General features: G+C 64.3%; 6 protein-coding genes across 8 annotated transcripts in view; 4 read left to right on the plus strand and 2 right to left on the minus strand.

The window, feature by feature from the left end:
- LRP1 (LDL receptor related protein 1) overlaps nt 1-14,960 on the plus strand; it is a 101,363-nt gene extending 86,403 nt beyond the window's left edge. For 2 of the 3 annotated variants that reach the window (XM_063425105.1, XM_063425106.1), the window contains exons 66-89: nt 348-470; nt 1,187-1,312; nt 2,493-2,609; nt 4,197-4,303; nt 4,466-4,598; nt 5,497-5,616; nt 6,048-6,170; nt 6,418-6,561; nt 6,639-6,773; nt 6,957-7,076; nt 7,401-7,672; nt 7,764-7,942; nt 8,159-8,265; nt 8,463-8,579; nt 8,662-8,838; nt 9,223-9,363; nt 9,457-9,630; nt 9,712-9,873; nt 11,436-11,610; nt 11,991-12,095; nt 12,286-12,350; nt 12,528-12,615; nt 12,730-12,874; nt 13,801-14,960. In XM_063425105.1, the coding sequence (XP_063281175.1) occupies nt 348-470; nt 1,187-1,312; nt 2,493-2,609; nt 4,197-4,303; nt 4,466-4,598; nt 5,497-5,616; nt 6,048-6,170; nt 6,418-6,561; nt 6,639-6,773; nt 6,957-7,076; nt 7,401-7,672; nt 7,764-7,942; nt 8,159-8,265; nt 8,463-8,579; nt 8,662-8,838; nt 9,223-9,363; nt 9,457-9,630; nt 9,712-9,873; nt 11,436-11,610; nt 11,991-12,095; nt 12,286-12,350; nt 12,528-12,615; nt 12,730-12,874; nt 13,801-13,938 (3,293 nt within the window). In that variant the 3' untranslated portion in view covers nt 13,939-14,960. Of the gene's footprint in view, nt 1-347; nt 471-1,186; nt 1,313-2,492; nt 2,610-4,196; nt 4,304-4,465; nt 4,599-5,496; nt 5,617-6,047; nt 6,171-6,417; nt 6,562-6,638; nt 6,774-6,956; nt 7,077-7,400; nt 7,673-7,763; nt 7,943-8,158; nt 8,266-8,462; nt 8,580-8,661; nt 8,839-9,222; nt 9,364-9,456; nt 9,631-9,711; nt 9,874-11,435; nt 11,611-11,990; nt 12,096-12,285; nt 12,351-12,527; nt 12,616-12,729; nt 12,875-13,800 lie in introns of those variants that run through there. The other variant, XR_010083935.1, reaches the window with a different exon arrangement.
- Nucleotides 14,961-18,487: 3,527 nt separating this feature from the next.
- Nucleotides 18,488-32,624, plus strand: NXPH4 (neurexophilin 4). The gene is made up of 2 exons (XM_063425141.1): nt 18,488-18,882; nt 31,210-32,624. Exons 1-2 carry the CDS (start codon nt 18,829-18,831, stop codon nt 31,981-31,983), a joined length of 828 nt encoding a protein of 275 aa, XP_063281211.1. The 5' UTR covers nt 18,488-18,828; the 3' UTR covers nt 31,984-32,624.
- Nucleotides 23,031-26,748, plus strand: LOC134565528 (uncharacterized). Its single transcript, XM_063425138.1, has 2 exons — nt 23,031-25,836; nt 25,899-26,748. Exons 1-2 carry the CDS (start codon nt 25,467-25,469, stop codon nt 26,480-26,482), a joined length of 954 nt encoding a protein of 317 aa, XP_063281208.1. The 5' UTR covers nt 23,031-25,466; the 3' UTR covers nt 26,483-26,748.
- Nucleotides 32,625-34,975: 2,351 nt separating the features above from the next.
- On the plus strand, nt 34,976-42,967 carry SHMT2 (serine hydroxymethyltransferase 2). The gene is made up of 12 exons (XM_063425119.1): nt 34,976-35,127; nt 36,629-36,826; nt 36,915-36,994; nt 37,794-37,994; nt 38,084-38,165; nt 39,417-39,539; nt 39,649-39,788; nt 39,876-40,041; nt 40,125-40,224; nt 41,073-41,228; nt 41,805-41,912; nt 42,562-42,967. Exons 1-12 carry the CDS (start codon nt 35,104-35,106, stop codon nt 42,687-42,689), a joined length of 1,506 nt encoding a protein of 501 aa, XP_063281189.1. The 5' UTR covers nt 34,976-35,103; the 3' UTR covers nt 42,690-42,967.
- A 148-nt stretch (nt 42,968-43,115) lies between these two features.
- Nucleotides 43,116-49,445, minus strand: NDUFA4L2 (NDUFA4 mitochondrial complex associated like 2). Its single transcript, XM_063425143.1, has 4 exons — nt 49,116-49,445; nt 45,947-46,035; nt 43,981-44,041; nt 43,116-43,745 (listed from the first exon to the last, which is right to left on the minus strand). Exons 1-4 carry the CDS (start codon nt 49,170-49,172, stop codon nt 43,689-43,691), a joined length of 264 nt encoding a protein of 87 aa, XP_063281213.1. The 5' UTR covers nt 49,173-49,445; the 3' UTR covers nt 43,116-43,688.
- Nucleotides 49,446-66,745: 17,300 nt separating this feature from the next.
- The window catches only part of STAC3 (SH3 and cysteine rich domain 3), a 4,742-nt gene continuing 4,665 nt past the window's right edge, over nt 66,746-66,822 (minus strand). Inside the window, 1 exon segment of the mRNA XM_063425118.1 lies at nt 66,746-66,822. This exon segment is cut by the window's right edge and continues 196 nt beyond it. The gene's annotated coding sequence lies outside the window, so the exon portion shown is untranslated.

Below are 66,822 nucleotides of genomic sequence, written 5' to 3' on the forward strand. Positions count from 1 at the left end.
CAGGGCTTTCTCCAGATGGTCTCCGCTGACCCTCTGCCCCCACCACCCCTACAGACGCTGCTGTCTCCTAGTGGAAATGAAATCCTTAAATCCCTTGAAGGATTTGGGCTGAGCCTGTTGCCCAGCTGAGGGATCTGGTGGCCCCTGTGGTGTCCCCCCATAGCTTGGAGTCTTCTGGGGCCATTTTATAGCTCTGCTCCATCTCCTCCACCAGGAGCCCCTTGTGATCCGTGGAGCATCCGCACACCTCTCAACCCCACAGCTGTTTTTTGGGGATAGGGATGGCTGTTTTTTGGCTGGCCCCTGTGCCCTGCTGCCCTTGCTGACACCCCTTCTCCCTCCTGCAGCCGAGGTGACCTGTGCCCCCAACCAGTTCCAGTGTGCCATCACCAAGCGCTGCATCCCCCGGGTCTGGGTGTGTGACCGTGACAACGACTGCGTGGACGGCTCTGATGAACCTGCCAACTGCAGTAAGGGACCCGCGTGGGGTGGGGGTTCTGGCCACGTGTAAAATGCCCACACCGGGCACCTCTGTGTGCTGGCAGGGGTGGCAGGTCCCTGCTCAGTCCCTTTTTGGTCCCTGCTCTGTCCCTGCTCAGTCCTTGCCTGGTTCTACTTCGGTTCCTCCTCAGTCCCTCCTTGGTCCCTCCTTGGTCTCTGCTCAGTTCTTGCTCAGTTCCTGCTCAGTTCTACCTTGGTCCCTCCTCAGTCCCTGCTCAGTCCTTGCTCAGTCCTTGCTCAGTCCCTGCTCAGTCCCTCCTTGGTCCCTCCTTAGTCCCTGCTCAGTCCTTGCTCAGTCCCTGCTCAGTTTTTGCTCAGTCCTTGCTCAGTTCCTGCTCAGTCCCTGCTCAGTCCTTGCTCAGTCCCTGCTCAGTCTCTCCTTGGTCCCTGCTCAGTCCTTGCTCAGTCCCTGCTCAGTCCCTCCTCAGTCCCTGCTCAGTCCCTGCTCAGTCCTTGCTCAGTCCCTGCTCAGTCCTTGCTCAGTCCCTGCTCAGTTTTTGCTCAGTCCCTGCTCAGTCCTTGCGGGCAGTGGGTGATGGTGTTGCTGGCTCTGCCTGGATCTGTCCTGCTGGCATCCTCCTCTCCCTGGAGAGCTGCTTGGAAGGGAGGAGGATCTGCAGAGAGCACCTCACGCCTGACCAGTGCTGACCCCTGCCCTGTCCCTGTGTCCCTTTGTCCCCTGCAGCCCAGATGACCTGTGGTGTGGATGAGTTTCGGTGCAAGGACTCGGGCCGGTGCATCCCGGCGCGCTGGAAATGCGACGGGGAGGACGACTGTGGGGATGGATCCGATGAGCCCAAGGAGGAATGCGGTGAGCAGGGGCTGTGGGGACAAGCCAGTGTCATGCTGTGTCCCCTTTCCCCAAGGGACAGGCTGGCCTGGCATTGTCTGTGTCCTCTGGGGTGCCCCAGGGGTTCCAGCTGCTCCTTTTCTGAGTGGTGTGGGCAGGGCTGGGTCAGAGGGAGGTGCTGGGCAGTGCTGACCCCTGTCCTGATCCCTTCCTTTGTGTGGAGCTGTGCTGACTGCTGTCCCTGTCCCTGTCCTGTCCCTCCTCATGTCCAGGGCAGTGCTGGCACCTGTCCCTGTCTCATCCTCCCGTCATGCAGGGCAGTGCTGACCTCTGTCCTTGTCCCATTCCTCCCCTCATTTGGAGCAGTGCTGATCCCATCCCTGTCCCTGTGCTGTCCTTCCCCTCGTGCAGCAGAGCGCTCACACCTGTCCCTGTCCCATATTTCACCTCGTTCAGGGCAGTGCTGTCCCCGTCCCTGTCCTGTCCCCTTGTGTGGGGTGGTGCTGACCCCTGTCCCTTCCTTTCCCATCTTGCAGGGCAGTGCTGTCCCCTGTCCCTGTCCCCATCCTGTCCCCTTGTTCAGGGCATTGCTGACCCCTGTCCCTTCCCTTCCCATCTTGCAGGGCAGTGCTGGCACCTGTCCCTGTCCTGTCCCTCCCGATTTGGGGCAGTGCTCACCCCTGTCCCTGTCCCATCCATGCCCTCCTTTGGGACACTGCTGACCCCTGTCCCTGTCCCTGTCCCATCCACGCCCTCCTTTGTGGCACTGCTGACCCTGTCCCTGTCCCTGCTGTCCCTCCCCTCCTTTGGGACAGTGCTGACCCCTGTCCCTGCTGTCCCTCCCCTCCTTTGGGGCAGTGCTGACCCTGTCCCTGTCCCTGTCCCTGTCCCTGTCCCTGTCCCTGTCCCATCCATGCCCTCCTCTGGGGCAGTGCTGACCCTGTCCCTGTCCTGTCTCTCCTCTCCTGTGGGACACTGCTGACCCTGTCCCTGGTGTCCCTCACCTCCTCTGGGGAACTGCTGGCCCTGTCCCTGTCCCATCCCTCCCCTCCTTTGGGACACTGCTGACCCTGTCCCTGTCCCATCCACGTCCTCCTTTGGGACACTGCTGACCCTGACCCTGTCCCTGTCCCTGTCCCTGTCCCTGTCCCTGTCCCTGTCCCTGTCCCTGACCCTGTCCCTGTCCCTGCTGTCCCCCCAGACGAGCGCACGTGTGAGCCGTACCAGTTCCGCTGCAAGAACAACCGCTGCGTGCCGGGCCGCTGGCAGTGTGACTACGACAACGACTGCGGGGACAACTCGGACGAGGAGAGCTGCAGTACGTGCCACCCCCCAGCCTCTGCTGTCCCCGGGGTGGAGCAGTGCACAGGGGAGAGGTTTGGCCCCCCCAGCCCCTCTTCAGCCACCAGGGGTGTCAGGCTGGTGGCTGGGAGTGCCACCGTGTCCCCCAGCCAGGACATCCCCGACTCCAGGGGTCTGGAGAGCCTCACCCTGCAGAGGGGAGGCTGTGCCAAGGAGAAACCCAAGGGTGATGGGTGACAGGGATGGGGTGACCCCAACACGCTCCCTGGAGTCACCCCAGGGCACCTCATCCTGCTTTGCCACCAAGCGTCACCTCCTGCCTGGCAGTGGCACCTGGGATGGCAGTGGGGACACACAGAGCTGTCAGGGAGGGGTCACAACCTCAGGCCTGGGCCAGTGCGTGGGGAGGTGGCTGATGCCCAGAGCTGGGGCAGAGAATTCAGTGAGAATTCAGAGAATTCAGCCCTTCATGAGCTCCTGCTTGTGTGCCAGCCCCTGAGCAGCCAAGGAGCACGAGTGTCCTCATGGACAAGACCATTCCCAGGGCTCCACTGAACCCCTCTGTCCCTCCAGAGGGGTTCAGGCTGCCTGTGGGACGGCACCAGGGTCTGCTGCCAGACCCTCTCCCACCCCACAGCACCCAGAGGGTCCCAGGCTGCCCATGGGATGGCACCAGGGTCTGCTGCCAGACCCTCTCCTACCCTGCAGTGCCCACTGGGTCCCTCTGTCTTCCTGAAGCTCTTCAGGGTGCAGCTTCTGTTTTCTTTTCTGTTGATTTCCCGTCGTGTTTTTGAGTTTGTGCCATTTCACTTCATCTTATGTTTTTCTCCATTTTCACACTGTCGTTATGGGGCGCTCAGAGGTAGGTTCCTGCCAAAATCTTTTAATTCCACGTACAGTCTCTCTAAAATCAATGAAGGCAATAATTTCTAGGTGAGGGCAGAGGGGTCGGGACTGGACAATCCAGGTGGATTTACTGAGCATCAGCACCAGCATCTCCCTCCACGGAGCCACAGCCGGGGAGGGCCCGTGCATGGCTTGGACTTGGCTCCAAACCCCATCCCCACCGTGACTCTCCCTGCTCCACCTGGACACCCCCTGTTCCCCTGTTCCTCTGTGCCATGACCAGAGGGTCCCTGTGCCCCCATACCCCGGGGTCGTGGGGAGGGGCAGGGTCCCAAGAGCCATCCCAGGGTGGTGGCTGTGCCATGTGCCATCCTCCTGGACTTGGCACTGGCTGTGCCACTGAGCTGTGAGCTCTGTCCCCATGCCCTGTGAGGGGGGACAGGGGTGAGGCTCTGCCAGGGCACCGCTGCAGTGGGGGGCAGCCAGGGTGGGCAGCAGTGCCCTGTAGAGAGTGAGTGACCTGGGGGACAGCCAGGCTGTGTGGCCCCCCAAAACCCCCACAGGGAGCTGGGGTGGGAAGGGGCTGGGAGGTGGTACCAGCTGTGCCCCCCTGGCAGCTCCCGCAGCTCTGCCTGTCCCCCCTGTCCCCAGTGCCACCGGCCACGTGCCCGTGTCAGCCTGTGCCCCCCCAGGGACACCCCCTGCCCTCACAGGCTGTCCCCACGCTCAGGGCACGCCCTGTGTTCTGTGTCCCCAGCGCCCCGGCCCTGCTCCGAGAGTGAATTCTCGTGTGCCAACGGCCGCTGCATCGCGGGCAGGTGGAAATGCGACGGCGACCACGACTGCGCCGACGGCTCCGATGAGGTACGGCACCGGCACCGGCACCGGCACCGGGACACGGCACCGGCACACGGCCCCTCCTCTGCCCCTGCCGGTGCCCCTGGCGCTCAGAGCCTGGGGGTGGCAACAGGACAGGGTCCTGCCGTGGCCACCCCGTCCCTGCTGAGCGTGTCCCTCGCCCTGCAGAAAGACTGCACGCCCCGGTGTGAGTTCGACCAGTTCAAGTGCAAGAACGGGCACTGCATCCCCATGCGCTGGCGCTGCGACGCCGACGCCGACTGCATGGACGGCTCCGACGAGGAGAACTGTGGCACTGGGGGTAATGGCAGAGCTGCGTGTCCCCAGGGGCTGGTTGTGTCCCCTGGGGCTGCTTGTGTCCCCCAGGGCTGGTTGTGTCCCCCAGGGCTGGTTGTGTCCCCCGGGGCTGCTTATGTCCCCCGGGGCTGTTTGTGTCCCCCGGGGCTGCTTGTGTCCCCCGGGGCTGTTTGTGTCCCCCGGGGCTGCTTGTGTCCCCCAGGGCTGCTTGTGTCCCCAGGGGCTGGTTGTGTCCCCCGGGGCTGGTTGTGTCCCCTGCAGCTGCTTGTGTCCCCCGGGGCTGGTTGTGTCCCCCGGGGCTGGTTGTGACCCCTGCAGCTGCTTGTGTCCCCCGGGGCTGGTTGTGTCCCCCGGGGCTGGTTGTGTCCCCTGCAGCTGATTGTGTCCCCTGGGGCTGCTTGTGTCTCCCGGGGCTGCTTGAGTCCCCCGGGGCTGGTTGTGTCCCCCGGGGCTGTTTGTGTCCCCCCGGGGCTGCTTGAGTCCCCCGGGGCTGCTTGAGTCCCCCGGGGCTGGTTGTGTCCCCCGGGGCTGGTTGTGTCCCCCAGGGCTGGTTGTGTCCCTCGGGGCTGGTTGTGTCCCCCGGGGCTGTTTGTGTCCCCCGGGGCTGGTTGTGTCCCCTGAGGCTGGTTGTGTCCCCCGGGGCTGCTTGTGTCCCCCGGGGCTGCTTGTGTCCCCCCTCTCTGCCCTCATGTCACCTGTGTCCCCGCTGTGGGTGGGAGCGCTCCCCTGTGTGTGTGTCCACCCCTCTCTGCCCCGCCCTGGAGCATGCACGGACATGTATCCGAGCCCTGGAAACCCTGGAGACCCCCTGTCCGTGCTGGAAATTGGAATTGCAGCCCCAGGCTGGGGTTTTGGCAGCAGGGCAGCACGAGCTGAACGTGTCCCCTCTTGCCCTGACACAGTTCGCACGTGTCCCCTGGACGAGTTCCAGTGCAACAACACCCTGTGCAAGCCCCTGGCCTGGAAGTGCGACGGGGAGGACGATTGTGGGGACAACTCGGATGAAAATCCCGAGGAGTGCTGTGAGTGACACCACGGTGCCCCTGCCCCGAGCCCTCCCACACCCCAGGATGGGGCGGCAGTCCCGGAGCTCGGGCACCACTGCTGGGACTGGAGGGGCTGGGGGTGGAGCAGCTCCTCTTGGGGGTGGTCGGTGGGGCTGAGGGGATGGAGGTGGCTCTGATTGAGGGAAAGGAGTTTCAGGGGGGGCGAGGGGCTGGCAGTGGGGAGGGGGCTGGCGGGGGCCGGGGCTGGGCGAGGAGAGGGCTCACAGCAGCCGGGCGATTGTCTTTGCTTCAGTCTCTTTGCTTCAGCCTCCGGAGCCCGCTGGCCCGCGTGGGACAGCCCTCCCCGGAGAGCGGGCGGAGGCCGAGCAGCAGCTCGTGACATGTGTGACAGCCTGGCTACGGCGTCTCCTTTCACCGTCACCGTTTGTTTCTGTTTGCTGGTGCAGTGAAATTCCAGTGTCCCCCCAACAGACCGTTCCGCTGCAAGAACGACCGGGTATGTCTGTGGATCGGTCGACAGTGCGACGGCATTGACAACTGTGGAGATAACACGGATGAGAAGGACTGCGGTGAGTGGGGCTGCCCGTGGGCACAGCCCTGAGCCCGCCTGGCCAAGCCCTGCGTGGTCACTGTGGCCCTGGGGATTGTCATCTCAGAGCCCAGGGTTCAGCCCAAGTGTTGGGGTTGGCTTTGCCCGGTGTTTCCTCCCAAAATCGGGGTGTGGATGCGGGGTCCCAGGTCTCTGCCTGCTCCCCCTCCCGTGGGGATGGGGTGCCCGGGACATGGGGGGTCACAGCCGCTGCCCCTCACCCGCAGAGTCACCCACGGCCAAGCCCAAGAGCTGCAGCCAGGACAAGAACGAGTTCCTGTGTGGGAACAAGAAGTGCATCAGCGCCAACCTCCGCTGCAACTTCTTCGATGACTGCGGAGACGGCTCCGACGAGGAATCCTGCTCCCACGGTGGGTGGGGAGCCAGGGGCTGGAGGGGGGCTGGGGAACATGCCCTGACACGCGTGTGACGGCGTGTCCCACCGCAGAGCACAAGTCATACGACTGCATGACCAACACCACCATGTGTGGGGACGAGGCCCAGTGCGTCCAGTCCCAGTCCACCTCGTACTGCACCTGCCGCAGAGGCTTCCAGAAAGTGCCAGACAAGAATTTCTGCCAAGGTACTTCCTGCTGCTGCTGGAGAGGGCTGGGGATCGGGCTGTGGGGTTTGGCATTGGTTTTTTGCTGGTGAGATGTGATTTCACAGCCGGGGTGGGGCTGGGGCGGCAGGAATGGTGTCCTTGGGGTGGAGTTGGGGTCTGTAGGGGCACCCTCAGGGTCTGATCCCATCTCCTGCTGCCCAGACATCAACGAGTGCCTGCGCTTCGGGACCTGCTCCCAGCTCTGCAACAACACCAAGGGCTCCCACGTGTGCAGCTGCTCCAAGAACTTCATGAAGACAGACAACATGTGCAAGGCAGAAGGTCAGGAGGGAACAGGGACCCACATGGGTTCTATTTGTGTGCCCAGGACGCCCCATGTGCCCCGGAGCTCCTGTGGGAGTCCTTTGCTCTTCCCTCCAACCCCCTGCAGCTCTGCCCACCTTTCTGGTACCACTGGTGCCGTCAGTCTGTCCATCCCCAGCACAGTGAGCCCCAAGGTGGTGACGAGCTCCCAGTGACCCTGTCCCTGTCCCACCACGGAGCTGGGATGAGCCCCCATTCCTGGCTGAATCCCCACTCCTGGATGAGCCCCTGTTCCAAGTACAGCCCAGTCCAACCTCTCCTCCTCCTCCTCCTCCTGTGCAGGCTCCGAGCACCAGATCCTCTACATCGCTGACGACAACAAGATCAGGAGCATGTACCCCTTCAACCCCAACTCCGCCTACGAGCCGGCCTTCCAGGGCGACGAGAACGTGCGCATCGACGCCATGGACATCTACGTCAAGGGCAACAAGATCTACTGGACCAACTGGCACACGGGCCGCATCTCGTACCGGGAGCTGCCCGCCTCCTCCTCCGCCTCCACCGCCTCCAACCGCAACCGGCGCCAGATCGACGGCGGCGTCACCCACCTGAACGTGAGCGAGCTCTGCCAGGGCGTGGTGGCAGCGACGGGGACAGGTTGGTGGCATCCTCCTGCTTCACCTGTGCCCGCTCTGCCCCGCACAGATCTCAGGGCTGAAGATGCCGCGGGGAATCGCCATCGATTGGGTGGCCGGGAACATCTACTGGACGGACTCGGGGCGGGACGTCATCGAGGTGGCGCAGATGAAGGGAGAGAACCGCAAGACGCTGATCTCGGGGATGATCGACGAGCCCCACGCCATCGTGGTTGATCCACTGCGAGGGTGAGGGGCTTGAGCCTTCATCCCATCCTTCTGCCCAGCCCTCAGCACAGTCCCCTCACCACAAGCCCACCCGTGTGTCCCAGTGTCACTCTTTGTGTCTTCTGGAGTCACCCCAGAGTCACCTGGTGACTCCATGGGGACAGTATGGGAGGTTTCTCCTCCCTGGTCGTCGGGCTGTCCTGTTCCCCTGGGAATGATCTGCCTGTGTCCTTACAGAACGATGTACTGGTCAGACTGGGGCAACCACCCCAAGATCGAGACGGCTGCCATGGATGGGACACTGCGGGAGACGCTGGTGCAGGACAACATCCAGTGGCCAACAGGTGAGAGAGGTGACAGGAGGGGGACAAAAGCCACGATGGGGACATGTTCAACCATTCATGTTGGGGAGGGTTGTTCTGGGGGCTCGGAGCCCTGTGGCAGAAGGGTGTAGGGGCAATGGGGGGGCTGCTCTGTGGGTCAGTTGGTCAGGAGGGGCTTGGGGTGGACTGGGGGCTCACCAGTGGCTGTGTCCCCTCAGGCCTGGCCGTGGATTACCACAACGAGAGGCTCTACTGGGCCGACGCCAAACTCTCCGTCATCGGCAGCATCCGGCTCAACGGCACCGACCCCGTCGTGGCCATCGACAACAAGAAGGGTAAGGAGTGTCCCTTGGGGGTCCCTGGCCCTGGACCCACCCCAAATTCCTGCCTCCACATGTCCCCTCCTGGCTTCCCCAGGGCTGAGCCACCCGTTCAGCATCGACATCTTCGAGGACTACATCTACGGCGTCACCTACATCAACAACCGCATCTTCAAGATTCACAAGTTCGGGCACAAACCCGTCACCAACCTGACGTCCGGCCTCAACCACGCCACCGACGTCGTGCTCTACCACCAGTACAAGCAGCCAGAGGGTGCGTGTGGGCCTGGGACCCCCACCCTGGGACCCCCACCCTGGGACCCCCACCCTGCTCCTGGGGTGACAGGGAGGTGCCAGGGACTGATACCCCATGTGAGGTGCCAGAGGGTGAGGGGGGCACTGGCAGAGCTTGGGAAGAGGGGACTGAGACCCCCCCAGCTCCCCGAAGTGGGGGTGTCTGGGTGGGCAGAGCAGGAGCTTGGTGAGGTGGGTTGGGGGAGTCCGGCTGCAGTGGTCAGTGGTGACCTCAGGGTGTGGGAGGGACAGCACAGGGCTGTGAAGGGGAACGTCCTGGAGGTGCTGTGGAGCAAGAAGAGCTGTGGCTCACCATGCTGTCACCACCCCGCTGTCCCCTCCCCGCTGTCCTCCCCTCCCGCAGTGACCAACCCTTGTGACCGCAAGAAGTGCGAGTGGCTCTGCCTGCTCAGCCCCAGCGGCCCCGTGTGCACCTGCCCCAACGGCAAACGCCTGGACAACGGCACCTGCGTGGTCGTCCCCTCGCCCACCGTCTCACCTGTCGGTAGGTGGTGCCACAGGAGAGGATGAGGATGAGGAGGAAGGTTCTGCCAGCCCAGTCTTGCTCACTCCCATCCCCTCCGTGCCTCCCTGGCAGTGCCCACCACCGACACGTGTGACCTGGTGTGCCTGAACGGCGGCAGCTGCTTCCTCAACGCCCGCAAGCAGGCCAAGTGCCGCTGCCAACCGCGCTACACCGGCGACAAGTGCCAGGTGGACCAGTGCTGGGACCACTGCCAGAACGGGGGCACCTGCGCCGCCTCCCCCTCAGGTGAGCCACGGGCGGGGGGTCAGTGATGGACGGACGGACAGACGGACGGGTGGGCGCGGAGCTGACGGGTTTTACCCCCAGGAATGCCGACCTGCCGCTGCCCCACCGGCTTCACCGGGCCCCGGTGCAACCAGCAGGTGTGCACGGACTACTGCCAGCACAACGGCAGCTGCACGGTGAACCAGGGCAACCAGCCCACCTGCCGCTGCCTGCCCACCTTCATCGGGGACCGCTGCCAGTACCGTGAGTGCCACGGGGTGGGGACAGCGGTGGGGGTGGCGGGAGGATGGGTATCCCTCACCTGGGGATTTCTGGGGACAGCAGTGGGGGTGTCAGGAGGGTGGGTGTCCCCCACCTGGGGATGTCTGGGTGACACAGTCATGGGGACAGCAGTGAGGGTGTCAGGAGGATGGGTGTCCCCTGCCTGTGGATGTCTGGGGACAGCAGTGGAGGTGTCAGGAGGGTGGGTATCCCTCACCTGGGGATTTCTGGGGACAGCAGTGGGGACATCACGAGGATGGGTGTCCCTCACCTGAGGATGTCTGGGTGACACAGTCATGGGGACAGCAGTGGGGGCAGGGGGAGGGTGGGTGTCCCTCACCTGGGGATGTCTGGGGACAGCAGTGAGGGGTCAGAAGGGTGGGTGTCCCTCACCTGGGGACAGCAGTGGGGGTGTCAGGAGGGTGGGTGTCCCTCATCTGAGGATGTCTGGGTGATACGGTCATGGGGACAGCAATGGGGCTGTCAGGAGGGTGGGTGTCCCTCACCTGGGGACAGCAATGGGGGTGTCAGGAGGATGGGTGTCCCTCACCTGGGGATATCTGGGTGACAACATCATGGGGACAGCAGCGGGGGTGTCAGGAGGATGGGTGTCCCTCACCTGGGGATGTCTGGGGACACCAATGGGGGTGTCAGGAGGGTGGGTGTCCCTCATCTGAGGATGTCTGGGTGACAACATCATGGGGACAGCAGCGGGGGTGTCAGGAGGATGGGTGTCCCCTGCCTGTGGATGTCTGGGGACAGCAGTGAAGGTGTCAGGAGGGTGGGTATCCCTCACCTGGGGATTTCTGGGGACAGCAGTGGGGACATCACGAGGATGGGTGTCCCTCACCTGAGGATGTCTGGGTGACACAGTCATGGGGACAGCAGTGGGGGCAGCGGGAGGGTGGGTGTCCCTCACCTGGGGATGTCTGGGGACAGCAGTGGAGGTGTCAGGAGGGTGGGTGTCCCTCACCTGGGGACAGCAGTGGGGGTGTCAGGAGGGTGGGTGTCCCTCACCTGGGGACAGCAATGGGGGTGTCAGGAGGATGGGTGTCCTCCACCTGGGGACAGCAGTGAGGGGTCAGAAGGGTGGGTGTCCCTCACCTGGGGAAAGCAATGGGGGTGTCAGGAGGATGGGTGTCCCTCACCTGGGGATGTCTGGGTGACAACATCATGGGGACAGCAGCGGGGGTGTCAGGAGGATGGGTGTCCCCTGCCTGGGGATGTCTGGGGACAGCAGTGGGGGTGTCAGGAGGATGGGTGTCCCCCACCTGGGGATGCCTATGGGGAGACCTCTGGGGACAGTGCCTGAGGGTTGGGCTCCCATCCCTCTTTTGGGGGTTGCTGTGTGTGAATACCCTGGGGACAGCACCAGGGCTTGAGCTGCCATGTCCCCCTCTTTTGGGTGAACAGCACCCATGGGATCAGATTTCCAGGTCCCCCTCTTTGGTGGGAAGCTGTGTGGGGCAGGGTGATGCTCCATGGGGGCTGGGGCCACCAGCTGCCCCCTGGGCTGCCCACCCTGACCCTCGTGTCCCCCACAGGACAGTGCTTCGACTACTGTGAGAACGACGGCGTGTGCCAGATGACAGCCAGCGGTGCCAAGCAGTGCCGCTGCCCCCCTCAATTCGAGGGCGCCCAGTGCCAGGAGAACAAGTGCTCCCGGTGCCAGGAGGGCAAGTGCAGCATCAACAAGCAGAGCGGGGAGGTCTCCTGCATGTAGGTGCTGGGAATGTCGAGCTGGAGGGAGGAAAAGGGGTGGTGGGCACGGGGACCTGAGAGAAAACCTCTCCCCCTGTGGCAGGATCAGCCTCAGCTGGGTGGGGAATTCAGGGCAGATAAATCTGATGGTTGTGAGAGGAGGAGGTGGAGGTGTCTCAGTGCCTCCCCAAAGCCCATCCTGGTGTCCCAGGCATGAGCTGTGAGGGTGGGATGAGCCAACAGCCGAGCCCTGAGGGGCTGAGGGGGGCACAGAACACCCAGGGGGGGCACAGGACACCCAGGGGGGGCACAGGACACCCAGGGGGGGCACAGAACAGCCGGGGGGGGGCACAGGACAGCCGGGGGTCCCCACGGCGCTGATCCTCTGTGTCCCTCAGCTGTCCTGACGGGAAGATAGCACCGAGCTGCCTGACGTGTGACAATTACTGCCTGCACGGCGGGACCTGCTCCATCAGCGACAAGACCCAGCTGCCCGAGTGCCTGTAAGAGAGGAGGGGGCTGAGGGGCGTGGGAGGGAGGGGAGGGGGAATTGGGGCTGTTTGCCCTCGGAGACTTCACTGACACGCCCCGCTCTGTGTGCCCCCACCCCACCCTGACCCCAGGTGTGTGCCCACCTGTCCGTCCCTCCCTCCCTGCATGGCCCTGCCCCGCTAACCCCGGTGCTCTCCCCAGGTGTCCCGCGGGGGTGACGGGCGCGCGTTGTGAGGATTTCGTCGTGGGCGAGCAGCAGAGCAGCCGTAAGTGGGGGGCAGTGGGGGACCCCCACCCACCTTCCACACCCCGGGGGGGGTTGTTGGTGATCCAAGGATGCCCTGTGCGACTCCTGAACCCCGTTCTGTGGTGGAAGGGGGACAGGGACAGCCTGGGCTGCCCCGTATGAGCACTGGGCTCTGACTGGTGCCTTCCTCCCGCAGGAACAGCCTCCATCGTCATCCCCATCCTGCTGCTCCTCATCCTCCTCACCGTGGTGGCTTTTGTCTGGTACAAGTGGAGAATTAAAGGGTGAGTCCGGTGGGCTGGAGAGGCGGGAGCTGCCCCTGCTGGCTGTGAAAGCCTCGAGGGTGGGGGGCACCCAGGGGTGCCACTGGCGCTGACCCTCTGCCTCCTCCTCCTCAGTGCCAAGGGCTTCCAGCACCAGCGGATGACAAACGGGGCCATGAATGTGGAAATCGGGAATCCCACCTACAAAATGTACGAGGGGGAGCCCGATGATGACGTGGGGGAGCTGCTGGACGCCGACTTCGCCCTGGACCCTGACAAGGTGAGGGGCTGTCGGCTCTGCGGGGTCCTGCCCAAAGTGGGGGGTGCAGGGGGGACACGTGCTGGGGTGGGGGGCGCATTGCTGTGGCTGTCAGGGCTCTCTGTGCAGCAGTCCTGGGGGGGCTCTGAGGGGCTGAACAGGCTTTGGGGGTGACGGGGCTCTGGGGGTCTTGAAGGCTTCAGGAGTGGGAGCTCTGAGAGGTTCCAAAAGGTTTTGAGGGATCACAAAGACTTTGGGGCTGGGGGGCTCTGAGGGGGTCTCAAAGCTCAAAGGCTTTGGGGCTGGAGGACTCTGAGGAGTGACAAAGGCTTTAGGGCTGGGGGCTCTGAGGGGTCTCAAAGGCTTTGGGGCTGGGGGGCTCTGAGGGGTCTCAAAGGCTTTAGGGCTGGGGGGCTCTGAGGGGTCTCAAAGGCTTTGGGGCTGGGGGGCTCTGAGAGGTCTCAAAGGCTTTAGGGCTGGGGGGCTCTGAGGGGTGACAAAGGCTTTGGGGCTGGGGGGCTCTGAGGGGTCTCAAAGACTTTGGGGTTGGGGGGCTCTGAGGGGTCTCAAAGACTTTGGGATTGGGGGGCTCTGAGGAGTGACAAAGGCTTTAGGGCTGGGGGGCTCTGAGGGGTGACAAAGCTCAAAGGCTTTAGGGCTGGGGGGCTCTGAGGGGTCTCAAAGCTCAGAGGCTTTGGGATTGGGGGGCTCTGAGGGGTGACAAAGGCTTTAGGGTTGGGGGGCTCTGAGGGGTCTCAAAGCTCAAAGGCTTTAGGGCTGGGGGCTGCAGGCAGGGCCAGCAGGGCTGTCCCACATCCCGGGAGGAGGTCACGGCAGGTGGGGGCTCTCACGGAGTCCCCCCAGGGCCGGGGAACACCCCTGGGGACGGCAGCTCTGGGCAGGGGGTCTGTCCTTGCCCCCTCTCACCCTCTCCCCCTCCCCTGCAGCCCACCAACTTCACCAACCCGGTTTATGCCACGCTGTACATGGGCGCCCACAACAGCCGCAACTCCCTGGCCAGCACGGACGAGAAACGGGAGCTGCTGGCACGGGGGGACGACGACCTGGCAGACCCCCTGGCATAGGGGGCACGGCGGGCGAGGGGCTGCGGGGCCGCGGTGCCCGCGCCTGGCACAGCCCCCGCCGCAGGGGCGGGCGGGGGGCCGGGGAGGGGGGGCCACGAGCCGCTGTATAAATGTACAAATGAAGGATTATTACTTTTCTATGTGAGCAGTATTATTACCTGTATATTCCCCGGTCCCAGGCCTCGGTGTCTTCATTGCCAGACCCGGCTTTGGTTTATTTTAAATCTCTTTACATTGGGCCCTCCCCCCCTCCCAACTCCATCCTTTCCCTTCCCTGCCCCTCCCTCCCATTCCCAGCCCCTCCCGCCCCCCAGGGCAGGCCGGTGTGGTGGTCCCGGGGGCGAACACATCGGGCTGGGGCTGACAGGAGACGTGGGGTCACTGCTCCGGGGGGGCACAGGCTGGGGGGAGGCAGAGCGGGGTCCCACATCCTCCTAAACCCCCCCACCTGCAGCAGCTCCCCCTCCCCAGGGACCCCATTTCCTTCCCCCTCCTAAATCTGCTGCTCCCTGCCTTCCCCCTTCTCCTGCTTGGCCTCTGCAATCCCCCCATTCCCCTCCCTCCCGTTTTCCCCCTCATTCTCCCCCTCCCTCCCTGCCGTCCCCTCTCCAATTTTCCCCTCCCTCCCCAAATTTCCCCTCCCTCTCTTTGCCTCCCTTTCCCCCCTTCTCTGCCCGACTGTTACAGGGGCCAGGATGAAGCCCCCAGCCCCGCTGAGGTGCAGGGTGGGGGTCCCCAGCCCCTCAGCCCCCCCCAATCCAGCCTCTCACCTGCCCCTCACCCGCTCTCCAACATGCACATTTTTTAACAGGAAAAAGAAAAGGAAAAAAGAAAAAAAAACCCACAAAAAAACCCCTGGAAATGACCTAGCTTTTATAGTAGAAATAAATAAACGCATGTGGGGGGGGCGGGGGGGGACCCCATCCTTTTATTGGGGGGAAATGTTTTAATAATTTTTGCTGGATTACTTTACAACTAAACAAAACAGATATTGTTATAAATAAAATTTTTAAAAACTGAAGCACAGGCTGCTGGTTGGGGACGGGGTGGGAGTGTTGGGGGGCAGCTTTGGGGGGTCACTGGCACCCAGAGGTGCCAGTCCTGGCCCCGGGGAGTGAGAAGGGGGGGTCGGGGGATTACGGGGTGTGGAGAGGAGGGGGCTCGGGGGTCTCACGGGTAGGGGAGAGGTCACAGGTGGCTGCTGTAAGGCGGGAGAATCCCACCAGGGCCGCGTTCCACCGGTGGGGTGAGGGGAGTACAGGGAATTCCGATCACGGGCACCGAGTACCGGCACCGGCATCCACGGCCGGGAACCGGGAACGGGGAACGGGCAACGGGGAACCGGGAACGGGGAACCGGGAACCGGGAACGGGGAACCGGGAACGGGGAACCGGGAACCGGGAATGGGGAACCGGGAACGGGGAACCGGGAACCGGGAATGGGGAACCGGGAATGGGGAACCGGGAATGGGGAACCGGGAACGGGGAACCGGGAACCGGGAATGGGGAACCGGGAATGGGGAACCGGGAATGGGGAACCGGGAACGGGGAACAGGAACCGGGAACCGGGAATGGGGAACCGGGAACCAGGAACCGGGAATGGGGAACCGGGAACGGGGAACAGGAACCGGGAACCGGCACCGGCACCGTCACCGGCGGCGCGCGCGGTCCCGGGAGCCGCCACCAGGTGGCGACACCGCCATCGAGAACGGAGCGGGGGGGGCAGCGCGAGCATCTCCGTGTCCCCCCGTGTGACCCCTCCTTGTGTCCCCCCCTAGTGTGATCCCCCCCCTGTGTGACCCCCTCGTGTGACCCCTCCTTGTGTCCCCCCCCGTGTGATCCCCCCCGTGTGACCCCTCCGTGTGTCCCCCCAGTGTGGCCCCCCGTGTCCCCCCGGTGTAACCCCCCGTGTCCCGTCCCGTGCCCCCCCAATCCTCCCGTGTATCCCCCCGAACCCTCCCGTGTGTCTCCCCCAAGCCTCCTGTGTATCCCTTCTGTCCTTCCTCCATTGTCCCCCCATGTGTCCCCCGTGTGTCCCAACCGTACGCCCCCATGTCCCCCCCCCGTAAGCCCACCCTGAGTATCCCTCATGTCCCCACATTGTGTCCCTCGTGTCCCCCCATTGTGTCCCCCGTGTCCCCTGAGCATCCCCGATGTCCCCTGAGTATCTCTCATGTCCACCCATGGTGCCCCCAGTGTCCCTTGAGTATCCCCCATGTCCCCCCCATGTCCCCCCATCTTTCCCTTTTCCCCCTCCCGTGTGTCCCTCTCACACACCCCTCGTGTCCCTCCCCTGAACCCCCCGTGTGCCCCCCAGTCCGTGTCCCCCCTTGTCCCTCCCCTGTGCCCCCCATGTGTCCCCCACTCCGTGTCCCCCCGTGTCTGATTGTCCTTGTCACCCTCCTGCCCTGCCACAGCCACAGCAGTGACCAGGACAGCACTGGGTGCTGCGGGTGGGGGGCTCACTTGGGACCCCCCTTACACCCGGGGGGGGTGGGCAGGACCCCGACAGGGGCTCGTGGCCGCCCGGGGTGGGGGTCGTGCTGCGGGGATGGGGGGCTCAGACCCGCCTCACTCGTGGCATCGAACCCTCAGGGCGTCGAGCCTTGGTGGCATCGGCCGCAGCCTCGCCACGTGCCCGGTGGCTCTGAGGGACCCCCAGGGCCATGGCAGGGCCCGGTGGCCCCCGGCCCGTGGCTCAGCAGAGCAGGTCGCCCCTCGCCTCCCCCCTCTCCCCCCATCACAGCCCCCGGCCCCCCGCAGCCGCTGCCTTTGAGCCCCCCCGAACCCCGCGCCGGGTGCCGGCGGCCTCAGATCTATTTCAATACCGGCTCTTTGTTCACTTATCGGTCCTTAAATCTCCTCCCGAGGTTTTTTCCTCCCTTTCCCCTCTCCCCTTCCCACCCCCCCCCCTCACCAAACCCTTTTTATCTTTTTCCTTCAATATTTTCTATTTTTCGCCCTCTTCCCCATTCATCTCCACCCTCCCCCCGGCTGCTTCTGCTCCTCCCATCTCAGCCCCGTGGGTTGTTACGGTGGGAGTGTAGGGGGGTCTTCCAGAGCCCCCCAACCCCTCTCAGACCCCGACGTGCGTTTTCTCCCCGGTGAGACCATCAGGGACACCGGGACCCACTCGGGGAATTTTCTTGGCGATGTGCGGGGACATCCCGAGGGGTCTGGGTGCCTCCACAGCCCCTCCAGGCTTCAGCCACCCCAACCCTCTGCAGGGTGGCACCGGAGGGGGCAGCACCGGGGGACCCTGGCGGGAGAGGAGAGGGGTTCGGGGGCTCCTGCGGTGCGAGAATTGGGGGGCCAGGGGGGCTCTGGGGTTAGCTGTGGGTCTCACACCCGCCGGCAGCGCTGGCACCGGGGCAGCAGCAAGGGCAGGGGGGGTTGGAGGGATTCCCCCTGAAGTACAGACCCCGGGCAGAAGGGGCCGTGTGCCCACATGCCCAAGACCCCCATGGGGCTGGCCTGGGGCTGGTTGGGACCCCCCTGGCACCAGCACCTCTGGACGCCCCGCTCCTCGTGCCTCTGCTCCCTCTTCTCTCCTCCTTGGCTCCGTCTTCCTCCTTCCTCGCCCTCTCCCTTCCCTTTTCCCATTTCTCCCTTTATCATTCCGTCTCCGCATGTCCGCGCGGTTCTGCAGTGCCCTCCCCCCGTGCCCCCACCACCCCCGCGTGTCCCCAAGCCCCCCGAGTGTCCCCAGACCCCCTCCCCGAACGTCCCCAGCCCCGCCGATTCCGAGTCCCCTCCGGCAGCTTCCCGGGATAACCACAGTAATAACAGCAATAATAGGAATAATGATAAATTGATGGGCTGTGGAGGGGGGGGGGGGGGTGGGCGGTGAAAACCCCTCGGGGGGGTTGAGAACCCCTGGGAGAGGAGCCCCGCACGGCGCCGGGGGATGAGCACACGCGTGTCCATGTGCACACACATGTGTCCGTGCAGGTGACGCAGGTGGCGTGTCCAGCCCCGCGCGGGTGGGGGTGCAGGACAAGAGGACCCCCTTGGGCGTGGCAGGGTGTGGGGGGACCCCCAGGGACCCTCCGGAGGGTGTCCCTCATCCCTTCCTGCTGAAGTTTCGGGGGGCCAAGCGGGGGGGACCCTCTGCCCTCCCCAGGAAGGGCAGCGCTGTCGCTGTCCCCTCGCTGTCCCCTCGGTGCCTCCACCGGGGGTCTCCGGGAGATGGGACGGGGGGGTGCAGGACCGGGAGCATCCCGGGGGGCGGGAGGAGAGGGGGACAAGACCGGGAGCATCTGGGGGAGCAGGGAGATGGAGCAGGAGTGAGGGGCACCCCGGGGTGCTGAAGGATCGAGGGCCAGGACCGGCTCAGGGGAGTGCTCCGGGAGAGAGGGGCAGGAGCGGGATATCCCGGGGTGCGGGGGTCTCCGGGAAAGGGGGGGCCCTCGCTGCTGGGGAAGAGGTGGGGAGGGTCCAGGGGCACCCCGAGGTGATGGAGAAGAGGGAGGGGCACAGCTGGGGACACCCCGGGGGTGCGAAGGATGCGGGGGGGTAGGACCAGGGACACTTGGGGTTGATGGAGAAGGCGGGGGGCAGGATCGGGGACACTCCGGGATGCTGAAGGAGGCGGGGGGGTAGAACCAGGGGCACCCCGAGACTCGGGGAAAGAGGGGGAGCAGACTCGGGGGCACCCCGAGGTGCGGAGCTCTCCCCTCGTCCCTCACCCCGGTCTGTGGCGGAGCCTCCGGTGCGCACGGGGCCGGTGCGGGGTCCTGGCGCCCCCGGAGCCGCCCCCCCGGTGCCCCCCCGCCGGCCGGGATTGGCGGGGCCGCCGAGGCGCCGCCCGGCCCCGCAAGTCTCCAACTTTCTTCCCGCCGCCCCTCACCGCCGCCGCCGCCGCCGCTGCCGCCGCTCCCGGAGCCCCGCGATGCTCCGCCGCCGCCGCCTGCCCCTGCTCGGGCCCGGGCTGCTGCTGCTGCAGGTACGGGGCATCCGGGACCCCCGGCCCGGAGAGCCGCCGCCGCCGCGGGGCGTGCGGGGGTGCGCGGGTACCGGGCAGGGGGGCGATTACCGGGGCGGGGGGCGCAGTTCCAGAAGGGGGGAGCCCTGAATTGGGGGCGCAGCACAAATCCGGGGGAGGGGGCGCTGGGTCCAGACGGGGGTCGTGCAGTGAGGGGGGGGGGATCGGTCCGGGGGGGGGGGTCGTGCAGTGAGGGGGGTGCGGTCCGGGGGGGTTCGTGCATTGGGGGGGCTGGGGGGTGTCAAGCGCGACCCTGGGAGGGGTCGAGCAGACGCGGAGAGGGGGGGTCGTAGGGGATGAAGGGGAGAGTTGTATGGGGGGGGCGGCTGACAGGGGTTGCATATGGGGGGGTCCTGTCCCCCCCCCAAGTTGGAGGGACACGGGGCTGTCCCAGAGCTCGGGCGGAGTTGTGGTGCCGGGGGGAACCTCGGGGGGTCCCGTCGCCGCTGAAGCCCCTCCAGCATCCCCCCCCCCGCGGTTGCAGAGCGCGGGAGGCGCCGTCTGGCAGGTGCGGGGGGGGCAGCGAGACGGAGCCGAGCGTGAGCGTGGGGGCGGCCACGCGTGGGTGGGTCGGACCCTCTGCCTGAGGGCTCCGCGGGGGGGTCGGGGGAGCCCTCGTCCCGCACCCCGTAGCTGCAGCACACCTGGGGAGGGGGGAGCAGCGCGACTTCCCCGCGGTGGCAGTGTTGGGGAGCGAGGGGGGGTCCCCACGCAGGACTGGGGGGTCCCAGCTGTTCCCTGGTTCTGCCAAGGGCGTGAACCCCAAAACCACCTGCAGAGGCAACGCCTCATTCCTGTCCCGACTCCGTTCGGCCTCAGCCCCTGCACGGGGGGCTCAGCCCTGCCGGGGGGCTTCTCCCACCCACCCCATTCCCTCACCGTGTGCCCCCCAGCCACGGGGAGGACACACGGGGGTCTCGACCCCCAGGATAGGCCTGGGGGGCAGAGGGGGCTTTGCCTGTTCCCCCCGTTCGCCTGTCTGGGGGAGCTGAGGAGCGGCGGCAGCCGCAGAGACCCCCCCGCCTGCAGAGTCCCCCCCAAAATGTCCCCCAGTCCCAGATACTTGAAGCTTCCCAAGGCCACTCACCCCCGCGTGTCCCCCCTCTGCCACCTCCCCTTGGAGCCCCTCGGGGGGCTACAGCTGCCTCCGACGCCAGCGCCGTGGTGGTCAGGAGGGGGGGATGGAGCCCCCCCAGCCCAGCCGGGGGGGCCGGGCTCATCACCCAGCAGATCTGATTTCCTGACACTCCATTTTTACTTTCTGTGTTTCATGAATAAAATCAAACGAGTCAATTCCCTCTCGGGAATTGGATGCACATCAGGGACCCCCCTCCCTGCACCACCCGACCCCCCCAAGGCAAAGGCTCCTCCAACTTGGCTCTCCCTGGCACGCTGCTGCCCGAGTGGGGAGGGGGGGACGTGTGCCCGCGTGTGGGGGTGGCTCGGTGTGACCCCCCCTCCCCGTGTCCATCCATTGCAGAGCATCTGTCGGTGCTGGAGCTGCTTCAAGACAAATGGGTTTGTTTTGATGAAATCCGGAGCAGGGCGCTGCCCTGGCCCCCCCTCCCCGCCAGGCAGGGGAGGGGCACTGGGGGCTCAAAGCTGGGGGGGCACGGACATGGCCGGGGGCATGGGGTGGGCATGAGGGTGCGGGAGCCTCCTGCACAGGGGTGACCCCGGGAGAGCCCCAGACTCTCTGAGGTGGGGGTCCAGGACCTCGCCCCCCACCCAGGGCGGCGGGAGGGGCCGGGGTCTGCCCAGCCGTGGGCACACCGGGTGCCAGGGAAGGGTGACGGAGCCATTCCTGCCCCTCGGCTCTTCGGGCCTGCTGGGGAGAAACTTTCCCTGTCTCTTTTGGGGGTCAGCAGGCAGCTGGATGGGTGGGATGGGGGGGGGTCCCACTGGGTTTCCCCCAGCTCTGGTGGGTGCCTCGGACTGGGGCTCCCAGTGCTGCATCCCAGCAGGACTGTGGTGGGAGCACTGGGAGAAGGGGCAGGTGGGGCTGCACGCCCCAGGACAGCAGTGACAGCCTCGTCCCCGTGCAGGGGTGAGGGACCCCCAGCGTGTGGGACCCCCGGGGTGTCACCCCCTGTGCTGTGGGTTTGCTGATGGTGCCTGCTGGGTGTCACTGGTGTGTTGGGATCGAGCCTTACTGGGATGGGCAAACTCTCCCAGCCCAGTGGGTGCCTGTTCCCTCTGGGGAGGTGCAGACCACCCCTCCCTGGCCCCCCACCCTTCCTGGGCATTGCTGCGGTGGCGGTGCTGGAACAGGCAGGGGGACGAGCCCACCTCTGATTGCGAGTGACACCCCCCCCTCCCCAGCCTTTCCCAGGCTCCTGCGTTATTTTTATGCATTCCATTATTTTCTCTTCACTGAGCATTAAATCTTGGGGGTCCCCCCGGGTGGGGCTGGCCTGGCTCCCACCTCCTGAGGGTCCCCAGGTGCGCCCAGGACCCTCGGCTGGGCACAGCCGGATGGAGGCAGGGGGATTCCATCCTCATCCTCTGCATCCCCCAGGGTTCCTGAGAGGCAGATGCCACCCATGGGTGCCCCACGCCCTGGTGATGGGGTGACCCCCACCCAGTCCTGAGCAAGATTCAGCAGTGGAGGGGACGCTGGCCCTGGGTTGGGCAGGAACAGGCAGGAACACCGGGATGAAGCCACGATGGGATGGCCGAGTGCCACAGCAGGACCAGGACAGGGACAGCGGTGTCTTTCCTCTCACCCTGCTCCGTCCCTGCTGCCCTTGCCAGAATGTGCCCCCCAAACACAGCCCGTGCCTCGGTTTCCCTCCTTTCTGGCACGGGCAGGTGAGACAGCGGCTGTCTGTGAAGCACCTGAGTGCTGCTGGCAGCTTTTCCTTCTTGGATTAACCCTTTGCAGGAAAACCCTGCCTCGCTCTGCCGGTGGCCATGCCAGCCGGAGCCTGGTGGCCCGGGGTGCCAAACTCATCCACTTTGTCCCTTCCTTCGCCCTGCTGTCACCCCGGGGCTGTCTCCTGAGCTGCTGGGTGACAGATGGCTTTGCTCTTAGCAGATGCTGCCAGCCCTTTCCACGCAAGGACACCCCAATTCCCACCTCCCCTGCTCCCATTTTTGGGGGAAATTCACCCGGTTTGGAGCCGTGCATCACATCTGGGGCCAGAGGAGAGGATTTGCGGTTTGGGTGGTGGTGCTGCCCTGCAGCCCCATCCGGCCGGGGGTCCCTGGGGGTGCTGAGCTCCGGGGTCCGGCTGCAGCGGGCCGGTGCCCGGGGGGTGCCCGGGGGGCCGGGATCGGCTCCGTGCATCCCCCGGTGCCGCTCCTGCGGCTCCCCGAGCCGGCCGCCGTTGCGGCGGGTGCTGTGTGCTCAGCATGGCTGAGCTAATCTATCGCCAAACAAACACACACTGTTATTCCGAAAGAAGGTTTCCAAGCGACTCATTTCCCTTTTTTTAATAACTCTTCCCTCTGGTGCCCTTTGCACCCTAAGCTGGGAGATTCAATAAGGCTGGAGCCTGGAGCGTGGCTGGCGCAGCCTCACCGAGGAGGGGGAGCAGCGGCCAAGGAGGGGGAGCACCCAGGGGTGCCCCCCAGCCAGACCCACCCACCCTCGCGTTTCCCGGTGCCGTTCTGCCTCCAAGCCGGGTCCGGTTTTTATTGCTTTTTCCCCTCGCTCATGTTTTTAATTGTCAGTTTTCCGCCGGGGACTGGCGGAGGTGGCCGAGCCCGGATGGGGGGCGAGGCTGGCGCTCCCCCCTCTGCGCCAGCAGCCCCCAGCTGAGCCCCCACCGCTAATCACACCCTTGCCAATTAACACTCCCGGATTAATGACTTTGCCCGCTCTTTCTGCATCCACAGCTCCTCCTCTCAGGGACCCACGGTCCCCGCAGCCGGTGGCCCAAGCTCGGGGGGTGACGCCGCGCTGAGACCCCCGCAGCTGGAGCCCCCTCCCACCCCCTGCCCTGGCCGAGCTCCAGCCTCGCCGCGGTGCCTGGCTCAGCCTTGGCGCTCTAGCGCTGGAGGTAAATGGCCCAGGAAAGATGAAGCTTCCTCTCCCGCCGCTTGGATTGCTGCTGAAGGAATAATCACGTCCCCGTGCCCCCCTCCCCGCGCCTCTCCCTTCAGCCCCCCCTCCCCGCTTTTTTTTCCCTGTTGCAAAAGGAAAGTCATTGTGGAGGAACAGAGCAGAGACGCGAATCAATCCCAAATCAATTCCCGCTGTGCACAGATCCCGTGTGACCCCCGGGACCGTCCCAGCTGATGTCACACTGGGGGAGACCCTCTCTCATCGCCCCCTCGGGCACGGGGCAGCGGAGCCTGGGGCTGCAGCAGGCACAGCAATGCTTCACCTGGCACCTGCGAGGGGCTGGAGCCTGGGCTGGGGGATGGTGGGTGAAAAGCGGGGCTGAATTCAGCCCTGGGGGGCACGAGGAGGGTCCCAGGGGACCCTGAGCTGCAGGGACACGCTGTCCCCTGCTCCTGGTGGCAGCCACTGCCCGGCAGCGGGGGGTCGTGGTCCTGGTGATCCCAGAGGAGCTGCGGTCCCAGCGATGCCCTTGAGGGTCCCCAGCGCTCCTGGGGGGTCTCTTGGACCCCCAAACTTGGAGGGTTTCAATCAAAGTCCACTGCAGGGGGGTGTAGGGGACAGCCGTGTCTCTGCTGCTGTCCCCCACTTCCCGAGGGGAACAGATCCCAGCCAACACCGGGAATGTCTGGGGGAGATGTGGGGGTCTCACCGAGGGGACAGCCCCGAATTTACCCCCTCTGTGGTGACCTTCTCACGGGCCCTGTCTCATCCAGGGGGGGCTGGGAATGCGATTTATGATCCCGCCTGATACGATCTTATAAAATTTCCCGGGCACACTCGAAATTACATTTCCATAGCTCAGGAGCAGCGATCTCTGCGCGCGCCAATACCTGCCACTTTTATGGCTACATTTATTGCAATAATAAAGTGAAATGGTGAGGCGAGGGGTGGGGGTGGCTGGGGAGGGGGAGCAGCAGGGCAGAAGTGGGGGCTGCATTGCTGAGGGCGTGGGGTCCCCCTGTTTTGGGGGGACTCGGGGGAAGCTGCTGCTTCTCTGCCCTCACCTGCTGAAGAGCTGGAAGAGAGGCAGAGGGAACCCCACAGTCTGTTCTGCTGGGGGGAAACTGAGGCACGACTGAGATTGGGGAGCATCCTGGGGGGCATCCCTGGCACTGGAGATGTGGGAGTGACCTGGCAGCTGTCCCTGCCCTCTGCAATTGTCCCCACACGCTGTCCCCATGAGCTGCCCATGTCCCCACATCCTGCGCAGCGTCACCGGGGGTGACCAGGAGGAGCCCCCACCCCGGTGACCCCCAGGAGGAGCTGGGTCTCTCTGAAGTCAGCCAAGGGGGTTCCAGGCCTCAGGTCAGCTCAGGGAGGTGCTGGGTGACAGATGCCACATGTCCCTGTCCCCCGCCACCCCCATGTCCCCTCTCTGCTGCCTGCTGCTGCCCACCCGCCCCTCTCCCCCTCCTGCTCCGTTTTTCTCCTGTTTTCCCATTCATTCCCTTTTCTCCTCCAGCCCAATGAGTCACACAAGCCCCGAATCCTTTGCCTGCTGCCATCTCCTCCCTTCTATTATATTTTTTTCCTTTGCTCTTAACAGCACTTTCCTTTTTCACCCGTGGGGGGAGAGGCTCAGGATGTACATTTTTCCCGGCTTCCCCCCCTCAGCCACCTCCCAGCTCCTGCCTCACCGTGAAACCCTTAAAAGTAATAAATAAATAAAACAACGGCTGAGGAAAGAAAAGGCAGGAAACGAGTGACAGGGAAAAGGAACCAAAACGAAAGAAAGAAGGAGGAGGGAGAAAAAAAGTCCTACTCGGGCTATGAAATATTTATTAGCCAGCGCGTGCCGAGCGCGTTAATAAAGCTGCAGCATTTGCATATTTTTTTCTGTCAGCGAGGAGCGAGGTGTCTGTTTGGGGGGTGGAGGCACAGCTGATCCAAAACCAACACCCCTGGCCCCGTGAGGGTCGTGGTTCTGCTCGAGGTGACACCGGGCAGCACGTCGGTGTCACCAGCAGGACCTCGGGCACACGGCTGCAAGGACCCCGTGGTGGGTTTGGTGGGTTTGGTGGATTTAGTTGGATTTGGTGGATTTGGTGGGTTTAGCTTTGGTGAGCTCGTCCAGGCTCTCCTCTGGCTGAGGAGGTGCTGGTGTCAGATTCACGTGTCCTGATGCTGGGGGTGCCCATCCCAGTGTTGGGGTGCCCATCCCAATGCTAGGGGTGCCCATCCCAGTGCTGGGGGTGCCCATCCCAATGTTGGGGGTGCCCATCCCAATGCTGGGGTACCCCTCTCCCAGTGCTGGGGTTGCCTATCCTGATGCTGGGGATGCCCATCCAAGTGTTGGGGTGCCCATCCCGGTGTTGGGGGTGCCCATCCCGGTGCTGGGGGTGCCCATCCCAGTGCTGGGAGTGCCCATCCCAATGTTGGGGTACCCCTTTCCCGGTGCTGGGGTTGCCTATCCTGGTGTTGGGGGTGCCCATCCCGGTGTTGGGGTGCCCATCCCAGCGCTGGGTGTGCATGGCCAATGTTGGGAGTGCCCATCCCAAAGTTGGGGTACCCCTTCCCAGTGTTGGGGTTGCCTATCCCGGTGTTGGGGTGCCCATCCCGGTGTTGGGGTGCCCATCCCAGTGCTGGGTGTGCATGGCCAATGTTGGGGATGCCCATCCCCGTGCTGGGGGTGCCCATCCAAGTGTTGGGGTGCCCATCCCGGTGTTGGGGTGCCCATCTCGGTGCTGGGGTTGCCTATCCTGGTGCTGGGGCACCCCTCCTGGTGTTGGGGGTGCCCATCCCGGTGTTGGGGTGCCCATCCCAGCGCTGGGTGTGCATGGCCAATGTTGGGAGTGCCCATCCCAATGTTGGGGTACCCTTTCCCGGTGCTGGGGGTGCCCATCCCGGTGTTGGGGGTGCCCATCCCGGTGTTGGGGGTGCCCATCCCGGTGTTGGAGTGCCCATCCAGGTGCTGGGGGTGCCCATCCCAATGTTGGGGTACCCCTTTCCCGGTGCAGGGGGTGCCCATCCCGGTGCAGGGCGTGTCTTGCTCCCCTGCCCACCACCCTGTCAGGGGCTGTGGCCGCAGCAGCGCAGAAGGGGCAGAGGAAGGACAGAGGGACACTTGAGGTGGCCTCAGAGCCCCTCTCCAGGCAGGATCCATCCAGCTGTCACTGTGATGGGACACGTGGCAGGGTGGCCATGCATGGGTGTGTCCTGACTTGTCCCTGTGTGCCACCTCTTCCCCTGTCCTTTTGCCCTTCCTCCTTTGCCAGTATCTCGACTGGGAGGGATCAGGTGTCACCTCCCCAGTGCCCCCAGTCCCCTGCTGCCAGCCCAGCAGCACACCAGCCCTTTGTCCTGGCACCAAGTGCTCACCAGAGTGGTCACTTGCAGCTCAGTGTGGCAGCAGCACGGCCACACTGTCCCCAGCTGTCCCCAACCGTCCCCAACCTGTCTGGTGGGGATGGGGACAGCGTGGCTGGAAGGATGGGGACAGCCACAGGGATAGGGAACGAGCTGGCACTGGGGATGGGGACAGGGAGGGAATAGGGACTGGGACAGACTGGTGGTGGGAATGGGGACAGGCTGGCTGCTGGAACTGGGGCAGGCTGACTGTGGGGACAGGGACAGGCTGGCAGTGGGGATGGGGACAAAGTGTTGGTAGAGATGGGGACAGGCTGGTGGCATTGATAGGGACAGGCTGGCACTGGGGATGGGGACAGGCTGGGTGTAAGGATGGGGACAGGCTGGTGGCGTTGATGGGGACAGGCTGGGTGTAGGGATGGGGACAGGCTGGTGGCATTGACAGGGACAGGCTGGTGGCATTGACAGGGACAGGCTGGCAGTGGGGATGGGGACAGGCTGGTGGCATTGATGGGGTCAGTCTGGCAGTGTTGATGGGGACAGGCTGGCAATGGGGATGGGGACAGACTGGTGGCATTGACGGGGACAGGCTGGGTGTAGGGATGGGGACAGACTGGCAGTGTTGATGGGGACAGGCTGGCAATGGGGACGGGGATGGGCACACATGGTAGAGATGGGGACAGGGTGGCAGTGGGGACGGGGGCGGGCGCACAGGGAGCACGGGAACGCCACACCCATGCAGGTGCATGTCACCGTGCGTGTGTCACCATGTGTGTGTCACCGTGCATGTACACACACAGACGTGCCCACAGGGCCACGCAGGACACGTGGAGCCGTTTCTGCACACCCAGCTGCGTGTGCAGCACCCGCTGGCATTCCTTGCACTACTCGGGCATGCAGGTGGAACACACACGCAACACCTGCGGCACCCATGGGTGCACACACTCACCCAGACACTCGGGAACAGCCAGCCCGGAGCTCTCCACGCTCCCTCGCCCCCGCGCAGCTGCTCAGACACGCCTGGGCTCGCCGGGTGCCTCCCGCAGCCCCGCGGAGCCCGGCGCGGCACCGCGGCACCGCATTAGCACCCGCGCGGCGCCGGGAGATAAATGGGAGCTGTCACAGGCACCTTGTTTGCTGCTAACCTTTGGAAATGCCACGGCGCCCCGGGCTGCGTGTGCCGGGGGGAGCGGGCCCGCGGGGATTGTCGCTCACCACCTCCAATTAATCTCCCCGCGCTAACGAAGGCGCCGGGGTGACAGGGGAGAGGCTGGGTTGACCCTGAGCCCGTGGGGAGAACAGGAGACCCCCGAGCAGGGGAGTGGTGATCGTGAAGCCAGCGGACCCCGCCAAGGGGTGGGGACAGGATGGGGACAGGGGATGGGGACAGGCTGCTGGGAGGGACAGGGACAGGCTGGTTGTAGGGACAGGGCGCTGGTATTAATGGGGACAGGGTGGTGGTAGGGACAGGAACAGGCTGATGGGCATGGAGACAATCTGGCCATGGGGACAGGGACAAGTTGGTGGTAGGGATGGGGACAGACTGGTAGTAGGGACAGGGACAGGCTGGTGGTATTAATGGGGACAGGGTGGTGGCAAAGACAGGAAGAGGCTGATGGTGGGCATGGAGACAGACTGGCCATGGGGACAGGGACAGCCTGGCCGTAGGAATGGGAACAGGTTGGCAGTAGGGATGGGGACAGGCCTGGGATGGGCTGGTGGTGGAGATGATGAGGCCTTTGCTGGTGCTCTGCTCCCCCTCAGTGCTGGCAGGGCTGTTCTGCCCTCAGCCTGCATCCCGTCATTCCCAGCCCCTCTCTCGGGGTGCTGGAGCTCATCCCAGCCCACTCCAGCACTGCCAGGCCCCCTGTCCCCCTCCCACCACTGCTCTGCTCCCTCCACCAAGGTGACCGAGGGTCTCAGGGGAGCAGCTGACGGCGCTTGGCCCCAACAGCAAATGGGATGTGAGTGGCCATCACTGCCGGGCCTGACAAACCAAATTGATGCCGGCACCGAGAGCCTTCCCGGTCCCTCTGCAGCTGCCTCCAGCCCTTCCCGCACCCTTGCCTGGCTCCCTGTGCTCACGGGGGGGTGGCACACGGTGCCTGCGGGCACACAGCAGCCCCACACGGGTACAGAAGGGCACACGAGGGGCTTGAGAGCAGCTAAACCACGGAATGATGCTGTGGGGATCGTGAGGAGGATGAGGAGGGGCACAGGCAGGTGGGTGAGGAGGGGGACAGTGGCATGAGGATGAGGAGGGGAGCAGCAGGGATGGGGAGACCCAGCAATGCACGTGACAGTGAAAAAGAACCATCTCAGGTACCCCGTGCGTGGTAGCAGAGCCCCTCACGGCCCTGCCTGGCACTGTCCACGGGTCCTGGTGAGAACAGGGTGGGAGGGGGCCGGCACTGGGACCCCCCCCCGCACCCACAACTCACGTCCAGCAGGTTCAGGGGCACGTGCGTGCGGCTGCACCCCGACGGCACAGCAGGAGCATTAATATTTAACGCGAGGTGTACGGGACCTGCCCTGAATGCCGACAGCGCTGCCAGGGCGGCAGGGGGGTGACCTTGGCTCCCCCTCGGTGCTGGCGTGGCGTCCCTGGCCCTGCTCATCCCTGCCCGGAGCCCGCCGGTTCCGAGCCCCGGGCTCAGCGGGGGCTGCGAGGGTCCCCCCGCGCTGCGCCGGTGCCGCAATCGATCGGCCCGGCTGCATCGCAGCCGCTGCCCTGCTCTGCAATTCCCTTTCATCCCCCAGCAGCTCCTGCCGAAGGACTGGAGGGGTTGGGGGGCTGCCAATCTGGCCTCTCGCCCGCAGGGGCTGGGGCACCTCTGCTCCTGCAGGGATGGGGGGTGTTTGCTCTGTCCTGGTTCTGTCCCGCACCAGCCTGGCCTGGGGATCTGCAGCCCCCCGGGGGCTCAGAGGGCGCTGCCAGTGTCTGTCCCCCTCTGCTCCCACCGTGTCCCCTCCCCACTGCCTGCCCATCCCTGTCCCTTCCCTGTCCCTCCAGCGATTCCCATCGTAGCCTGCTCCAATCCAGTCACATCACGCCCCCCTCATCCCTGCACGGGATCGTGGCGAGGGGGGATTGGAAAAGGAAACTGAGGCAGGGGAGGAGGACACAGGCACCTGCGGCACTGCTGGGGACCGGCCTTGGCTCCCAGCCCTGGCTGAGATGGAAATCCAGCGCAGAGCTTGGAAACCTCCAGAAATCCTTCCCGGTGGTGGGGGCTCAGCAGGATGCGCTGCTGTGCCCATTCCCCGCGGGCTGCAGCCCCCAGCCCCTCACCGTGGGTGCAGAAAGATTTGGGGGTCACCGGTGCCCCTCGGCTTCCCCACAGTGGGGTGTGAGGGATCCCAGGCCTGACGGATGGAGAGGGGGAGCGGAGTTGGGGTGCGGGCACCACCCCTCTCCCAAAACCGCAGCTCTCTCGGCTGGGGGTGCCCCTCTCCCGCTCCCCTCGTTATCTCGGCATCCCGGTCCTGCCCCCCCTCTCTGGCTGGCGAAGGCGCCCGGCTTTGAAGCTGCGTTGAAATATAGATAAGGGCGAAGGCAGCGGCTGCGCTGGGAAAGAGCCGGGGGGAGCGGGGGGCTGGCCGGGCTGGGGGTGCAGGGGTGGGTGCAGGGGTGGGTGCTGAGCTGCGGCTCTGCACTGCACACCCGGGTACCCTGTGATGGGCTGGAACACCCCAAATCCCTTTCCCACGGACACACCGGGGCGGAGTGCCCTGCCCTGGGTTCCTCTCTCTGGTGCAGCATAATCGGAGCAGATTTAGGAGCTCAGCCTGGTACAGCTCGGGGGGATCCCAGGGATGGATCTGGCTCAGCAGGGAGGGTGGGGGTCCCTGGCTGGGCTCCCCCTATTGAGAGAACCTGCACTGAGACCTGCCTGGCCATGGGGGAGCGGGCATGGGGGGCTCACCCCTCTCTGATGGGGCTCATGGGACCCCAAACATTCCTGATGGGGATCATTCCCAAGCAATAAATGGCATCAAGCCCTTCTGTAGGGTGAGGGATGCCAGGATGAGCCCCCAGCAATGACAGAAGCCATTCCCTAGACGAGAGCACAGCCCTCCACGCTCCCCCCAGCCCCTCCAGCTGGTGCCTCTGCTCACCACCCCCTCCCCACTCCCCCTCCCTCGTTCCCCCCGCGGGATCCAGGTCATCCAGAGCAGAAACTGCCGGAGCAGCCAAGCACCTGCCAGCTCAGGGCGACAGTGATTGACGAGGCCGGGGCTGCTGGAGCAGCATCCTGCGTGCCCGAGCAGCTGGCAGGGCAGGAGGGCACAGCAGGCACCCCGGGAGCAGCAGGATGAGGGATGAGGGCACAGGGTGGGCAGGGGGATGAGGGACAGGGGACACGTCCCAGTTGGGGTCTCAGGCTAGGGCTGGCATCTGGCTCTGCTCACCTGGTGCCCAGGTGTGGGGGGGCCTCGGGAAGGGGCTGGTGTGGTCTCGGCCTGACTGGTGCAGGCGTGAGGATGAGGAGGGAGGGGTAGGTAGGAGGATGAGGAGGGTACAGGCAGAGGGATGAGGAAGGTGCAGGAGGGAGGATGAGGAGGGAGGGGTAGGTAGGAGGATGAGGAGGGTGCAGGCAGAGGGATGAGGAGGGTGCAGGCAGAGGGATGAGGAGGGTGCAGGAGGGAGGATGAGGAGGGTGCAGGCAGAGGGATGAGGAGGGTGCAGGAGGGAGGATGAGGAGGGAGGGGTAGGTAGGAGGATGAGGAGGGTACAGGCAGAGGGATGAGGAGGGTGCAGGAGGGAGGATGAGGAGGGTGCAGGCAGAGGGATGAGGAAGGTGCAGGAGGGAGGATGAGGAGGGAAGGGTAGGTAGGAGGATGAGGAGGGTGCAGGCAGAGGGATGAGGAAGGGCACAGGCACCGTGCAGTCTCTGCCCTCTCTCCCCCAGACGGTGTGTGCCGGCGGTCACGTCGCCAAGACCTTGGGGTACCTGGACATGGGCACCTCCAGCCTCCTCAAGGATGTCCCCTACGGCACCCTGAAGCCCCCGGTGCTCGACCCCGGGCGGCTGATCCCGGCAGAGCCCCCTCGGGGCGCGGGGACACCGGCGGGCGCCCCCCGGAGCCCCTGGGACTGGCAGAAGAACCAGACGGGTGGGGAGCTGCCGAGCCCCCGCGCCCACCGCAAGCCCACCCTCAAATCGAGCCGCACCAAGAAGATTTTCGGTTGGGGCGACTTCTACTTCAACATCAAAACGCTCAAATTCAGCCTCCTGGTGACGGGGAAAATCGTCGACCACATCAATGGCACCTTCAGCGTCTACTTCCGACACAACTCCTCCAGCCTGGGCAACGTCTCCGTCAGCATCGTGCCCCCCTCCAAGGCGGTGGGCTTCGAGGTGTTGGTGCCCGGCCCCCCAGCTCTGCCCAGGCCGCTGCCCCCTCCCCAGCAGAGCACCCTGCCCGAGGGGCGCCCGGCCAAGGCGCTCAATTGCCACGTGGAGTACGAGAAGACGAACAGGGCGAGGAAGAACAAACCGTGCCTGTACGACCCGTCCAAGGTGTGCTTCACGGAGCACACGCAGAGCCACGCCGCCTGGCTCTGCGCCAAGCCCTTCAAGGTCATCTGCATCTTCATCTCCTTCCTCAGCATCGACTACAAGCTGGTGCAGAAGGTGTGTCCCGATTACAACTTCCAGCACGACAACCCCTACTTCGGCTGATGAGATGGGTGGGGGACAGGGGAGGCTGCAGGGTCCTGTTGTCACTCAGGGCTCTCTGTCACCCCCACACCGGCCCCCTCTTCATCACTGGAGCATCTCCGTGCTGGGTTGTGGGACAGCCGGGGGTCCTGGACCCCGCCCATGACATCCCATCACTGGGATTCAATGGGTCTGGGGGTTGCAGGTTGCCCCCCAAAATGCCATCCCATCCCTGCAGCACCCCTGCACCACCAGTTCTGGGGGTCCCACCCTTGCACTGAGACCCCTTCACTGAGTACCCCAAAATGGGGTAGAGCCGGTGCTGGGGGTCCTGGACCCCCCCCCACACTGAGACCCATCACTGGGGTACACCCGTTCCTGGGGGTCCCCTCCACTCATTGAGACCCCATTCTGGGGTACACCCATTCCTGGGGGTCCCCTCCACTCATTGAGACCCCATTCTGGGGTACACCCATTCCTGGGGGTCCCCTCCACTCATTGAGACCCCATTCTGGGGTACACCCATTCCTGGGGGTCCCCTCCACTCATTGAGACCCCATTCTGGGGTACACCCATGCCTGGGGGTCCCAGCCCCCTCACCCACTGACACCCCATCATTTCAGCACTGCCTGTGCTGGGGGTCCTGGACCCCCACCCATTGAGACCCCCCCCCACCCACTGAAAACTCCATCAGGCCCCACCCGGCGCCACATCGGGTACAACTGGTGCTGGGGGTCCCGGACCCCCACCCACTGAGACCACCCCCCTCTGCACCTGGGGGTGCAGGCACAGAGCCCCCCACCCCCTCCAGCATTGCTGGCAGTGTGAGGGTGCCCTGGGGGGCACAGCCCTGTGTGATGTCACCTCTGGGGTGTCACAGGTGGCACAGGGGGGCAGCTCAGGGTGCTCGAGGTGGGGGCGCACCCCTCACCCCATCCTCTGGGGGGGTTTGGTCTCTCTGCAGCCTCCCAGCCGTGCACACGTGTGTGTGTGTGACACACATGTACCATGAGTGTGCAAGGGCCCCACCCAGGCATTCTGGAGCCCCCCCCCCCTCCACTGGCCACGCTCCGGTGCCACATCCAAGCCCCCGGTGCCCCCTGGACCCCCCTCCACCTCCATGGGGGATCCCCCTCCACCTCCATGGGGGACCCCCCTCCACCTCCATGGGACACCCCTCCATCTCCATGGGGGACCCCCCCTCCATATCCATGGGGAACCCCCCCTCCATATCCATGGGGAACCCCCCTCCACCTCCATGGGGACCCCCCTCCACCTCCATGGGGGACCCCCCCTCCACCTCCATGGGGGACCCCCTCCACCTCCATGGGGGACCCCCCCTCCATCTCCATGGGGTCCCTCCCCTCCACCTCCATGGGGGACCCCCCTCCACCTCCATGGGGACCCCCCAGGTGTGCAGCCCCTCCACCCAACGCCAGGTGAGGAAGTGCCGGGTGGCGCTGAGGGATGCGATGGGGGCGGGATCCCGGGGGGTGCCCCCTCCTGTCGGGGAGGGGCTTCTTCATCTCTTTTTTTTTTTTAAAGAAAATTAAAATGGTAAAAAAAAAGGAAAATAAAGAAAAGCTTGGGGAAAAAAAATAAAAGGAGTTTGTTGATCCTGACCGGGGATGAGGGGACAGCGAGCAGGCGAGAACGGCGGGATTAGGAATGGGGGATGCAGGAAGGAGGGAGCTCCCAGAATTTGGGATGGGGAGGATGAAGGGATGAGAGACCCCGGTTTGGGGGGTGAGCAGGGATGGGGAGACCAGGGTAAGGCGTGGGGGGAGGGATGGGGGACCCCGGGCTGGGGAGAGGGGGTGGGAGAGATGGGGGACCCCAGGATTAGGGGACCCCAGGATTAAGGATGGGGTATGAAGAGTTAGGGGACCCCAGGATTAGGGATGGGGGACCCCAGGATTAGGGATGGGGGGGTGCAGAGACTGGGGACCCCAGGATTAGGGATAGGGGACCCCAGGATTAGGGATGGGGGATGCAGGAATGGGGGGTGCAGGGATGGGGGGTGCAGGGATGGGGGACCCCAGGATTAGGGATGGGGACCCCAGAATTAGGGATGGGGGATGCAGGGATGGGGGGATGCAGGGATGGGGGGGATGCAGGGATGGGGGGATGCAGGGATGGGGGTGCAGGGATGGGGGACCCCAGAATTAGGGATGGGGGATGCAGGGATGGGGGGACACAGAGTTAGAGGACCCCAGGATTAGGGATGGGGGGATGCAGGGTTAGGGGACCCCAGAATTAGGGATGGGGGGTGCAGGGATGGGGGGTGCAGGGTTAGAGGACCTCAGGAGTGGGGATGGGGGGTGCAGGGATGGGGGACCCCAGGATTAGGGATGGGGACCCCAGGATTAGGGATGGGGGGATGCAGAATTAGAGGACCCCAGGATTGGGGATGGGGGGTGCAGGGTTAGGGGACCCCAGGATTAGGGATAGGGGACCCCAGGATTAGGGATGGGGACCCCGGGATTAGGGATGGGGGATGCAGGGTTAGAGGACCCCAGGACTGGGGATGGGGGGTGCAGGGATGGGGGACCCCAGGATTAGGGATGGGGGGATGCAGAGTTAGAGGACCCCAGGATTAGCGATGGGGGGGATGCAGGGTTAGGGGACCCCAGAATTAGGGATGGGGGGATGCAGGAATGGGAGACCCCAGGATTAGGGATGGGGGATGCAGAGTTAGGGGACCCCAGGATTGGGGATGGGGGATGCAGGGTTAGAGGACCCCAGGATTGGGAATGGGGGACCCCAGGATCGGGAATGGAGGACCCCAGGATTGGGGATGGGGGGTGCAGGGATGGGGGATGCAGAGTTAGGGGACCCCAGGATCGGGGATGGGGGGTGCAGGGATGGGGGACCCCAGGATTAGGGATGGGGGGTGCAGGGATGGGGGGTGCAGGGATGGGGGACCCCAGGATTGGGGATGGGGGGTGCAGGGATCGGGCTGACCCCGGTGGCGGGGGGTGGGGGAGGGGTGGCACCGCCACTTTCCCGTCGGCCCCCGCGGCTCCGGTGGCTCCGCCCTCCCGGCAGCGCGCGCGTGGGGGCGGGGCCAGGCGGGGGCCGGCACCGGGACCGGGACCGGGGCCGGGACCCGGCCGGGACCCACGTGCAGCGCGGACCGAGATGTGGCCGCTCCGCCTGGGCAGGGTGAGCCTGGGGGCTGGGAGAGGGGCCCGGTGCCCCGGGAGGGGGCGGTCCCCGGTTCCCGGTAAACGTCCCCGGTAAGGATCCCCGGTTCCCGCATCCCCCGGTGCGCGCCGGGCGCTCGGGCCACGGTGTCTCCCGGTGCTCACAGGGGTCCCGGTGCCCGGGGTGGGGACAATCCCGGTACTCGGGAAGGAGACACCCACTGCGGCCCCCGGTGCACGGGAAGTCCCGGAGGGGGTGTCCCGGAGCCCACGGAGGTCCCGGTCGCCGGGGGAGTTTCGGTTCTCGCAGGGGTCCCGGTGCCCACAGTGTGCCGCAGCCCCCGGTGCGCGCAGGGGTCTCGGTCCCCGCCGTGTCCCGGTCCCCAATGGGGGCTCCCGGTGCCCGCTCCGGGAGGGGGTCCCGGTGCCCCGGGGCTCTCCCCCTGTGCACCCCTTCCTCCACCCTCCATCCCCCCGGTCTCAATTCCACCCCGCTTCTCCTCCTCGCCCCTGGCCGGGCACCGGGACCCCCATCCCGGTGTCGTGTGTCCCCCCCTACCCCAGCCCGGCTCCCCCCCCCCTCCCTCCCCCGCCGCCGCCACCGCGGACTTTGCGTCCGTCCCAAAGTCCCCGGGGCCGGGACAGGCACCGGCACCGGCCTTGGCCCCTGCCCGGTGCCCGCGGCCCCGCGGGTGATGCAATGGGGCGGCCGCGGTTACATCACCCGGCACCGGGGCGAGGGGGGCACCGGGGCGAGGGGGGCACCGGGGGCCCCCCCTGTTTGTGCAGGGGGCAGCGAGGGGGGCTCTGCGAGGGTCCCCCCACAACCAGGGGGGTCCCATGGGTGAGAATCCAGGTGTGCACCTGAGCTTGGGGGGGATCCCCGTGTGCCTTGTGGGGTGAAGTGGATCCCCAAGTGTTTTGGGGGGTCACTGTGTGGCTTGTGAGGGCTTTGAGGGGGTCCTCACGTACCCCGTGGGGTCCTTGGGAGGATCCCCATGTGGCTTGGGGGTCCCCTTGTGCCCTGTGGGAACCTTGGAGGGGTCCCCACGTGCCCTGTGTGGAGCTTAGGGGTGTCCCCATGTGTTTTAGGGTGACCATGGCGGGGTCCCCATGTACCCTGTGGGGTTCTTGGGAGGATCCCCATGTGGCTTGGGGGGTCCCCATGTACCCTGTGGGGTCCTTGGGAGGATCCCCATGTGGCTTGGGGGGGTCCCCTTGTGCCCTGTGGAGAGTTTTGGGGTGTCTTGGGGGTCCCCTTGTGCCCTGTGGGAACCTTGGAGGGGTCCCCACATGCCCTGTGTGGAGCTTAGGGGGGTCCCCATGTGCTTTAGGGTGACCAGAGGGGTCCCCACGTGCCCTGTGGGGTTTTTGGTGTCCCCATTTGCCCACCTTGCGGGGTGACACCGGCGACAGGACACAGAACACGGGGATGTTTCACCTGCCACTCTCACCTGCGGGTCTTGGAACGGGCTGGGGGGGTTCCAGGGGTCACAGCCTGTGCCCCCCTCTCTGTGCAGACCCTGCAGCGATGGGGGGGCCGGGTGGGCACCGGCAGCCAGCGGGCACAGCACGGCCCCGCCGCCGCCGCCGCCGCCGGGCACAGCCCCGGCTGGACGGGGCAGGAGAGCCTGGCCGAGAGCGACCCCGAAATGTGGAGCCTGGTGCAGAAGGAGAAGGATCGGCAGTGCCGGGGGCTGGAGCTCATCGCCTCTGAGGTGGGGGTCTGGGGGGCTTGGGCAGGGTGTGGGGGTCCCCCTGCTTAGGGGGGTTTGGTTCTCATTCCCATCCACCTTTTCCCCCCAGAATTTCTGCAGCCGGGCGGCGCTGGAGGCTCTGGGCTCCTGCCTCAATAACAAATACTCGGAGGGGTATCCTGGGAAGAGGTAAAGTGGGGAGCGGGCTGGGGGCACTGGGGTTCAGCTGGGATTCAGGAGACATCCAGGGGAGCCCTGGGGCAGGACTGAGGTGTCCCCAAGGTGTCCCTGAGGTGTCCTCGAGGTGTCTCTGAGGTGTTCCCTGAGGTGTCCCTGAGGTGTCCCCGAGTTGTTAATGAAATGTTCCCTGGGGTGTCCCCGGGTGTCCCCGAGGTGTCCCTGAGGTGTCCTGGAGGTGTTCCCTGAGGTGTCCCCGAGGTGTCCCTGTGGTGTCCCCGACGTGTTCCCAAGATGTCCTTGAGGTGTCCCCACGGTGTTCCCTGAGGTGTTCCCTGAGGTGTCCCCGAGGTGTCCCCGAGGTGTTCCTGAGGTGTCCCCACAGTATCCCCGAGGTGTCCCCGGGGTGTCCCCGGGGTGTCCCCGGGGTGTCCCCGAGGTGTCCCTGAGGTGTCCCCGAGGTGTTCCCAAGGTGTCCCCAAGGTGTCCCTGAGGTGTCTCCTGAGGTGTTCCCTAAGGTGTTCCCCGAGGTGTCCCCAGGGTGTCCCCAAGATGTCCAAGCTGTTCTGTCCAACCCCTGCCCCCCTCCTCTCGGTGTCCCAGCGTGTCCCAGTGCCAAGGGAGGTGCCCAGGGCTCAGGGCAGGGGCAGAGTGTTTCCTCCACAAGCCGTCTGTCTGTCTGTCTGTCTGTCTGTCTGTCCATCCATTTGTCCACTGGCTGCTCCCAGCAGGGTCTGCCCTCTGCCCCGAGTCTCCCATGGGGGGGGGATGGCAGTGAGGCCCCCCAGGTGACCCTGTCCTGTGTCCCCAGGTACTACGGGGGTGCCGAGGTGGTGGATGAGATCGAGCTGCTGTGCGAGCGGCGGGCGCTGGACGCGTTCGGCCTGGACCCGGCGCGTTGGGGCGTCAACGTCCAACCCTACTCCGGCTCCCCGGCCAACTTCGCTGCCTACACGGCCCTGCTGCAGCCCCACGAGCGCCTGATGGGGCTGGACCTGCCCGACGGGGGCCAGTACGTGGGGACCGGGGGTGGGGGACGTGGGGGACGTGGGGCTCGGTGTCCCCCGGGGGTCCCGGCCTCACCCCGTGCCTCCCCCGCAGCCTCACGCACGGGTACATGAGCGATGCCAAGAGGATCTCGGCCACCTCCATCTTCTTCGAGTCCATGCCCTACAAGCTTGATGTGAGATTTGGGGCAGGGGCTGGGGGAAGGGAGGGGCTGTGGGGGAGGGGTGAGCCCTGAGGTGTCCCCGAGGTGTCCCCGAGGTGTCCCCCGAGGTGTCCCCAAGGTGTCCCCCGAGGTGTCCCCAAGGTGTTCCCTGAGGTGTCCCCCGAGGTGTCCCCGAGGTGTCCCTGAGGTGTTCCCTGAGCTGTCCCCGAGCTGTCCCCGAGCTGTCCCCAGGGTGTCCCCGAGCTGTCTCCAAGGTGTCCAAGCTGTTCTGTCCAACCCCTGCCCCCCTCCTCTCGGTGTCCCAGCGTGTCCCAGTGCCAAGGGAGGTGCCCAGGGCTCAGGGCTGGGGGCAGAGGGGTTCCTCCACAAGCCGTCTGTCTGTCCGTCCGTTTGTCCATTTCCACAATGACCGTGCTGGCTGTCCATTTCTGGACTGACTGACCAATCTGTCCATCTGCCCTGGGCTGACTGACCTGTCTGTCTGTCTGTCTGTCCCTGGACTGACCAATCAGCCTGTCTGTCTTTCCTTGGCCTGACTGACCAATCTGTCTGTCTGTCTATCCCTGGACTGACTGACCAATCTGTGTCTGTCTGTCTGTCCCTGGGCTGACCAATCAGCCTGTCTGTCTGTCCTTGGCCTGACTGACCTGTCTGTCTGTCTGTCTGTCTGTCCCTGGGCTGACTGACCAATCTGTGTCTGTCTGTCTGTCCCTGGGCTGACTGACCTGTCTGTCTGTCTGTCTATCCCTGGACTGACTGACCAATCTGCCTGTCTGTCCCTGGGCTGACTGACCTGTCTATCTGTCCTTGGCCTGACTGACCAGTCTGTCTGTCTGTCTGTCTGTCTATCTATCCCTGGACTGACTGACCAATCCATCTGTCTGTCTCTGGACTGATTGACCTGTCTGTCTGTCTGTCTGTCTATCCCTGGACTGACCAATCAGCCTGTCTGTCTGTCCCTGGGCTGACCAATCAGCCTGTCTGTCTGTCTATCTATCCCTGGACTGACTGACCAATCCATCTGTCTATCTCTGGACTGATTGACCTGTCTGTCTGTCCCCTGGACTGACTGACTGACTTGTCTGTCTGTCTGTCTATCCCTGGACTGACTGACCTGTCTGTCTGTCTATCTGTCTATCTCTGGACTGATTGACCTGTCTGTCTGTCTGTCTATCTATCCCTCAACTGACTGACCAATCTGTCTGTCTGTCTGTCTATCCCTGGACTGACTGACCTGTCTGTCTGTCTGTCTGTCACTCCCAGCCCGCCACAGGACTGATCGACTACGCCCAGCTGGAGGTGACAGCGCGGCTCTTCCGTCCCCGCCTCATCATCGCGGGCACCAGCGCCTACGCGCGCCTCATCGACTACGCCCGCATCAGGAGGGTGCGTGGGGAGGGGGCTGGGGCCGTGGGGAGGGTGCTGGGACCCAGGACGAGGCTCTGGGACCCAGGACAGGAGCTCTGGGGCCACCAGGTGACCGCCGTGTCCCCAGGTGTGCGACGAGGTCAAGGCGTACCTGTTGGCCGACATGGCCCACATCAGCGGGCTGGTGGCCGCCAAGGCCATCCCGTCGCCCTTCGAGCACGCCGACGTGGTCACCAGCACCACGCACAAGACCCTGCGTGGCGCCAGGTGAGACCCCCGGGGGTGGCAGCTGTGTCACTGGGGGGGTGGCGGTGTCCCCTGGGGAGGAGAGGTGACAGCATCTCTTGTCACCAGGTCGGGGTTGATCTTCTACCGCAAGGGCGTGCGCTCCGTGGATAAGAAGACGGGCAAGGAGACCCTCTACGACCTGGAGGACAGGATCAACTTCTCCGTGTTCCCCTCGCTGCAAGGGGGACCCCACAACCACGCCATTGCTGCCGTGGCTGTGGCCCTCAAACAGGTCTGTGCCGGGTTAAGGGTGGCACAGGGGGGACAGGGGGGTGACCTGTCCCCTCTGTGCTGACGCGGTGTCCCCGCTGCCAGGCCAGCTCGCCGGCGTTCCAGGAGTACTGCCAGCAGGTGCTGAGGAACGCCAAGGCCATGGCACAGGCGCTGCTGCAGCGTGGGTACACCCTGGTGTCAGGTAATGCTCCTGGGGACAACGAGGGCTGTCCCTGCTGCTCTGGGGACAAGGAGGGCTGAGCTGCTCTGGGGACAAGGAGGGCTGTCCCTGCTGCTCTGGGGACAAGGAGGGCTGAGCTGCTCTGGGGACAAGGAGGGCTGAGCTGTGCTGGGGACAAGGAGGGCTGTCCCTGCTGCTCTGGGGACAAGGAGGGCTGTCCCTGCTGCTCTGGGGACAAGGAGGGCTGTCCCCGCTGCTCTGGGGACAAGGAGGGCTGTCCCCGCTGCTCTGGGGACAAGGAGGGCTGTCCCCGCTGCTCTGGGGACAAGGAGGGCTGTCCCCGCTGCTCTGGGGACAAGGAGGGCTGTCCCCGCTGCTCTGGGGACAAGGAGGGCTGTCCCTGCTGCTCTGGGGACAAGGAGGGCTGTCCCCACTGCTCTGGGGACAAGGAGGGCTGAGCTGCTCTGGGGACAAGGAGGGCTGAGCTGTGCTGGGGACAAGGAGGGCTGTCCCTGCTGTTCTGGGGACAAGGAGGGCTGTCCCTGCTGCTCTGGGGACAAGGAGGGCTGAGCTGTCCTGGGGACAAGGAGGGCTGTCCCTGCTGTTCTGGGGACAAGGAGGGCTGAGCTGTGCTGGGGACAAGGAGGGCTGTCCCTGCTGTTCTGGGGACAAGGAGGGCTGTCCCTGCTGTTCTGGGGACAAGGAGGGCTGAGCTGTGCTGGGGACGAGCGGCTCCGCTCGGGCTCAGGCCAGCAGTGGGGCGTGCAGGAGGAGTGAGGCAGAACAGGCAGCGCTGCAGAGCAGCAAAAAAGCTGCAGAGGGGCCTGGGGGTGCTCAGGGATCCTCACCCCGTCTCCTTTGTTCCCCAGGTGGCACCGACAACCACCTGGTGCTGGTGGACCTGCGGCCCAAGGGCATCGACGGGGCACGGGCAGAGCGGGTGCTGGAGCTCGTCTCCATCACCGCCAACAAGAACACGTGCCCGGGGGACAAGAGCGCGCTGACACCCGGGGGGCTGCGCCTCGGTGAGCCAAGGGTCCATCCCTGGCATGGGCGTCCACCCCTGGCGTGGGGGTCCATCCCTGGCATGGGGGTCCACCCCTGGCATGGGGATCCATCCCCTGGCGTGGGGGTCCCCCCCTGGCGTGGGGGTCTATCCTTGGCGTGGGGGTCCATCCCTGGCGTGGGGGTCTATCCTTGGCGTGGGGGTCCATCCCTGGCATGGGGGTCCACCCCTGGCGTGGGGGTCCATCCCTGGCGTGGGGGTCCATCCCTGGCGTGGGGGTCCATCCCTCGTGTGGGGGTCCATCCCTGGCATGGGGGTCCATCCCTGGCATGGGGGTCCATCCCTGGCGTGGGGGTCCATCCCCTGGCGTGGGGGTCCATCCCTGGCGTGGGGGTCCCCAGGTTTTCACCCCACAGCAGCCCCGCTCTGTTTCACCCTTCTCTGAGGTCTCCCAAGTGGGAATTCAGAGCTTGTTTTGGCCCAATGGGCCCCAGTGAGGGGCTGGGGCTCAGGGCACTCCTTGGGGGACCCAGGGAGTTTTTTGGGGGGCTGGTGCCCCCACAGTGGTGCCATCCCTGATGGGCTCCATCCCCAGGTGCCCCCGCGCTGACCTCCCGTCACTTCCGCGAGGAGGATTTCCAGAAGGTCGTGGAGTTCATTGATGAGGGCATCACGCTGGCCCTGGACGTCAAGAGCAAAACCAGTGAGTGACTGGGGGGGCCTCTCTCTCTGTTTTCCCCTTCCTGGGTGCCCCTCAGCCCTTCTCCCCTTGTGGTGCCAGTCCTGCTTCCTGGACTGGTGCCAGTTTTGGTCCCCTTGCGGTGCCACCCCTGCTCCCCTTGTGGTGCCAATCCTGGTCCCCAGACTGGTGCCAGTCCTGGTCCCCGGACTGGTGCCAGCCCTGCTCCCCTTGTGGTGCCAGTCCTGGTCCCCAGACTGGTGCCAGTCCTGGTCCCCAAACCGGTCCCAGCCCTTCTCCCCTTGTGGTGCCAGCCCTGTTCCCCTTGTGGTGCCAGCCCTGCTCTCCTTGTGGTGCCAGCCCTTCTTCCTGGACTGGTGCCAGTCCCGGTCCCCTTGTGGTGCCAGTCCTGGTCCCCAAACTGGTCCCAGCCCTGCTCCCCTTGCGGTGCCAGTCCTGCTTCCTGGACTGGTGCCAGTCCTGGTCCCCTTGCGGTGCCAGCCCAGCTCCCCTTGTGGTGCCAGCCCTGGTCCCCAAACCAGTGCCAGCCCTTCTCCCCTTGTGGTGCCAGCCCTGGTCCCCAAACCGGTGCCAGCCCCTGCCGCAGGTACCCGGGCAGGGATGGAGCTGCCGTGGGGCTCTGCCCTCCTCACCTGCTCCCTCCCATGCCCAGGTAAGCTCCAGGACTTCAAGACGTTCCTGCTGCAGGACGCGGAGACGCAGCGGCGCCTGAGCGAGCTCCGCCAGCGCGTCGAGACCTTCGCTCGTGCCTTCCCCATGCCCGGCTTCAGCGACCACTGAAAGGGGGGGACACCCCTCCTGCCAGGCTGGGGTCACTGGGGGGGCCAAGGAGAGGCTGAGACCCACCCTCTGCCTTTCCCCCTCCCCTTCTCCCCCGTGATCACCTTTGGGTGCTGCGTCCCCCGCGGTGGGGGCGGCGCACGCCCGTCCTGCTCAGTGTTAGGGTACAGAGAACCCCCCCAGACCCTGCTTGGGGTGGGGGGCACTGCTTGTTCCAGCCTCATCTTGCACTTTTCTATGGGGAGGGGTTGCTAATAAAAGTGGGGGCAGAGCCTGGAGCTGCGTGGGGGCTGTGCTGGGGGGCAGAGGGATTTTGGGGAGGGGTCCCTGGAGCCCCTCAGGTCCCTGGAGCCCCTCAGCACCATGCCAGGAGCCTCTTATGCCTCAGTGTCCCCATCCTGGTGCTTCCCCCGGTGGGCTCTGAGGGCAGGGGAGCCCCAGAAAATGTGGGGGGATAACCTGGGATCCTTTCCCACCCTCTTCCTGCCCAGATGGGACCCCCCCTGCCCCGTGTCACGCATTCCAGAGGGTGCACTCGCATCCAGGACATCGCCCACGCCTGGGGCTGTGACCCCTCCACCCCTCCCGGCTCTTTTCCCTCTCCAGAGGCGACCTCGGAGCGTGAGAGAGCGGAAACAGCACCCGAGGGCTTGTCCTGCTTCCAGCAGGATGTGAACCCCCCCTGCCCCAGCCTTCCCGGGGGGGTGATAACATCTCCTGCGTTAATGGCTCTGGGAAACCGTAAAGAATCCTTAAAAAATCCCTTTTGCTGCCCCAAACCCCGATAATTTATTCGAGTTTAATGCAGGCACGAGGTGAGGGTGAGGGGCGCGGGGGCACCCGCAGGGATGGGGTTTATTGGGGGGTGGGACACGACCACGCAGTTTGGGGGTGCTGGGGAAGCAGTGGGACCCCTGTGTGGGAGCTGGGGAGGTGTGAGGGGGCTTTGGGGGGTCGGGGGGGGTCTCCCCCTCCACCCCAGCACGTCCCAGAAGTGGCTCAGAAGCTGGGACGGTCCTTCTTGAGGTTCTTGTAGTCGGTGGAAACTGCCAGGAACTGGAGAAGGGAGGGAGGGAGGTCAGGGGGGGTTGTGGCCTCCCTGTGCAGTGTCACTGCAGCCTGGCTTTGGTGTCACACGGTGCCCCCTCCCCAAATTCTTCCCTGAGGGATTTGGGGGGCTCTGCTCCAGGACTGATCCCCCTTTCTGAGAAAAATGCAGTGTTTTGCCCTAAATGTGCCTCGCCCCCCCCACACACACACTGCCAGCCCCCCCAGTTCACCCAGTTCTCACTTTATACTGGTCTGTGGGGCTCAGCTTATTCCAGGGCTCGGGATTATTCTTCCGGTCCCAGCTGTGAGGGGTGACAGGGACATCAGATCCTGTAAGGACTGGGAGAGACACCCCCCACCCCACTGTAACCCCCCAATGTGCCCTCAGCCCCAACACCACCATCCCCAGTTCTCCTTGGAGCCTTCCCAAACTGGACAAACTGGACAATCCCGTCCTGTCCCGGGAGGGGCTGTGGGAGGCCAGCAGAGCCGTGGGATGGGGTCCCTGGAGAGAGCAGCTCATGTCGCCCCCCCTTTTTCCATCCCCCCCATCCGCTGGTGCTGGCCAAGAGCAGAATTTTCCATCTGGGAAATGGAAAATTTTGTGGAAAATTTTGGAAAAGTTTGTGTGTGCATTGGGGGATGGAGGGCGGGGTGTGCTGCAAACACAACCCCCCGGAGGTGTTAATTGGCATTAATGTGTTTGGGGAATTGGGGGGCTGTTATTTCCTCCCAAAGACCCCCCCGCACTCCCACCCTCCCAGCCGAGGTGTCTGGATCTGCTCATTGTGGAGCTGAGCTCAGCTGGTGCCAGATTAAATCCAGGAGTGGTTTTAGTGGGAGCAAATAATTACAAATGCGGTGGGGGGCTGTGGGGACATGGCAAAACCAGCCTGGTCACCCCAGCACGTGAAGCTGTCCTGCCCATCCATCCTTTGTGGTTTCCTCTTTCCATCCGTCTGTCCGTCCGTCCGTCCATCCACCCATCCCTCCATCCATCCCTCCATCCATCCATCCATCCATCCATCCATCCATCCATCCATCCGTCCGTCCCTCTGTCCATCCTTCCATCCGTCCATCCGTCCATCCGTCCATCCATCCTTCTATCCATCCATCTATCCATCCATCCGTCCATCCATCCGTCCGTCCCTCTGTCCATCCTTCCATCCGTCCATCCGTCCATCCATCCTTCTATCCATCCATCCATCCGTCCATCCATCCGTCCGTCCGTCCATCCATCCATCCATCCCTCCATCCATCCATCCATCCATCCATCCATCCATCCATCCATCCATCCCTCCATCCATCCATCCATCCATCCCTCCATCCATCCATCCATCCCTCCATCCATCCATCCGTCCATCCTTCCATCCGTCCATCCGTCCATCCATCCATCCATCCGTCCATCCATCCTTCTATCCATCCATCCATCCATCCATCCATCCATCCATCCATCCATCCATCCATCCATCCATCCCTCCATCCATCCATCCATCCATCCCTCCATCCATCCATCCGTCCATCCTTCCATCCGTCCATCCGTCCATCCATCCATCCATCCGTCCATCCATCCTTCTATCCATCCATCCATCCATCCATCCATCCATCCATCCATCCATCCATCCATCCATCCATCCATCCATCCATCCATCCATCCTTCTATCCATCCTTCTATCCATCCATCCATCCATCCATCAATCATCCATCCATCCATCCGTTTGTCCGTCCGTCTGTCCATCCATCCTCACACCTCACTCTTCCTTCCTCACAGGTTTTGTCCATTCCTCCCTCCTTCTCCCCATCCCTTTTCCAACCATCCAAACATCCCCCATCCATCTCCCCACACCCATCCATCCTCACACCTCTCCCCCTCCCTCCTCCAACCACCCCTCCCACCATTCCCCCTCAATCCCACCCTCCCCACCCCTTGCCCACCCAGCTCTTACCTGGCTAAGGGGGCTGCAGGGACCCTTCTCCCACCCCCCAAATCAAGGAGAGGGGATCCAACCCCCCAACTTCCCTCCTGTCCTCTGCGCACCCACATTTTCCCCCCATCCTACCCCACCAAGCTGTGTCTGGGCACCCCAGCACCTGCCAGCTCAGCTGGGCTGAGCCCCCCGTGCTCTGGGGGTGCGGGGTGAGAGCCTGGGGGTACCCCGGGGGTCCCCAGGGTGCCCCGGGGGTCCCCAGGGCACCCCAAGCCGTACCTGACGTCTGGGCTGTACAGTGCCAGCCGCAGCAGGTACAGGACTGCGCTGCCCAGGCCCACACTGATGAAGCCAATGAGGGGAACGAGCTGCAGAGAGAGAGAGAAAGAGAGAGAGAGAAATGAAAAATACCCCAATAAAATGAATATTTATCAGGCGGACTGGAGAGTGAAAGGGAGAGCTGACACGCCGGGAGATTTACAGGGGGAATATGGCAGAGCAATCCTGTAGCCGGGCTGCGGTACACAGTGTAGCTGTCAGCTTGAGTGACTGAATTAAAAGAGGGAGAGAAAAATCGGCTCGTGCTGGAGAGGAATTGGATTTGGAATGAGAAATCGCCTCCCCTCCTCCTGTGGCTGCCCAGAGCTGGTGCTGCTGAGGAACTGGGGACACCATTCCTGGCATTCCCAGTGCTCCCAGTGACTCCCACTCAGGGCTGAGCCTCAGTTTATGGCCCCTCCCTGAAGGATTTGGTCCTGGGCACCCCATTCCCAGCGTTCCCAGTGCTCCCAGTGCCCCTGGTCAGAGCGAACCTCAGTTTATGGTTCTTTCCTGAAGGATCTGGCTCTGAGCACCCCATTCCTGTATTCCCAGTGCTCCCAGTGACTCCACTCAGGGCTGAGCCCCAGTTTATGGCTCCTCCCTGTAGAATTTGGTCCTGGGCACCACGTTCCCAGTGTTCCCAGTGTTCCCAGCGTTCCCAGTGTTCCCAGTGCTTCTGGTCAGAGTGAACCTTGGCTTATGGTTCTTTCCTGAAGGATTTGGCGCTGAGCACCCCATTTCCAGCATTCCCAGTGCTCCCAGTGACTCCACTCAGGTCTGAGCCTTGGCTCATGGTTCCTCCCTGAGGTCCTCGGCCCTGGGCAAGGTTTGTCCCCAAGCCACGCTGTGATCCTGGACAGGGTCCCTGTCCCCCCACAGCCCCCCAGGCTCTGCATCACATCCTGATGGAGCACCAGACAAGGAGGCTCTGCTCATCTTACTGGGACAGACTGGGACACGCTGGGGCTGAGCAGCCGGGGGTCCAGAGCAGGTTCTGGGGGGACACCCAGTGACCCCAGCCCCGCCACATCCATCCTGCGATCGCGTCCCCTCACCCCCCGCTCCGTGCCCACCGCGGCTCCCATCGCACCTCGGCTCCATCTCCTCAATCTCCGCTCCCGCTCCGCCAATTCCCCCAGCGCCCGGAGCGACGCGGCCTCAATCGGAGCCGAGCCGAGGCGGCTTTGACCTCCCCCAAATTACCGCGGCCCCCGCGCCGGGGAGGACGCGGGGAGAGTAAATGAGAGCGGCGCCAGCCCGTGCCCCTGGGAGGGAGCCGCGTCCTGCCCATTAACGGGAGCGCTGCCGGTGATCGGTGCGGAGCGGCACCGCCCGCACCCGGCTCCGCTCGCAGCTCCGAGGAAAAGTGCCCCCGAACTGAACGCCCACCGCTCCGTGACTCAGTTTCCCCACTGGGATGACACTGGGTGGGGAGGGGGCACGAGTGGAAAATATGATGGGAAGGGTCACTCCGACCCATCTGCGCTGCCAAGCGCATCCACGCACGGGGAAAGGGGGAAACAGAGATGTGCCCCCCCTGCCCAGCCTCTGCTCCCTGCTGGACCCCCCCCCGCCATCCTCTCCCAGTGCTCCCAGTATAGCCCAGCTCCTGCTCAAGCCAGGCTGGAATGCTGGAGCAGATGCCAGCGCCCATCCAGGAGGTCAGGGCCATCAGCAGATGATGGTCCTTGGCACCGGGAGCTGGCAGCAGGCGCTGCCCGAGCGCTGGCGAATCAAGAAGCCGCCGCAGCGCCGGGAATTGCTGTGGCTGCTGGAGAGGATTCGGGGCAGCGGGGCCGTCTCACCATCTGCTGCCGACACCGTCTGGGTAATTAATGGCTGGGAAGAATTAGGAGTTGGAGGAGGCTGCCAAGCCGCAGGTGCCAGCGGTGGAGCCCGATTTCCCCCAGGCGCGGGGTGCGTGGGCGCTGGGGCGCCGTGCCAGGCTCTGCCCGGTGTCCTCTCGGTGCCCACCGAGCCTTGGCGGAGATTTTTGGTCCTGCCAGCTCTGTCGGCAGCGGGGCAGCTCGGCGTGGCTGGGACATCCATCACTGCCAGGCAGCCGGAGGAGGATCCATCGCCGGGTGAGAGCGCGGCTACTCCTGCCCGGCAGCGCCGGGAGGGACGGATGGAGGGATGGATGACGCTGCACGGAGCGGGTGACACCACAAAAATTGCCCCGACAACTTCTTCCTGCAGGAACCCTGCTGTGTGCAAGCACCCAGGACCCCCCACGCCGTTACACCTCCAGTTTGGGGTCTTCTTTGTGCCCCCCAAGTCACTCACGGCTCCTGAGCTGGGGAAACTGGGGCAGGAAGAGAAACACCCCAAATCTCCCCATCTTGCAGAGGGGATCACGCAGCAGCCTCAGCCTGTGCTGCCCATCCAAGGCCGTGGGAAGCACCCTGGGGGTCTCAACTGCCTGTGCCCACAGTGCTGGCACCCCCTGGCAGTGCCCAGCCCCGGGGTTGAGACATTTTTTACCCAAACCCCTCAGCTGGACATTTTGAGAGGTGACAGGGACAGATCTGGGGCTGCTGAGTGGGGAGGGGGCTTCATTTCCATCCACCCTGACAAAGATGTCCCCAGACAGGGCTGGGGAGGGACATGGGGAGGGTCCCCTCACCCACCAGCTGCATCTTGGGGTGTGGATAAGAGTTGGGGTGCCCCAGCCGGGCTCGGTGAGGGAGCCCCGGCCCCTCTCCAGCGCTGGATGGAGGGAACGGGGTGGGAAGCACAGGGTGGGAAGCACAGGGTGGGAAGCACAGGGTGGTCTCACTTTCCTTGGTGAAACCTGGGGACCCCTGGCTCACCCAAGGGTGCTGTGAGAGCGGGAGGACAGCAAGAAGGGGAAGCCAGAACAACGTGGGAGTGGGGGGCTGAGGAGGGTTTGGGGGAGTGGGAGGAAGAGGAGGCTGACGAAGGACACAGAACAGGAGGAATGAGGAGTGCGATGATGGGATGGAGGGAGAAGGATGTGAGGAAGCCCAGGGGCTCCGGGCACGTGGCGAGAGGTGGACAAGGACAAGCCTGAGGGGCAGGGGCTGCGCGGGGTCCCTGAGAGGAGGGGGAGAGGGCAGGGGAGGGATGGGGGGTCCCTGGAGAAAGGGGGGGCTCTGTGACTCACTCCGGGGTGCCGTTTGACATGCCGGGAGAACATTCCTCCACGCAGGGAACCCTTCATGGCCAGGGTGGGATCGGTGCGGCGGTGGCGGCGGGTTCCGAGGTCCGACCGAGGATGGAGGGGTGGGCAGGAGGCGAGGGAGGCGTCTGACACCGGGCTGGGAGGGACGGGGCGGGTCGGGACATCCCGGCCCGGGGACAGGGCCAGGGGGGAGGGAGAGGGAGGCTGGAGACAGATCCTGAGCCCTGCTTCCCTCTGCTCACCCCTCACCTCGGGGGTCACCCTGATTTCTGGGGGACTGGTGAGCGCTGGGTGCCAACCCCGCTGTCCCCACACGGCCTCGGGGTCCCTCCACTCCCGGCCCCGTCTCAGGTGGCTCCGCACTTCGAGGAGCGAAGGATGAGCCGTGCGATTCCCGGTGACAACTTGGCCCGGGTTCGCCGCCCCCCTCCGCGCCCCCCTCCCCACCCAACCCCCGCCCTCCCGTTTATGATAAATGATAGAACACCCAATTTACATTTAGCCATGCAAATCTCCCTGGCAGGAACAGATGCTGCCGCGCATATGGAAGCCGGCTATTAGTGCCCAACAAAAGGACGGAGAGAGGGAAGGGAAAGAGCGGCCAGAGGCGGCAGGACGGAGCCAGCGGGGTTGGGGACCCCCATCCTCGGTGAGGAGGGGGCTGGTCATGCTGGCCATGCCCGTGAGCCCCCAATTTGGGGGTGTTTGGAGTCACCCCACGATGCTCCCCTGTCCCACCCTGTCCCACCACGGTGTCACCCACTCTTTCCTCTTCCAGCCAAGCCTAAGGGACAAAGAGGAGAAATTTCTTGGGATACAGGAGAAGGCTGAGGCACATCCAAGGCCTCGGGTGATTTAATTAGAGATTTGAGATTGATTAAGCGCCACTCGCCGAGATGGAGCATCCTGCCCTGGGCATGTCCTTCATCACCTTCCTCTGCCCAGGGCAGCTGGAGGGGCACGGGGTGGGCACAGAGAGGGGGGCATGAGGGATCCATGTGTGCACAGGAACACGTGTGTAAGTGGCAGGACTCACACACGTGTAAGTGTGTAAGCTCCAGCATCGGAGCAAGGGGTCCAGAGGGTCTGGGGACCCCCAGTCCCATCACTCCCAACTCTGATTTGGGACCCCCTGCACCCCCAGGCCCCCGTTCCCTGCAGGAGCTCCCCTGGCACGCTGAGGGATTCCCTGCCCACGGAGCCCAGCTGCCTCCACGCTCATTAATGACTGCAATTAAGAGTTTAATTCCGTGCGGTGCTTCCCTGTTCCTTTGGGATGCCAGGGGCCCTCGGGAGCTGGGGGGGCTCCAAGGTGGGCCCCACCCCTCCCCCGAGGGTGACACCAGGACAGAGGTGCCACCAGAGCCTCTCCAGCCTGGCACTCGTGGAGTTGGGGTCAGAATTTGGGGGGAAGAACACACAAATCCTTCCCAGAAAGAAAGGAATCACAGCAGCCAAGCCCAGGACATGTGAACATGTGGGAACATGTGTGTGCTACACAGATGTGCACATCTGGCAGCTCCACCACCCACACAGGGAGCTCTGGTGTACCCATGGGAACCCCCGGGGGTCTGGGAGGGAACCCTCACCCTGAAATTCAGTGGTCTGGGAGGGACTCAGGTGTCCAGGATGGGGGGACACGAATGTCTTAAGGTGGGGCCAGGGGTCTGGGGATGACCCTCACCCCAAAATTCAGGGGTCCAGGAGAACTTATCAGTCTGGGATGAGGCACCCAAGGGTGTGGGTGGGACCCTCAGCCCAAAACCCAGGAGTTCAGGAGAGGGTCTCGGGTTCTGGGTAGACCTTCACTACAAAATTCAGGGATCCAAGGGGGCACCCAAGATTCTGGGGGGATCCTCACCCCAAAATTCAGAGACCCAGGGGAGGATTCAAGAGATCCGGGTGGGACAAGGAGGACCAAGACCACAAAAACCAGGGATGCAAGGGAGCAGCCAGGAGCCAGGGGGGCACCCCGAGGGTCTGGGAGGGGGCACTCGGAGGGTCTGGGAGGGAGGGGGGCACCCCCAGGGTCTGGGAGGGAGGGGGGCACCCCGCGGGTCTGAGAGGGAGGGGGGCACCCCAAGGGTCTGAGAGGGAACACCCCGAGGGTCTGGGAGGGGGCACCCTGAGGGTCTGGGAGGGAGGGGGGCACCCCGAGTGTCTGGGAGGGGGCACCCTGAGGGTCTGGGAGGGGGCACCCCGAGGGTCTGGGAGGGAGGGGGGCACCCCGAGGGTCTGAGAGGGGGCACCCTGAGGGTCTGAGAGGGAGGGGGGCACCTCCAGGGTCTGGGAGGGGGCACCCCGAGGGTCTGAGAGGGAGGGGGCACCCAGAGGGTCTGGGAGGGGCACCCCGAGGGTCTGGGAGGGAGGGGGCACCCCGAGGGTCTGGGAGGGAGGGGGGCACCCCGAGGGTCTGGGAGGGGGCACCCCGAGGGTCTGGGATGGAGGGGGGAACCCTGAGGGTCTGAGAGGGGGGAACCCAGAGGGTCTGGGAGGGAGAGGGGGGCACCCCGAGGGTCTGAGAGGGGGCACCCTGAGGGTCTGAGAGGGGGCACCCTGAGGGTCTGAGAGGGGGCACCCCGAGGGTCTGGGAGGGAGGGGGGCACCCCGAGGGTCTGAGAGGGGGCACCCTGAGGGTCTGGGAGGGGGCACCCCGGGGTGCTGCACGTCCCTGCGTGCACACACGTGCACGGCCACGCACCTGCACACGCACACACGTGCACGGCCACGGACACACCTGCCCGGCCCCCATATGTGCACACACGTGAGACACACACAGAGGTGACACCGCACACACATCGCAGCGACATCGGCTGGGGGGGCCCAGGGGGGTCCGGGGGGGGCCGGGGGTGGAGGGATTTGGAGCCCGCGGCTCCGCTGGCAGCTGCTGCGCTGGGTTATTTTACAACCGCTCCAAAAATATTATTCAAGATGAAGGAGAATCACGGCTGCTGCGAGCGAGCGAGGGCCGTCGCCGGGAATTTATCACCTGGAATTGGGTGCCCCCCCTGGCACGGCGCTGTGATGAAGTGCTTCATTAATGGGAGATGCTGCGGCTCGGGATGAACGTGCCTGCACCTGAGCACACGCTGCTTCCTCGGGCTGCCGGCCTCGGCACGGAGCCGCCCCCCGCCCCACAGAGCCCCCCCGGCTCCCTCTAGAGCCACACATCCAATGGGAGAAGCCCAGAGCCCCCCCAGACCCCTCCTGATCTACACATTCCATAGATCAAATCCACAGCCCCCTCCCAGACCCCTTCTGATCCACACATTCCATAGATCAAATCCACAGACCCCTCCCAGACCCTTCCTGATCCAAACATTTCATGGATCAAATCCACAGCACCCCCAGACCCCTTCTGATCCAAACATTCCATAGATCAAATCCACAGCCCCCTCCCAGACCCTTCCTGATCCAAACATTCCATGGATTGAATCCACAACCCCCCAGACCCCTCCTGATCCACACATTGCAAGGATCAAGTCCACAGACCCCTTCTGATCCACACATTCCATAGATCAAATCCACAGCCCCCTCCCAGACCCTTCCTGATCCAAACATTCCATGGATTGAATCCACAGCACCCCCAGACCCCTCTCGATCTACACATTCCAAGGATCAAATCCACAGACCCCTCCTGATCTACACATTCCGTGGATTAAATTCACAGCACCCCCAGATCTCTTCTGATCCACAGCCCCCTCAGACCCCTCTCGATCCAAATATTTCATGGATTAAATCCACAGCCTCCCAGACCCCTCCCAATCCAAATATTTCATGGATCAAATTCACAGCCCCCTCCCAGACCCCTCCTGATCCAAACACTTCAAGGATCAAATCCACAGCACTCCCAGACCCCTTCTGATCCACACATTTCCTGGATTGACTCCACAGCCCCTCACAAAACCCCTCCCAATCCGTGGATGAAGCTCACAGAGCCCTCCCAGACCCCTCCTGATCTGCACATTCCAAGGATCAAATCCACAGCACTCCCAGATCCCTTCTGATCCACAGCCCCCTCAGACCCCTCTCGATCTACACATGCCATGGCTCAAATCCACAGCCCCCTCCCAGACCCCTCCTGATTCAAACATTCCAAGGATCAAATCCACAGACCCCTTCTGATCTACACATTTCATGGATCAAATCCACAGCACCCCCCAGACCCCTGCTGATCCAAACATTCCAAGGATCAAATCTACAGCACTCCCAGACCTCTCCCAATCCATACATGCCATGGATTGAATCCACAGCACCCCCAGACCCCTGCTGATCCACATATTCCCACCCAGACCCCTTCCAATCCACACATTCCATGGATCAAATCCACGGTCCCGCAGACCCCTGCTGATCCACAGCCTCCCCAGACCAAGGATCAAATCCACACATTCCAAGGATCAAATCCCCAGACCCCTTCTGATCTACACATTCCGTGGATTGACTCCACAGCCCCTCACAAAACCCCTCCCAATCCGTGGATGAAGCTCACAGAGCCCTCTCAGACCCTTCCTGATTCCACATCCCATGGGATAAATCCACAGTTCCCATCCCAGCTCCACAAATCCCATGGGACAAGGTCACAACTGCCCCAGGATGCTCCTGCAGGTGGTCCATGGCACAAATTCACAGCTGCTCCAGACTTCTCCCAATCCACAGAGCCCTTGGGTGAAGTTCCAGTTCCCCCAGACCCTTCCAGATCCTTCCAGATCCACATGGGATGAGTCCAAAGCCCCCCCTGTTCCCATCCCAGCTCCGCACATCCCATGGGACAAGTTCACAGCTGCTCCAGAACTTTCCTGATCCACAGAGCCCTTGGGTGAAGTTCCAGCTCACCCAGACCCTTCCCAATCCACAGAGCCCTCGGGTCAAGTTCCCACCCTTCCAGATCCTTCCAGATCCACATGGAATGAGTCCAAACCCCCCCTGTGACCATCCCAGCTCCACAAATCCCATGGGACAAGGTCACAGCTGCCCCAGACCCCTCCCAATCCCTGGGGACAGGTCCCCAGCCCCCCTGGCTGGCACCCACGGGTTGTGCCCCCCAAATTTTGGAGGACTCCCCGTGTGACACAGGGTCACCACAGGGCCCTTTCCCTTGATCTGGCTCCTCTCCCTCCAGAGCCATAAATCCCACAGGATTTTGGCTTGGCGCCGATGGAAAGAGGCATAAAAAATTCATCCCCAGTAAAGCAAACAAACAATAAACAAACAGCCGCTAATTAAACGGAGAATTAAGGGGATGGATTCCATAACCCCGCGGAGCTGCGCGCCGGGATCAGCCCTGGAGATCCCGTGCTGCTCCCTGGGACCCCGAGGGACACGAACGGGCATCACACAGCAGCACTATCGCGACATATCGTGATGATTTGCACAACCTGACAGTGGAGGAGCAGCCCCGGCCCTGCCAGACCCTCTTGCCTGGAGTCTGCGGAGCTGAGCCAGGGTGTGACGTCACACGTGTCCCGTGACGTCACCGATCCCCATGACATCACAGCCCCCTCCTCGCTCCCACCCCGATCGTGACGCGCCCACCCGGGGCCCGGCGCCATCCATCACCCATCGGGGCGCGGCGCCTGCAACTGGCACCGTCATTTAAGAGCCATTATCGGCCTAATTCCTCCCATTAATCACCGGAGCGGGCGGGAGGAGCGCCGGGAGAGCCCAGAGCCCACCCACGGGCGCGGCGGGGGGCGGGGGTCACCCCCAGGTACCCTGAAACCACAGGACTCTGCCTCCTCCAGATCCTGGTACCCCCAAACAGCGACACCCTGAAATCCTGACACCGTCACACCCTGATACCCCAAACACCGACACCCCAAAATCCTGATACCCCAGACCCTGATACCCCCAAACACCGACACCCCAAAATCCTGACACCCCCAGACCCTGATACCCCAAACACTGACACCCCGAAATCCTGACACCCTCACACCCTGATACCCCCAGATCTTGGTACCCCTAAACACTGACACCCCAAAATCCTGACACCCCCAGACCCTGATACCCTCACACCCTGCCTCCTCCAGACCCTGATACCCCCAAAACTGACACCCCAAAATCCTGACACCCTCACACCCTGATACCCCAAACACCGACACCCCCACACTCTGACACCCCCAGACCTTGATACCCCCAAACCCTGACACTCACAGACCATTGTTCCCCCAAACCCTGACTCCCCCAAACCCTGACTCCCCCAAACCCTGACCTCCTCAGGCCTTTGACACCCCCAGACCCTGACTCCCTCCCAGCCAGTGTTGCTGCAAAAGCCCCTCCCCAGCTGCCGAGGGGGTCCCGGGGAGCCAGGGAAGATCCTGGGGAGCTGGGGGTGGTCCTGGGGAGCTGGGGGTGGTCCCGGGGAGCCAGGGAAGATCCTGGGGAGCTGGGGGTGGTCCTGGGGAGCCAGGGAAGATCCCGGGGAGCCAGGGAAGATCCTGGGGAGCTGGGGGTGATCCCGGGGAGCTGGAGGTGGTCCTGGGGAGCTGGGGGTGGTCCCGGGGAGCCAGGGGTGGTCCCGGGGAGCCGTGGGGTTGAGCTCAGCTGTGGCAGTGAAGCGATTCCTGGAACTGACCCCACGATTCCCCACCACCCCGGCCCCAGCCTGCACTATCGATTCCCTTTTCCATAATTCTCCACAGAAAAGCCCCAGCCCGGAGCTACGATTTCCCCGCCCGCGTTATAAATAACCGGGGTCAGCGGCTGCGAGGGCTGCGCCGCGCCGCGCTACAATTTAATAAACAGAATGGCCTCGTCCTTCATCGTGACAAAGACACCGGTGGGGACGGCAGGAGCACACGGCTGCACATGGCTGGGACACGGCTGGGGCACGGAGTCACATGGCTGGGACATGGACACACGGCAGGGACATGGACACATGGCAGGGACACAGACATGGACACACAGAAGGGACATGGACACACAGCTGGGACACAGGTACATGGCTGGGACATGGCTGGGACATGGCTGGGACACAGCTGGGGCACGGAGTCACATGGCTGGGACATGGACACACAGCAGGGACACAGACATGGACACATGGCAGGGACATGGACACATGGCAGGGACACAGACATGGACACATGGCTGGGACATGGACACATGGCAGGGACACAGACATGGACACACGACTGGGACATGGATACATGGCTGGGACATGGACACACACGGCAGGGACACAGACATGGACACACAGAAGGGACATGGACACACATGGCAGGGACACAGACATGGACACATGGCTGGGACATGGACACATGGCAGGGACACAGACATGAACACATGGCTGGGACACACAGCTGGGACATGGATACATGGCTGGGACACACGGCTGGGACATGGCTGGACACGTCTGGGACATGGACACACATGGCTGGGACATGGATACACGGCTGGGACATGGGTATATGGCTGTGACATGTCTGGGACATGGACACACATGCCTGGGACATCAACACATGGTTGGGACACAGACATGGACACACAGCAGGGACAGGGACACATGGCTGGAACACACACAGCTGGGACATGGCTGGGACATGTCTGGGACATGGACACACACGGCTGGGACATGGACATGCAGCAGGGACGTGGACACTCAGCTGGGACACACATGGCTGGAACATGGGTACATGACTGGGCCAAGTCTGGGACATGGACACACATGGCTGGGACATGCATGCACAGGCACACACACATCAAACACACACAGCTGGGACACGAACACAAGACTGGGACACGGACACACATGGATGGGACACATACACATCTGGAACACGCGTGAACACATCAGACACACCTGCACAGATGTGAGCCACGTGCACACGTTGAGACACGCGTGCACCTGCATCAGACACACGCACGGCGGGGACACAAGCACGGCGGGGACACACATGACGGGGACACACACATGACAGGGACACACGCACGGCGGGGACACACACACGGCGGGGACACACGCACGGCAGGCACAGCCGCGCACAGGGCGGCGCCGCTCCCTCGGGGTCTCGGCCCGGTCCCGCCCGGTCCCGCCCGGTGCCGCCGGGGCAGCCCCGGGGCTGCGGGAGGCCTGTGGTGCCCTCTGGTGGCGGCAGCGGAGCTCGGCCCGGGGGCACCGGCACCGGACCGGGACCGGGAAGGGGCTGCGGGGGCCCTTGGCAGCGTGGGACGCGGCTGGGCCCTTCTCCTTCTCCTTCTCCTTCTCCTTCTCCTTCTCCTTCTCCTTCTCCTTCTCCTTCTCCTTCTCCTTCTCCTTCTCCTTCTCCTTCTCCTTCTCCTTCTCCTTCTCCTTCTCCTTCTCCTTCTCCTTCTCCTTCTCCTTCTCCTTCTCCTTCTCCTTCTCCTTCTCCTTCTCCTTCTCCTTCTCCTTCTCCTTCTCCTTCTCCTTCTCCTTCTCCTTCTCCCTCTCTTTTTCCTCCTTCTCATTCTCCCTCACTCCTTCTCTTTATTCTCCTGCTGCAGGGACAAGAAACTTCCCGCAGCCTCACCCCCCTCCCTGAGCCATTCTGGTCCCACTCAGGGCAGCCCCAGGACCCTCAACCAGGGCAGGGACCCCAACAACAACGGGACCTGTTCCCCCCACCCATGGGAGCCGTCACCCCCAGCACAGCGTGGGGACCACCACCAGCAGCTCCGGGAGGTCCCATCTCCCCCATCCCGAGCCCCCAGCTCCTCTCCCCTCTCCAGCCCCCCCATTTCCCCCGCCCCAGCCCCGCTGACTGATTCCAGAGCCTCCAAAATCAATTCCCATCCCCGCCAGGACACGCCGAGAAGGCAACAAATCACAGCGGCGGCTCCGCAGCCCCAGCGCCTCATTTTTCTTCCTGAACTCCATAATAAGAAATCAATGGCAGACACTGAGCTCCCGGTGCGGCTCCCCTGGGATGGGCGGCAGCGGGTCCTCCCCCACCCCCCCAAATCCAGGGTTCCCCCCCCTAGACCCCAATTCTGGCAGGGCCCACCCTGAGGGGCAGCTCCTTTCTCCCACAGATCCTTCCCTGGATCCTCGGGGGCTCCCCAGCTCCGCACACTTCACTGCCAGGTGGGCTCAGCCCCCGGGGGGATCTGGGGGGATTGAGGAGCCTAAAAGGATCCCTAAAAAATCGTGGGAGGGGGATCCAGGCCCATCACGGAGCAGAGCAGAGCACCCAGCAGGTATTTCAGGCAGTCCTGCAGCACCCAAGGGTGGGGAGAGTGGGATGGAGGGAGAGGGTGGAATCCAAGGGACAGGGTGGGATCCGGGGGGAGAGTGGGATCCAGGGACCAGGTGGGCTCCTGGAAGAGACCTGGATCCAGGAGTGGGGTGGAATCCAGGGGCAGGTGGGATCCAGGGGATGGGCTGGATCCTGGGACCAGGTGGGATCCACCAGGAAGATGGAATCCAGGTGGGATCCAGGGGATGAGCTGGATCCAGGATACAGGTGGATCCACCGGGAGGATGGAATCCAGGGAGAAGGTTGGATCCGGGGGCCAGGTGAGATCCACCGAGAAGATGGAATCCAGGTGGGATCCAGGGAGAAGGCTGGATCTGGGGACCAGGTGGGATCCACCAGGAAAATAAAATCCAGGGAGAGGGTTGGATCCAGGATACAGGTGGGATCCACAAGGAAAATGGAATCCAGGGAGAGGGCTGGATCCGGGGTACAGGTGGAATCCACCAGGAAGATGGAATCCAGGTGGGATCCAGGGGATGGGCTGGATCCGGGGGCCAGGTGGGATCCACCGGGAAGATGGAATCTGGGTGGAATCCAGGGACAGGGGTGGATCCACCAGGAAAATGGAATCCAGGGGACAGGGTTGGATCCGGAGTACAGGTGGAATCCACCAGGAAGATGGAATCCAGGTGGAATCCAGGGGACAGGGTTGGATCCAGGGGCCAGGTGGGATCCACCGGGAAGGTGGAATCCAGGGAGAAGGTTGGATCCAGGGTACAGGTGGGATCCACCGGGGAGATGGAATCCAGGTGGAATCCAGGGGACAGGGCTAGATCCGGGGACCAGGTGGCTCCACGCATCCTGCGGGAACCGATCCGGGGGGGCCCCGGGCCGCTGTCACCGGCAGCACCGGCAGCTGCGGAAGGCTCTGGGCTGGGATTGCTGCTCCAATTAGCTGCAATCGCGCTTCCCCGCCGCGCCTGACACCGAAAAACCGACATAATTACCCGCAGCGACAGGGAAGGCAGGACCGCGGCTCTCGCTTAATTGAGTGTTTACAGCCTGCGCCGAGGGGGAAACAGCCCCCCAGACAAGCGAATCCCTCCCCCTCAGCCAGGAAAAACACGGCGGGGAAAATCCAGCCCCATCCCCCCGCAACGGGGCTGGCTCCATCCTCGCACCCCTCCCCCGGCTGTCCCCGTCGCTGTCCCCAGGTGGACAGGACAGGTGGCCCCTGCCAGCGCTGCCACCGCTCCTTCAGCTCCTGGTTGACTTGCAAATGCAACCGCAGGAGCTGCAGGTCTCGCTCCTGTCAGCCGGGATGAAATCCCGAGGGGCGGCTCGGGGGGTCAGGCAGGCAGAGGCGTCCCCGAGGCAGTGATGGGGCACGGGGACACAGCCAGGTGTGTCCCCGAGGCAGTGATGGGGCACGGGGACACAGCCAGGTGTGTCCCCGAGGCAGTGATGGGGCACGGGGACACAGCCAGATGTGCCCGAGGGGGTGGTGGGGTGTGGGGACACAGCCAGGTGTCCCCCTTGGGTGGTGATGGGACTTGGGGACACAGCCAGATGTGCCCCAAAGTGGTGCTGGGGCATGAGGATACAGCCAGATGTTCCTCTGAGGTGGTGATGAGGCATGGGGACACGGCCAGGTGTCCCCCTTGGGTGGTGGTGGGGCATGGGGACATGGCCAGATGTTCCCCTGAGGTGGTGGTGGGGCACGGGGACACAGCCAGGTGTCCCCATTGGGTGGTGGTAGGGCACGGGGACACAGCCAGATGTGCCCGAGGGGGTGGTGGGGTGTGGGGACACAGCCAGGTGTCCCCCTTGGGTGGTGGTAGGGCACGGGGACACAGCCAGATGTGCCTCTGAGTTGGTAATGGGGCACGGGGACACAGCCAGATGTTCCCCTGAGGTGGTGCTGGGGCATGGGGACACAGCCAGATGTTCCCCTGAGGTGGTGATGGGACTCCGGGACAACCTGCCCAAGGGCCGGGTCCTCCTGCGGTGCTCTGACCCCATCCCAGGGGGACGTGGCCGGTTCGGGGCTGGAGGGGCACACGGGGTGAGGGGACCTGTGAAGTGCCAGGCACAGAACGCCACCCACGCCCCCCCAGCCTGGCACACCGTGCCCCCTCCACCCCCTGGCTGTTTTCTCCTCGTTAATTTTTGATGAGCGGGATGAGAATTCAGCATCGCGGGCCCCATAACAATGAGCGCCGGTGCCACCCCCGGGCACCGCGGGGCAGCCGGGGCCAGAGGGCTCCGAAGGGGGCACGGCCGGGGCTGCCCCCGCCGGAACGGGAATCTGCTCCCTCCCACCTGGACAGGTACACTGGTGCCAACACGCGTGTGGAGACAGGAATAGTCTGGCAGGTGTGGAAATCCAGGGATGCCCGTGACACCCCCCACCCCAAATGTGACACCCCGGGGGGGTCCCTGCAGTGTCCTCCACCCCGCTGGTGTCACCCCTGCTCTTTGATCTCCCCTTACCGTGCCCAGAACCACCTGCGGGATGTGAAACTGGGGCATTTTGCTGTATCCCGTAACTGGGGGTACTGGGAGGGGTGTGGGGTGCATTGGGAGGGCTCCTTAGGGCCATGGGTGCTCCCCAAAATCCTCGTGTCACCACCGAGGGACCCCAAACCAGGCTGGAGAGGAAGAGGAGGGGGGCAGCCCCTCAGCCCCTCCAGACGTCTGCCACAGCCTGATGTGCCCAACTGGAATCACTAATTCCAATAAAGCCAAGCTAGATTAATTTTCATTTCCCCATGTAAATCAGCGCTAATTAGGATGGATTTAGTTCACCTCACAGGGGCTGTGGGGACAAGAGGCTGCCACTGCCGTGCGCCCCAGCCAGGCTTTGGGGGCTTCATCCTCCGTCAAGGATTTTGGAGGATGGATCCCGATGGATTTGGGGGGGGTCAGGAGCCGGGGGCGGGGGCAGCAGGAGGGCAGGGATTGTTCCAGATGCTCTGTGCCTCCAGGTCTCCCCCCTGTTCCTCAGGAGTCAGAGGGGGCACTGAGGACCCCCTCAGGAGGGCAGGGATTGTTCCAGATGCTCTGTGCCTCCAGGTCCCCCCCCTGTTCCTCAGGAGTCGGTAGGGGGACTGAGAACCCCCTCAGGAGGGCAGGGATTGTTCCAGATGCTCTGTGCCTCCAGGTCTCCCCACTGTTCCTCAGGAGTCAGAGGGGGCACTGAGGACCCCCTCAGGAGGGCAGGGATTGTTCCAGATGCTCTGCCCACCCTCCCAGGTCTCCTCTCCAGCAGCCAGAGCTGCCCCAAAGCTCGCCCCTTCCTCAATTTGTGCCCCAGGGGTGTCACCAGACTGCTGCAGGCAATCTGGACCCCCAGCGAGACAACGGGGGGGTCTCACCCCCCAAAACCCCCGGCCTGTGGGGGGCCCAGGGCTGGTTTGCTCAGCTGAAAGCGCAGCAGGGACAGGGAGCCTCGGGGGTCCCTCTCCACCACCCACCCTGGAGCTGCAGGGGTGGGGTCTGCGCTGCTCTGCCCGGGGGTCCCGGCGGGATGCGACCACCCCCGGGTGCCTGGGCTGTGCAGCGGGGTGGGGTGACAGCGCATTTCTCCTCCACCCCCCCTCCCCGAGTTCTTTGGGATTCTGCTTTCGCCTCCTCCTTTGCCAAATATTTCGCTAATTCCCGCTGCCCGCAGGCTGCTGCTTGCGCAGGTTGTTGTGGAGCCAAGAAGGACGCGGCTGCCTCGGAGCAGAGGCGCTGCAGCTGGGACCCCCCAGGCTCAGAACTGCCCCTTTTCCCCCAAAAAAAAGGCACCTGGAGCCCCCCCAGCCCTGGCACTTCCCAGAATTTGGGGTACAGCCAGGCTGGGGTACAGCAGGCTCAGACCCCAACACCGGCACCCCCCAAATCTGAGGGGGGTTCTGAGGGGCTGTGGGGGGCTGGGAGAAGCTGAGCAGGACCGTGAGAGGTTCGGTGCTGTGCCATGACCCCAAAACCAGCCCCCACCCCGGCTCTGGCTGCAGCCCCCAGCTCTGATGCCCCCCAAATCTGCCTTTCCTGGTGCCTCTCACCCCGAAATTACAGCCCAAGAGCCCCCAAACTCCTCTGTCTGCCCACCCTGGAGCAGCCTGAGAGGGGCAGGGGGTCTCCCCACATCAGCGGGGGGCAGACAGAAGGGGCTATGGGGGTCTGTGGGGGGCTTCAGGGGGTTGTGAGGGGCTCTGATGAGCTTGGGGGAGCTGTAGGATTTTTCGGGGGGCTCTGAGGGTTTCGCTGCCTCTGCGTGGAGGGGCCAGCCCGTGGTCCCCGCTCGCCCGAGGCCACCGCCGGTGGCAAAGAGCCAGCGGCGGTGGCTGCTGCTGCCCTCATTAAATCCCCCGTAACGAGCTCCGAGCCCCGGGGCCCTGCCGGACTCGGGTCATTAGGGCTGACAAGGACCTGTCACAGCGGCCTGTGTGTCCCCAGCCGGTGGGGACCCCGGGGGGGACCTGTCCCCCAGCCAGGACACCCCGCAGGGTGGGGGGGTCCGCGTGTCCCCCCCTTGGGACCTTCACCCTGCCCACGCAGGGGGACTGGGGGGATCCCGAGGCTCCCCCGGCGGTACCTGGGGAGAGGAAGAGGAAGGAGAAAGGAGGAAGGAACAGAAAGGACAAGGGGGAAAGGGGAAAACGCGGGGAAAGGGAAAGGGAGGGGGACAGGGGCGCTGCCGAGCCTTGGGCCCCCCATTCCGAGCTCCTTTCCCAGGACCTGCCTGGACCGCGAGAGTGGAGGAGGATGAGGAGCAGAACCCCCCCCGACCCCAGTCCATCAGGAGGAGGATGAGGAGAGGACCCCACCCCACTCCAGTCCATCAGGAGGAGGATGAGGAGGAAAACCCCCCGCTCCCCTCCCCAGTCCCCCAGGAGGAGGATGAGGAGAGGATCCCACCCCTCTCTAGGCCCTCGGGAGGAGGATGAGGAGCAGAACCCCCCACTTCCCGCTCCGATCCCTCAGAAAGAAGACGAAGAGAGGATCCTGCTCCTCTCCAGTCCCTCAGGAAGAGGATGAGGAGGAAAACCCCCCACTCCCCTCTCCAGTCCCTCAGGAGGAGGATGAGGAGAGGATCCCACCCCTCCCCAGTCCCTCAGGAAGAGGATGAAGAGCAGAACCTCCCCCCCGGCCCAGCCGCCGGCAGAGCCGCCCCTCCCCGGGAGCTCCGGGCACAGATAAGGAGCCCCGGTGCTCCCCGGGGCGCGTTTAATCTGGGACAGGACAGTTATTGGATAAATACCATGAATATGGAAATTGCATTTATGCTGATTTATGGCCGGGGGAGGGGGGCAGGTGGGGAGCGCAGACGCTTTAGTTTACTTTAATCCATTTATTTCCCTGCCTGGAGATGGAGAACAAGCTCCAAGCGCTGCATCTGCTGCTCCCTGTCCCCAGAAAGGGGGTGCAGGAGGGGGTGTCCCCCCACCCTCGCATCCCGGAGCTACCCCGGGATGATGTATGGATCTGGCACGAGACCGGTGGGATTTCAATTAATTCCTGGGCCTCGCAGACTCCTGACCTTTCACGGGATGCGGAGAGGAACGGAGGTGATTAATCTGGAGGTCAGGGGGGGCTCCTCCAGCTGAATCCCTCTGAGTTCCACGGGGTGGGATGGGGAGCAACCCCTTCGCCCGAGGAGGAGCAGGGAGACGCCGAGGGGGGGACAGGCAGGTCACAACCAGGCTGGGAGCGCCAGGAATGGGAAAAGCACGGGAAAACAGGGAAAAACACAGCCTAAAGTAGCCATAATATGGGGAGGGGGATGGAAAATCCCATCCCACCCCTCTCCTCAGCCCGTCCACCTCTGCCTGCCCCCACATCCATCCGGGAAGCAGCGGGAGCGGGGTGTGAGGAGGGGGATGCACACGGAGGGGGGGGCGCTTCACCTCTTAATTCCCGATTAACCGCTGATCAATCCAATTAGCTCCTGGCTGTAATGAAGGGCAGCTGCTTGGCTGGGGCCAGCTCTCCCTTCCTCCCAAAACGCATCCCAAAAATGCATCCCAAAGCGCATCCCCACCCTGGCATCCCACCAGGAGCCGGCAGGGAAGGGGGCTGGGGGGTGGGAGGCTGATAGAAGGTGTTTTACCCAATTTTCCAGCTGACTCTAATTAAGTTGTTCTCTTCAGCTGTTAAATTAGCCAGAGCCCTCCCCCCTTCCCAGGGTGCTTCCCCCCCTTTCCCTCCCCACCGCCCAGATGCAGCAAATCAGCTGCTCCCCCCTCCGCCTTCCCCCCCTCCTCCCGCAGGGCTCCGCAAATAAATAAATAGACAATCCCGGGAAAATTAACCGTGTGAGGAGCCGCAAATGAGGTGGAAAATTTTAATGGTTCGGCATTTAAGGCTGTGTGACAGGAGGGGAGGGAGGGGATGGGGGGAGGAGGAGGGAGGTCAATCCCGAGGGCTGCTCCGCCCCCCCCCCCATTCGCACCCCCTCATTCCCATCATTCCCGGAGCAGCATCTCCGGTACTTGGGGTGCTGGGAATGGAGGAGACCCCCAGGGTGGGGGTCCCACACCTGCTCCCCTCCCCCCCCGGGGTTCCCTGTACCCCCCATAACCCCTCAGGAGCCGCGGCTTGGCCCCATAGAGTGGGGGGGAACACGGGGACCCCTCCCCCCAATTCCGGTACCGGGGTTGGGGGGCTGCCCCACGAGCCGCCCGCCAGGGGGAGCCGCTGCCTCCCCTCCTCATTTGCATATTTTACATTTTTTTGCATATTTTTGCATACAGCAGCGCGGCGCGCGTGCCGACAGCGCCCCCTCGCGGCCGAGCCGGTGAAGTTTGGCCACGCCCACACTGCAAACCACGCCCACTCCCAGACCACGCCCATCCACAGGCCCCACCCACCCAGCCCGCCTGTCGCCGTGGTTACCGCTGACGTCACGGGGCCGTGACGTCACGGGCTCAGCTCGGGCACCTGTTCCTGGCCCCGCGCCCGCCCCCGCCGCGCTCCAAGGTCTCGTCCTGTCCCCGCCACTGTCACCTGTCGCCCGCCGCCCCTATTCGGGCCCCGCCGGGCCCCGCGCCAGCGCCCGGCCCCCCGAGGGACGGGGCGGGGGGGGCCTGGTTCCGCCCCAGCCCCTCCCCCGTTGGGGGCCACCGGCACACCCCCGGCTAGGGGCCACCGGCACCCCCACAGTGACCAGTGACACCTCCATCGGGGGCCATCGGCACCCCCACAGTGACCAGTGACCCACCCCCCCTCCACTGGGGGCCACCGTGACCAGTGACACCCCTCCCATTATGGGGCCACCGGCACCCCCACAGTGACCAGTGACCCCTCCATCGGGGGCCATCGGCACCCCCACAGTGACCAATGACACCTCCCCCCAGTATGGGGCCACTGCCACTCTCAGTGACCAGTGACCCCTCCATCGGGGGCCACCAGCACCCCCCTGGTGACCAGTGACCCCTCTGTCAGGGGCCACGGACACCCCCACAGTGACCAGTGACCCACCCCCTCCACTGGGCGCCACCGTGACCAGTGACACCCCTCCCATTATGGGGCCACCGGCACCCCCACAGTGACCAGTGACCCCTCCATCGGGGGCCATCGGCACCCCCACAGTGACCAATGACACCTCCCCCCAGTATGGGGCCACTGCCACTCTCAGTGACCAGTGACCCCTCCATCGGGGGCCACCAGCACCCCCCTGGTGACCAGTGACCCCTCTGTCAGGGGCCACGGACACCCCCACAGTGACCAGTGACCCACCCCCTCCACTCTCACAGTGACCAGTGACCCCTTCTCCGGGGGCCACCGGCACCCCAATAGTGACCAGTGACACCTCCCCCCATTATGGGGCCACCGCCACTCCCACAGTGACCAGTGACCGCTCTGTCAGGGGCCACCGGCACCCCCACAGTGACCAGTGACACCCCTCCCACCGCCCCCCTCCCCGTGGTCCCCCCCAGCAGCGGGCACTGGCACCCCAACACTGGCACCCCCCAAGGGGTCCTGGATGCCCCCCCAGAGCGCCCCACCCCATTAAATCCACACCGGAGAGCGGCGTTGGGCACAGCCGTGTATTGCCAAAACCGGGGAGCACCGGGAGCAGCGGGGCAGGACCCCCCTGACCCTCCCCACGGCACCCGGTGTCCCCCCACGCAGTCAGGGGGGCTCCACAGCCAGTCTGGGGGTGCCCCCTGCTTGCATCCAGTGGCTCTGGAGGCACCGAAATCTCCCACGGGGGAAGAGCCCTTGGGGCACCTCCTGTCCCCCCATCCTGCCCCGGTCCTGGGGGGGACAACAGCGCCCCAGGGACACCCCAGGGACACTCCAGGGACACCCCAGGGACACCCCAGGGACCCCTGGGGGCAGCAGGAATGGGGGTGCCCTTCCCTGACCCCATACCTGTCCCGCAGCCAGGGCCCCCCATCCCAATCCCGGGGTCTTTACACTACCCATCCCGAGGGTCCCCATCCCCATCCCGGGGGTCCCCTGTCCCCATCCCGAGGGTGTCCCTGTCCCCATCCCCACCCCGCAGCCAGAGTCTCTCTGCCCCATCCCAGGGGTGTCTCTGCCCCATC

Source organism: Prinia subflava, unplaced genomic scaffold, assembly GCF_021018805.1.
Source record: "Prinia subflava isolate CZ2003 ecotype Zambia unplaced genomic scaffold, Cam_Psub_1.2 scaffold_53_NEW, whole genome shotgun sequence".
In the NCBI taxonomy this organism is placed as follows: Eukaryota; Metazoa; Chordata; class Aves; order Passeriformes; family Cisticolidae; genus Prinia; species Prinia subflava.

Coding starts and splice junctions, on each gene's coding strand:
- NXPH4 (XM_063425141.1), top strand. CDS start 18,829: ATGCTCCGCCGCCGCCGCCTGCCCCTGCTCGGGCCCGGGCTGCTGCTG. Junction 18,883..31,209: donor CCGGGCTGCTGCTGCTGCAG/GTACGGGGCATC, acceptor TCTCTCCCCCAG/ACGGTGTGTGCCGGCGGTCA.
- LOC134565528 (XM_063425138.1), top strand. CDS start 25,467: ATGTTGGGAGTGCCCATCCCAAAGTTGGGGTACCCCTTCCCAGTGTTG. Junction 25,837..25,898: donor TGCTGGGGGTGCCCATCCCG/GTGTTGGGGGTG, acceptor GTGCCCATCCAG/GTGCTGGGGGTGCCCATCCC.
- SHMT2 (XM_063425119.1), top strand. CDS start 35,104: ATGTGGCCGCTCCGCCTGGGCAGG. Junction 35,128..36,628: donor GGCCGCTCCGCCTGGGCAGG/GTGAGCCTGGGG, acceptor CTCTCTGTGCAG/ACCCTGCAGCGATGGGGGGG. Junction 40,225..41,072: donor TGGGTACACCCTGGTGTCAG/GTAATGCTCCTG, acceptor TTTGTTCCCCAG/GTGGCACCGACAACCACCTG.
- NDUFA4L2 (XM_063425143.1), bottom strand. CDS start 49,172: ATGAAGGGTTCCCTGCGTGGAGGAATGTTCTCCCGGCATGTCAAACGG. Junction 46,036..49,115: donor ATGTCAAACGGCACCCCGGA/GTGAGTCACAGA, acceptor CTCTCTCTGCAG/CTCGTTCCCCTCATTGGCTT. Junction 44,042..45,946: donor CTGTACAGCCCAGACGTCAG/GTACGGCTTGGG, acceptor CACCCCTCACAG/CTGGGACCGGAAGAATAATC.